The sequence below is a fragment of the Microcebus murinus genome, chromosome 6 (assembly GCF_040939455.1).
Source record: "Microcebus murinus isolate Inina chromosome 6, M.murinus_Inina_mat1.0, whole genome shotgun sequence".
NCBI classification, from domain to species: Eukaryota; Metazoa; Chordata; class Mammalia; order Primates; family Cheirogaleidae; genus Microcebus; species Microcebus murinus.
The window spans coordinates 40,969,850-41,041,938 of NC_134109.1; the positions used below are offsets into that span (position 1 = coordinate 40,969,850).

The window sequence follows — 72,089 nt, forward strand, 5'->3', positions numbered from 1 at the left end:
TGGTATGTTCTTTTAATACAGAACCCAGGAAAATATGTTTAAATTTTAGATGAGTGATGAAATAGGGCTTTGAATTCATCTATTCCAAACCTTAATTTTATAGTATTTTAATAAAGGAACTTTTAAGTAGGCATAAATCTGTATTTTAATAGTAAGTAAATGTCTTCAATTACCCCCACTAATTTTGTCAGGCAGATATTAACCAAGCTTCAATAGTTACAAGACAAAAATTTAATGAAAATTGGTCAGTTAACTATGTTTAATCCACAGGGCTAAATAGTTACATGGGACTGTAGTAGAAATTTAAAATAGAACAGATACTGGAAGAAAGGTCACATATTATCATCATCTGATTCATCTTCTTCCTTCAAAGATTCCTGTTAAGAGAAAATTAGTGGGCAAGTTAAGATACAATAGCCTCAATTAAGCACCTGTCATTAAAACTTCCTTTACTTATAACCTGAAGTGAACACTGTTTTAGAAGGTACCCTAGTAATCTTGCTGTAACAATCAACAACTATATCCTTGATAGAATATGTACATATGAAAGCATTAAATGTCCTGAAAATCCCTTGCACTTTTCACAAAAAAATTTTCCTTTTGGAACCAGGACTGCAACTTTGTCCTCACTGGAGAGAACCTAAAAAATTTCTATCCTTAGTTCACTTGAACTCTGGTGTTATTTAATAAAACTCAACCAAGTTTGTTTATTATTTAACACATGATTTTAGAGAATTTTTTATGCTGTGGCTTACCTTAGCGTACTTCTCTGCTTCTTCCCTTACATCTTTTGGAACAATTTCATGTCTTCCTTTAGTTACTGTAAATTAAGCCATATATTTAAATGAATTAAAAATGAGAAGTATGTTGTGATTTGCAATACCATACAATCTACCCAATCCACAGGTATAACTCAATTAATGATGCAAAATTGTACTATGAGTAATACTAGATGCTTTGAACTCATTTTTGTGTTCCTTCCACAATGAGATTATAATGTGCCCAAATCAAAGCAAGCTCTTGCGGAAATGAGTAAATTATGTACCATGATTTATAAATCCTGAGCATTAATCTATAACATGGTTAGATTTTTAAAATATCCTGCCTTGAAACCCTGTGGTTACTATGCTAGAGAGAAAAAAGTTGGTGATTTCTCAGTAATATCTTTTAAAATCATGAAATGGATGTTTCAAAAAGTAAATTGTTCACAACTTAAGTCAATTATTTATTTATTTTTGAGACAGTCTCACTCTGATGCCTGGGCTAGAGTGCCGTGGCGTCAACCCAGTTCACAGCAACCTCAAACTCCTGGGCTCAAGTGATCCTTCTGCCTCAGACTCCTGAGTAGCTGGGACTACAGGCATGTGCCACCATGCCTGGCTAATTTTTTTCTATATATATTAGTTGGCCAATTAATTTCTTTCTATTTATAGTGGAGATGGGGGTCTCACTCTTGCTCAGGCTGGCTTCGAACTCCTGACCTTGAGCAATCCTCCCGCCTTGGCTTCCCAGAGAGTTAGGATTACAGGCGTGAGCCACCTCGCCTGGCCTTAAGTCAATTATTAAAAAGAACTTTCTCCTCATTAGACTACCTGGTAAAATTGTTTTGGCTTTCTTTATATTAGAAAGGACACCCAGTGGTAATTAGGTGCAGTAAGATGATGCATTATCAAGTAAATGTATAGAAATGACTTACATTCACCAACCCAGCTGAGTTCTAGTTCAAAAGCTTTATCCTTAACTTCATCATGTACTATGTAAATTCTAGAACAGAAAAGGAAAAATTAACATTTTTGGCAACCTCCAAACATTGTAGTTCACCCACCCACAGTCAGTACAAATTAGAATGCACATCCCTAATAAAAATATTTATTTATAAAATTACACACACATTCTACAGTCTATATTATTATGAACACTAGAAAAGATAACAAATCACACAGGGATAGAGATAAAATTAAACACTTTTGCTCTCCCTACAAATACTGAATATACCTATACAACCCAAGTTCAGTTTATTTTGATAAATTGTTTTAAAGATATGGATTCAATGGGAAAAGGCCATCACTAACTGTGCCTTTTCAGGGTATTTATTTTTTTCTGTTAATTAATCATTTTAAGAGATGGGGTCTCACTATGTCGCCCAGGCTGGAGTTCAGTAAGGATCATAGCACACTCTACAGCTTTCAACTCCTGGGCTCCAGTGCTCCCCCTGCCTTAGCCTCTCCAGTAGTAGGGACTACAGGCAACCAAATATTTTTAAAACCATGTAACTTATGTCTTGCAACTATTACCGGTCTCTTCGATGTACAGCTTCTGGGCAGTAATCTTTTAAAAACCTCTGACCATTTTATAATGGTTTATATGCCACTTAACCTGGCCTTCACACTGCAGTATATTACAAACTGCAGCAACAAGGAAGCATTTTCATGCAACATAATGAAGTAACAGAAAGAAAGTATCAAAAACTTAAGTATAGGCAAGGGGCATAGTGGCTCATGCCTATATTCCCAGCACTTTGGGAGGCTGCTTGAGCCAAAAAATTCAAGACAAGCCTGGGCAGCATAACAAGACCCCAACTCTTATTAAAAAAAAAAAAAAAAAAAAAAAAAAGCCAGGCATGTTGGCATGTGCCTATAGTCCCTGCTGCTTGGGAGGCTAAATCAGGAAGATTGCTCCATCCCAGGAATTTGATGTTATAGTAAGCTATGACTGTGCCCCAGCATTCCAGCCTGGATGGTGGGGGGCTGTCTCAAAAAAAAAAAAAAAAAGAAAAGAAAAAAGAAACCAGGAAGAAAAAAATGAAGTACAGTATCCGGGTGTAGCTTTATGTTATACTTTCTACTGCCTTACATCCATACTTTGGAGGGTCTTTTAAAGCCTTGCTATAATATAAGAGCATCTTAATTTTTTAGAACTAAATAAAAGATCCATGGTGTTCCATTTTATTAAATGAAGAGATGGCTTTCCTACATGAAAGGAAGAGATGACTACTATTACTGAAACATAAAAGGTGATAAGGGTGGATTTCCAGAAGCACTTCAAAGGATTTATTCAGTGAAAGAAACAATATTATCATGTTAAAACTGTTGTACAATTCAGTAAGGTTATTTACTTTCTTTTTTAGCAGTTCTAATGTATGCTAGTTCCCAGTGTTCCTGTTATTAACTGACTATCATAGAATGCCTTCTGCTTGCTTCACAACTGAAGACAAAAGGTGAGGTGGGATAGAAAGGAAGGGGTAATGGCAGTAGCAGGAATGATGAACCACTAGGGCAAAACTATCAGTTTAGAAGAGATTATGGGTGTTACTTAAATAGTATATTTATTATTATACCATAGAGCCTGCTAGGATTTTTTTCCCTTGCATATCAAATGCCCACACTCTGATCTGAAAGAATCATGAATTTCTGAAGCGTCATCACCCAGGTTTATTAACTTTGTTGTTGCTTACTATTCTAAATACCTGTTACATAGTATTTTACTTTATATACCTGTAATATATAAATCACTCAGGTTTTCTTAAGCTGTAAATGTTTTGAAATACTGCTTTTCTCATCTTGTTACATGAATTTTCATGATAAACCTGAAAAAGTAAAATGTATCTTTCCCAAAGAATATAAATAAGTCAGTTTCATGGATCATGCATAAATAATTACCTGTAAAGCAATAAGCTCTCTTGGAGGCAAGCTAAGATTATTGTTGGGACTTATGAGATTTGAGAACTTGGGAGCTAACAAATGAAGCCTCTAAAGGTCCACTTTATGTCCTCCTACCTTTAACCTGTCACTTACTAGCAGTTTATTTGGGCAAAGGCTATTTTTTCCCATTCTATTCATTATTACTTGAAAATGTAACTTAGTTATTAACAGTATATTCTCCTCAAAGAGGTTTCTTAGAATGTTAAATTCAGCTTCTAAAATTTATACACTTAAGTTATTACCAAACAAAACAGCATCTTACAATTAGTGTGACATATAGGGAAAGGTCAAGTTAAATATTTTTGTAGATGGTAAGGAAAATTCTAATTCTAACTTACATTTTTGCAACTTCTTTAACAATATCGCGGCAGGTCATTTCTTTCATCTACAGAAAATAAAATGTAAATTATGAGTCAAAAGAACACCATTTTCCATTTTAACTATTTTCACAACTTTTATCAATAACCCCCATATTCTTGAGATAGATATAAAACCAAGGAAAATAACTGAAAGTCAAAAAAACTCAGAACTGGGTTTTCTGATTTACAACTAATGTTTTTAAATTAATATACCAAAACAGATATTCTGTATAATCCATAGGTACCACTAACTTTGTGATAAAATTTATAAAAACTCAGAGCCCTCTTTGAAATCTATTCCTAGGCAGACTTAGAAGTTTGAAAGATTAGAAATCTGATTTTCTCTATAGCCAATTTAGGGTAACAAGATACTGAAAAATGAAAGAGTAGGGTAAATTATCCCTCACAGAACTATTCAAGACAAAAATGCAAAATATCTGGGATATGCAAAATACCAAGCTCTGAAGAACCAAGATGTGAGTGGGTTCTTAGAACACAGAATGGACTTGGTTTGATTTCTAGGAAGTTTAAATGAACTGTGCAAAGCAAAAGCGGGAAGCCAAAAGCTTGTTCACATTAGAAGTAATTCAGCATTCCTTTAGTAAACACTTGGAAATCAGAGTAGAAATATAGCCATTAAGTGCCCAGCTGAAGAGTTTTATACTGAGGTTTTATAAGTAACCAGTACCAAGATTTTATTATTAGACATATGGGTTTCTGAACAAACATGACAGGATCACAATAATGTTTGAGTAAACTGGCATTCATATTTTCTGGATACGTTGCAGGTATGGAAAATGGTGAATAATAAATGGTTATCATATAGCAGTCCAGACTTGAGGTGATTCAACTACTATATCTTTAAACTACGTTTGTCAATATATATTTTCTTTCTTTCTTTTTTTTTTGAGACAGAGTCTTACTCTTGTCCAGGAAAGTGCCGTGGCATCAGCCTAGATCACAGCAACCTTTAACTCCTGGGCTTAAGTGATCCTCCTGCCTCAGCCTCCTGGGTAGCTGAGACTACAGGCACACGCCACTGTGCCCAACTAATTTTTTCTATTTTTAGTTGTTTGGCTAATTTCTTTTCTATTTATAGTAGAGCTGGGGTCTTGCTCTTGCTCAGGCTAGTCTTGAACTCCTGAACTCAAGCAATCCTACTGCCTCAGCCTCCCAGAATGCTAGCATTATAGGCGTGAGCCATCGTGCCCGGCCTGTATTTTCTTAATTTAGAAATCCTGATGCTAAAGCTATGCTTGCACAACTACATGAGGAAGAAGGAACAACAAAAATCATAACACTAAATTTAAATTTAAGAATATTCATTGGTCTTAGGAAATTGATAAATCCATTCGGTGGATACAACAACAAAAGCAACTAGCATAGACTCTTAAAAAATATTGTTGGGGGGAAGACTAAATTAAAAGAGATCTAAGGAACAAATTCAATATGAACATCAACAGTTTGAAACAGTTATAAAAGACACTGTTTAGATTATTGAGGCAATTTGATTTTATGGACTATTAGTATCTTAGCTATGGTAATGGTATATAAGTTGATGAATGCTGAAGCATTTAGGAATTTAACAACATGCCTGCAACTTTGTTTCAAATGGTTCACAGGTAAAATATACAAACAGATAAAATATGGGAAAGCAATAACTTAAGTCTAAATAAAGAGGTTTGTTGTAATCCTATGAGATTTATATTTTTTCATGTTAAATGGGGGGTGAGAGGCCTGTAATCCTAGCACTCTGGGAGGCTGAGGCGGGCGGAGTGCTCCAGGTCAGGAGTTTGAAAGCAGCCTGAGCAAGAGCAAGACCCCGTATCTCTACTATAAATAGAGATAAATTCATTGGCCAACTAATATATATAGAAAAAATTAGCCAGGCATGGTGGCGCATGCCTGTAATCCCAGCTACTCGGGAGGCTGAGGCAGCAGGATTGCTTGAGCCCAGGAGTTTGAGGTTGCTGTGAGCTAGGCTGATGCCACAGCACTCACTCTAGCCTGGGCAACAAAGCAACACTCTGTCTCAAAAAAAAAAAAAAAAAAAAAAATTGGGGGTGGGTGAAAGGAAGGGGAAGAATACTGATCTTCATATTTTTGCCCTTATTGGTTAAGTTCTGTATTTGGTGAATTAATTACATACTAGAAAGGCAAACTTAAGCTAGCCTGAGAAAGTACATTTTAACTGGCAATATTTTTATAATGTTTGCCAAAGTTTTTATTATTTAGTAAACAAACCATCAGAAGAAACACATGAGAACAGTGATATAGAGCAGGAGTCAGCAAATTCTTTCTGTAAAGAACCAACTAGAAATAAATATCTTAGATTTTATTAGTCATATGGCCTCTTTGTTCCAAATATTAAACTCTATTATAGTATGAAAGCAGCCATAGACTCAATGTAGCTGTGTTCCAATAAAACTTACATAAAAGCATTAGTGGCCATAGTCTGCAACACCTTATTTAGAGCATGTTTTTGTCATAAAGCATAAGTATTCCAAAATCAAAGTAATTTGTCTTGATTTTTAGCTAGGATTTGTTTTTCCCATTCCTTACTAGGATTTAACCACAGAAAGACAAAAAGATAGTTGAGTGCTCTAAATATTCTTATTTTCAAATTTCCACACAATACCATGGAAAGATAAAAAACAAAAAGGAAGAGTAGAAGACAGGAACCTAGCACCACACCAGTTAAGTGTGTGATGGAAAAAAAATACCAGTCTAAGAGTCATAAGGCTTGGATACTGTTGAGATAGGTTTTTTTTTTTTTTTTTTTTGAGACAGAGTATCACTTTGTTGTCCAGGCTAGAGTGAGTGCCGTGGCGTCAGCCTAGCTCACAGCAACCTCAAACTCCTGGGCACGAGTGATCCTTCTGCCTCAGCCTCCCGAGTAGCTGGGACTACAGGCATGTGCCACTATGCCCGGCTTATTTTTTATATATATATATCAGTTGGCCAATTAATTTCTTTCTGTTTATAGTAGAGACGGGGTCTCGCTCTTTGCTCAGGCTGGTTTTGAACTCCTGACCTTGAGCAATCCGCCCGCCTCGGCCTCCCAAGAGCTAGGATTACAGGCGTGAGCCACAGCGCCCGGCCTGAGATAGGTTTTTAATCCAGGGTTAGGCTTACACTAACTGATCTCTAAGGTCCTTTTATAAACTTTACTAAATACCAAATAATGAATTAGGCTTTATAGGAGGTTCTAGAACTTGGCATTAAATAAATGACATGTACAAATACTTTCTAGAACCTGGCCTTAAATAAGTTGAATGAGTAACTAGTTGAACAAGGTTCTATTTCAACATTAATATTAAATGTACATGAAATTTTATCTTACTGTAATTTACCAAAACTCTAACAAATCATATGCATACATACATACCTCTTAGGAAAGTTTCTGACAGGTAAGCAATAAGGACTTTGGGAATATTGTTCCACTATTAAGTTGACCAATTTATGGTTAAAAGGAAAACCAGATTAAAGAAAACTTTTTCACACTAATAGCTTAATTTCTTAGGGAAGAAAAAGTGGGTATTCATAGCAGGACAGGCTCCATGCCTTATCTAGCTAGGAGCAAAGTACAAAGTAAAGAAACATAGGAGAGTAAAGCCAGCACTTAAATATAAGACTACTAAGACATAAAAACTGTTCCAAAGAAAGAAATGATATAGGAAAAAAGTACTATGTATAACTTTTTATTATAGCTGTTTCTGTGACATTAACTCAAAATTTAAACACCAAAATTCTCAAGCTAAGGCTCGCAGGGATTCATGAGTGGGCTTCAAGGATTTTGTGAAATTATATAAAAAGTTGTGTTTTTCTAGATTGAAGCTTTATAACAGCCATCAAAATCATAAAGGGATCCATAATACAACTTTACAGATAAAACCAGCTTTTCTATTCAGCCAGTCAGCACCTCTGCTCTAGACATCAAACCACACTATATTCTTGAACTAAACCATTTAGTTTGTGATGGTAAAACTTCGCTGCATGAGATATGACATAGCAAAAATTCAAGCATTAAATATTACCTGAAGCTTTTCTATTTCTGTCTTTGCAGCTTGCCTGGCTTTGCCAATAGCACAGCCCCAATAACCCTATTTTTGAAAAAGACAAAATACATAATCATGTATTAGTATACTATCATATAAATAACTACTACAGTTTCTGTTTATATAAGTTAATGAAAGGATGTTAAATGATTATTAAAAGTATGGAAAAACATACCTAAACACATTCTGATGAATGCGAAGGGACTCAAAAAAATCAAAATACCAGACTTAATTCTACAAGAAACTGGGTTCTTTTCAATGGAAGTATATCAAAAGAAAAATAAACTATGTCATCACATATGCTTTGAATTAGAGACATTTTGGGGAATAGGAATGAAAAAAAACTTTAGCATTGTAACAAGTAAAAAATGAAATGATAAATTCTGAGACAGAAATAATTACTATGAGTTCAATACTCTAAACCTTCATTTATCACTTATGCTTTTTTTTAAAGGATGCATATAAATACCTGTGTTATAACAAAATATATTTAACAAGCTTCATATTCTTCAATTAGTAAAGCCCACAAAAACCTTAGAAGGAGGAAATAGTTAAGGGTATAATTATTTAGAAAAAGCTCCAAGAAATCCTATTTAAACCCCACCTTAAAGGGAAGACATGATATTCACTTTTTTAAGATACTGTTAAAATTTATAATACATGAATGAAGGAAAATCACATATTCAAAATATCATATTCACTATGTAGTTTCTATAAATATATTGAAATCTACATATCTTTCCTCTACCTCATATCCATAGGTTATTAATGATAAACAAGCAAACACTACTTTCCTTGAATGAGTTTTAAAGAAATTTCATATAATCTAAATGAAACTTAAATACTAATGAAATACCATTAAACTACGATAGAAAGTCAAATGATTCAAAATTACTCACATATGAAACACCCGATGGGTCAATCATGTAGAGCTGTGCACCGTCATTCATACTGTAAGACCCTAACATGAAACTGCATAAAAGTGAACAAATAGTTTGAACCATGGTTCTTAATACCATAAGTATTTAGAAAAATTATAATTCAATTGAAAACACTGAATTATAGTTTCTAAGATAAATTACTAATACACATACAAGTCATAGTAAGCACTTTTATAAAGTAGTTTAGTGTGCATTAATTAAAACTAGTACATGTTCAAAATTCATGTGGCTTTTTTTGTTTGTTTGGTATTAAATTTTCTGATGAAACTCTTTTCCTGGGAAGATAGCAGGAGAGAAAGGAGTAACAATAGACAGGTGGAAAATAACTAATCCAAAGGGCCCAAAAGGTAAAAGTATAAACACAAAAAAGCTGACAGCAAAATTCCTGAGTGAGAGTACACTGAATCCATGTCAAACTCTTTCCACCCTTCATTCTTTTCCCTAGTTTCTTCTAATCATTGTTCTGCAATAATCAGAATTGGTTCAAAGATTTTTATATGCTCAACAAATTAAAATCATGCTATTAAATTATATGAATTTGAGTTTCTGAAATTATGATATACACTCAGCCCTCTTTATCTTTTGAGTTCTGCATCCGTGGATTCACCAACCACAGACAGAAGAGATTAGGGGGAAAAAGTAGCATCTGTACTGAAAATGTACAGACTTTTTTCCTTATCATTATTCCCTAATTAGTAAAAAGTAACAATTATTTACAAAGCATTTACCTTGTATTAGGTATTATAGGCAATCCAGAGATAATTTTTAAAGTATACAGGAGGATGTACATAGGTCATATGCAAATACTATAACATTTTATATCCAGGACTTGAGCAACCTTGGAATTTGGTAGCTGTAGGAGGTCCTAGAACCAATACTTCACAGATACCAAGGGACTATATATTCTTTGCTTTAGAGTAGAAAAGAAACCAGCACTGGCTGAGTGCAGTGAGTCATGCCTGTCACCCCAGCACTTTGGGAAGCCAAGGTGGGAGGATAGCTTGAGGCCAGGAGTTCAAGACCAGCCTGGGCAACACAGTGAGACCCACATGTCTACAAAAAATTTAAAAATATTAGCCTGCATAGTGGCATGCACCTGTGGTTCTATCTGTTTGGGAGGCTGAGGCATGAAGATTGCTTGAGCCCAAAAGTTTAAGGTTGTAGTGAACTGTGACCATGCCACTGCACTCCAGCCTGTCTCAAAAAAACAAGTAATGGGCCGGGCGCGGTGGCTCACTCCTGTAATCCTAGCTCTTGGGAGGCCGAGGCGGGTGGATTGCTCAAGGTCAGGAGTTCAAAACCAGCCTGAGCAAGAGCGAGACCCCGTCTCTACTATAAATAGAAAGAAATTAATTGGCCAACTGATATATATATAAAAAAAATTAGCCGGGCATGGTGGCTCATGCCTGTAGTCCCAGCTACTCGGGAGGCTGAGGCAGAAGGATCGCTCGAGCCCAGGAGTTTGAGGTTGCTGTGAGCTAGGCTGACGCCACGACACTCACTCTAGCCTGGACAACAAAGCAAGACTCTGTCTCAAAAAAAAAAACAAGTAATGTAACAAATGTCCACAGATCTAACCGATTGCCATTAGAATAAAGCTTAGGGTTTGTTTTTTTTTTGAGACAGAGTCTCACTTTGTTGCCCAGGCTAGAGTGAGTGCCATGGCGGCAGCCTAGCTCACAGCAACCTCAGACTCCTGGGCTCAAGCGATCCTACTGCCTCAGCCTCCCGAGTAGCTGGGACTACAGGCATGCGCCACCATGCCCGGCTAATTTTTTCTGTATGTATTAGTTGGCCAATTAATTTTCTTTCTATTTATAGTAGAGACGGGGTCTCGCTCTTGTTCAGGCTGGTTTTGAACTCCTGACCTTGAGCAATCCACCCGCCTCGGCCTCCCAGAGTGCTAGGATTACAGGCGTGAGCCACCGCCCCCGGCCTAAAGCTTAGGTTTTAACATCTGTCTTCCTTAATAATTAAATATGGCTGATTACAAACAATGCAAAGGGAGGATTACAGCTAAGCACTCAGATGTTAGCAAATGTACTATTTTGATCAAAGATGACTTTTTTAAAGTTATAAACCAGGTATGTCTTTTTATTTTAGGAAAATCTAGTCATGACAAGTCTCTGTGAAGCCGTATTTGAATATTTACACCTATTTCAGGTCTTTATGCAGCTGAATCCCCACTTTCCATGAAAATAAAAATATCCACATGTCACCTACACAACAGAAAATGTGACTAATGGGAATTGTGAAATGTAATTTTGTATGGATTAAGTATTGTTATAAAAAATAACTCTAAATTTAAAAAGCACTTTACCCAAGTGCTTAAAGTATATCACATGGAAATTAATGAGAAAACTGAAGTATAGTTGGCCACTTAATGTCAACGTGGTATATGTTTCAGAGCTCACGGTTTCCTAAGAATATCAGGAACCAATAACAGAGAATTTATTATAATCAGATTATTGTCATTACTATGAGTTTTATAATCACTTCAGTTCTGTACAGTCCCTTTCACTATTCAAATAGTTTTTATGTATGCCATTTTATTTAATCATTGCTGTAATACTTTGTGATAAGAGTTCATATTTTCAAGTGTATAAAAGGCTAAGATGCTGGGGAAAATAAATATCTATAGTACAGATCTGAAATTTCATACCTGCAGCCAAAAGGTCTCACAGCACTGTAGAGTGTATATGCATGTACATACATGGCCACTCTGTCTGCAAGATGCTACGGGGTGAAAACAGAAGAGCTTATTAATAAACTGCTATTACTGTTCAAAAGGTTCTCAACATGTTAATAACTTACTTTTAGTGGAATGTTATAGCCAAAGTTAGATCTAAAGTTGGAAGCTTCTTCTCTTGCTATGTCTGCTAAAGAACGAGCATCTGCCAGCAAACCTGCTACTGCCTAGGGGGGAAAAACACCAATTTAAGTGATAAACACATTTCTATCAGAAATCAAAGAAAGTCTACAATTATGATAGACTTATGTAATATTTTTTTAAGAGCATCACAATTCAAAATAAATTTTGGGGGGCTTAAAGGTCTTTACAGGACATTTTGGTGCTTGAGTATGAAATTACAATTTGGAAATTTACGAAGTATGACTTGTTTTGTCTAATGGTCACATTCACAGAAAATATTTCTATGATAAATCCTCTTCTCCCCATTTACCCACCTCATTATAAAGAATAAAAACCAATGGTCTTGGTCAGAATTGATCTTTTCTTTAAAGTTATTACAGGTTGAAGACCTCTAATCCAAAAATCTGAAATCCAAAATGCTCCAAATCTGAAACTTTTGAATGTCAGTGTGTATTAGAGCTTTTCCAATTTCAGATTTTTTAGATTAGGGATGCTCCACTGGTGAGTTATGATGCAAAAATATTCTAAACAAACAAACAAACAAAAAATCCAGCTGGCCACACCTGTAATCCTAGCAGCTCAGAAAGGTGGGGCAGGAGAAGCACTTGAGCCCAGGAGTTCATGATCAGCCTGGGCAACACAGTGAGACCCCATCTCTTAAAAAAAAAAAAAAATAGCCAGGCATGGTGGGGCAAGTCTATAGTCCCAGCTAGTAAGGAGGCTGAAGTAGGAGGATCCCTTGAGTCCAGGAATTCAAGGGTGCAGTGAGCTATGATTGTGCCACTGCATTCCAGCCAGGGTGAGAGCTAGGTCCTATCTCTTAACAAAAGAGAGAGAAAGGAAAAAAACGATATCTTGTCCCAAGCATTTTGGATAAAGGATATTCAACCTGTAAAAGTTTTGGTATAAAAGGCACAATCATCACTTCTCAGCCTTTTGGCCGAGATCAAGTGTAAAGGTACAATCACAAATGTTCTTTTTCAACCTATTGGCTAATAAGCTGCAATTTAAAAACACTGATCTTTGAAGATTTGTGGTCTGGTTCAAGTTGGTGTTTGGAAAAGCAAAAGGAAAGAGACAGAAAAAAAATGAAAAGACATGTGTGGCTTACAACTGCAGTTCCTACATAGTGTGCTGAGATGCCCTGGGGCACTGTTGTGAAATCATAGGTTAGTATGGGACATTTTAAGTTTGGAGCAAACAACTGTAAAAGAAATTCAGTTTCAACATTAGAGCATTTTACTTATTCCTTTCAATGACGTACCTTTGAGAAGCTCGGTTGTTAGTGGTTGGTATGATAAAAAGTACTGTACAATTGTCAATGTGAAAATGAGGGTAGCAACATCTAATCTGACTCCATAGTTTAGGAAGTTGTGCACTGTACACATATCAGTAATTGTGGTTGCTTAAAAATGAAATAAAATATTTTAATTTTTAAATAAAACTATTTTCCTTTGTATTTTTTTTCAAACAGCTAAGTTTTCAGGACATAAATCCTAAGTTGTTTGGACCTGAATATTTAACAAAACCATTAGGTATTATTGGCCTAGAGAAACTATGAAAAAACTATTGAGACACTTAAGGTACCAAGAAAATTTGGAAATCACTAGGTTTGCAGTATTTAAAAGTGGTATCAGAATCTTGAATAGTCTTTTGTTCTATTGTTCCCTAATAATAGGAATGATAATTCCTAATACATACTGAGCACTCATTACTTGTTAATCATTTTACATAATTTTGAACCTTGTAACAACTGTATTCAATAAGTATAATACTATGACCCTTGTTCTGCAGATAAGGAAATAGGTATTTAGAATAACTTCTCCAAGGTTATCCATGCCAGTAAGTTACACCATTTAAGGAATCTTCTGTTGCTTTGGAGAAAGTTTACTATAAAGTCTAGTAATTCTCAAATCATTTGAAAATGACAACTGTGGAGGGAGGACATTAAACCTTATTTTCTCCAGCCCCCACCAATGTCAAATGTTTTGCCAATTTCCAGACATAAGAAATGTCATCAGTTCCCTAGCTTTAAATAACAAATGGGGCAAATTTGAAAATTCTAGGACAATAAATTTTTCCATTGTGCGTATGGCGTTAGCATATATGATTTTTTTACAAAATATAACTAAACTTTTTTTTTTTACCAAGTAAAAGAATACATGATTCACCTCCTACCAGCTAAGTTACGATCTGGCAAATGTTATCAAAACATAATTTCACTGGCAATAATAAATCTGTTCAGGAGAGAAATGTTTAGAAAAAAATAATCTTTGAAGAAGCAAAACAAAAAATTATCTTTAGCTTTATGGTTATACTTTATGAGTCTTGTTTGTGTGTATCACATCTGCTTTATAAATACCAAAGCTATCAGCTGAATCAACTGGGTCCTATAGACTATCACCCTGCAGAATAGGCTCTGGAGTAACACGTAGACCCAAGTTTGAATCCCAGTTTTTTCTCTATTACCTATGCATCTGTTTTCTCATCTGTTAAAATGGCATTAATCTTACTTTCACTGGGCTGTCCAGATTAAACAAGATAGTATGTAAAGAGCTCTCAGCATAGTCCCTAACACACGTTTCACTTTTCTTCTTTGCCTTTTCAGATAGCAGGGTTAGAATATTTCATTCCCTTTTTCAGTGGTAGTTCTTATTGAGCAAGGTCTGACATCTATATACAGGGTGTCCCAAAAGTCACCATATATATGGAAAATGGGAAATTGTAGCTATAAATATACCTTTATTTACAAAATAGTCATAAAATTTTTCCTTTGTATGGAGATTTTATAATATACTGTAATATAACTTCAGTATATACCAGTATTTATGGTTTGGGTGGGAGTTGTACAAAGCAGTCACTCAGCTTAGATACCAGCTGCGTGAAATTATTTAAATACAGTGATGTCTATGAAGCTATTAAGGATATGTGCACTTTTCCTTTCATCAAACATCCTGGTGTTCCACCTTACTATAAATGTGTTCTTCATCTGATAGCATCTTCAGTTATCTCCAAAAGGCTGCAGTCCCCACTGAGGTCTGTTAGGAAATGGGCCATGCATCACCGCTTGAGCTCTACCCACCTCCCACCATCAATGAAAAAATTGTCTTCCAGGAAACTTAGGAAGGAGCTGCACAGCAAGAGGTGAGCAGTGGGCCAGCGAAACAAGCTTCATCTGTATTTACAGCTGCTCCCCATCGCTCGCATCACCACCTGACTGCTGCCACAGCACACCCCCACGGGGAAAATAGTCTTTTGAGAAACAGGTCCCCCATGCCAAAAAGGATACAAAAAGCTAAAGATTCTTCCCCTCTCAAGCAGAAACCTTCACTGGAGATCTGTGCTGCCAAGATCTCATTTCTACACATAGTCCCCTCTCCTCATTTTCTTAAGACAACTTGATTTTTCGCATCTATCACAAATAGGATTATAATGCTACCTTTCTTTTGGACAGTGAACTGGTTAAACCCAATAACTCACTCTGATTACTATTGTGGCTGCTCACTGATCTATTCCAGACAGTCACTTCAAAAGAAATTGGATAAGACGAAAAGGAATATTTTTAAATATGACCTTACCATTCCAACATGCCGATCAACATTAAAAAGACGTTTGTTGGAACCTTCTTCATAAAGCTTAGAAAGGACTAATTTTTCTACCCCAAAGACAACACCATCTTTACATCTGATTCCAATAGCTGTACTGAAACAAGGAGAAAAAAATTAATTTTTAACTGAAAATAAAAGGAACTTCATAAACCTCAGTTTTTTAAAAAACACAAAAATGGGTAACATTTAAAGCACATCAAATTCTTTAAAATATTTGGAAACTAGAAGAACCAGAAGTGTGATAAATTACATCCATATAAATGAATATCTGACCCCTCCCAAAATCTAGCACACCATTTGACAAAAAAAGATACTAATATATAAGTACAAAAATTTGCCAACGAAATATGTACAATATGGCATACTGCCTGGCATATCACAGTGATGTTATAAATATTGACTAAATTCATGTCCATTAAAAATGGTACATAATATACATACAAAAGACAGGCTAAAAAATTAAGTGACTAGTCTGTGTGGAAAGATTATGATTTATTCTTTTTCCTCCTTTTGCTCATCTGTTTCTTCCAATTTTTCTGAAATAAAAGTGTATTGCTCCTACAAATATATAAAAGAATAAAATACATGTTCTACCACAAATGTTTTATTTTTCTATTTTATTTTTAGATACAGGGTCTCACTCTGTGGCCCAGGATAGAGTGCAACAGCCAGATCACAGCTCACTGTAACCTTGACTTCCTGGGCTCAAGTGATCCTCCTGCATCAGCCTCCGAGTAGCTGGGACTAGAGGCCTGTGTTACCATGCAATGCTAATTTTTTTTGTTGTCTTTTGTTTGTTTGTTTTACTTTTTGTAGAGAATAGAGTCTTGCTATGATGCCCAGGCTGGTCTTGAAGAACTCCTGGCCCGAAGCAATACGCCTGCCTCAGCCTTCCAAACTGCTGGGATTATAGGCATGAACCTCATAATCGCCCTGCTGCAACTATTAAAAAAAATATCTTAACCACTTTAGTAAAATATGGAAACATTATATGCTGCCATTTCAAGATGAAAATATGTTAATTATTTCATTCTTCTAATCCTTTTTAAAGGTAATTCTGATCAGAAACAACCAGTCAGACAAAATAAGCAATGCCTTAATCCTAGCACTCTGGGAGGCCGAGGCAGGAGGATCGTTTGAGCTCAGGAGTTCAAGACCAGCCTGAGCAAGAGCAAGATCTCGTCTCTACTAAAAATGGAAAGAAATTAATTGGCCAACTAAAAATATATAGGAAAAAAAAAAGCCAGGCATGGTAGCACATGCCTATAGTCCTAGTTACTAGGGAGACTGAGGCAGAGGATTGCTTGAGCCCAGGAGTTTGAGGTTGCTGTGAGCTAGGCTGATGCCATGGCACTCTAGCTCGGGCAACAGAGTGAGACTCTTTCTCAAAAAAAAAAAAAAAAAAAAAAGCAATGCTTGATTACACAGTTTTTTGGTAAATTTAATTTTTTTTTTTTTTAGAGAAGGAATCTCAGTATGTTACCCAGATTGGAATATAGTGGCTTTTTTCATAGGCATGATCACAGCTCGCTGTACCCTCCAACTGCTGAGCTCAACCAATCCTCAGCCTTCAGCCTCCTAAATAGCTAGTACCATGAATGCCACTTCTCTATTTTTTTTTTGAGACAGAGTCTCACTTTGTTGCCCAGGCTAGAGTACGTGCCGTGGCGTAAGCCTAGCTCACAGCAACCTCAAACTCCTGGGCTCAAGCAATCCTTCTGCCTCAGCCTCCCAAGTAGCTGGGATAACATGCATGCGCCACCATGCCCAGTTAATTTCTTTTTTTGTATAATATATTTTTGGTTGTTCAATTAATTTCTTTCTATTTTTGGTAGAGACGGGGTCTCACTCTTGCTCAGGCTGGTCTCAACTCCTGAGCTCAAATGATCTACCCGTCTCGGCCTTCCTGAGTGCTAGGATTACAGGCGTGAGCCACCACATCCAGCCAGTAAGCATCTTTTCTACTTCTCCAATCCATCTTACCTAACATGACCAGCCTAATTCCTAGCTCTGTTTCATTTTGTCATTACCATAATCTAAAAAGTAGTCCACAACCTAAAAAGTGGGGGAATTGTGTCAGCCACAGGCCTTTCAAAATCTGATGAAACTGTGGCCATTTCTTCTGAGAAAAATGAACAGATAAACACATATAAATTTTGTAAGAATTTCAGGCAATACTTCCCCCACACTTTAAGTATCTTCAATGGCTCTTCTTTCGATTTAAATTCCTCTGCCCAGCTTTCTAGGCAAAAATCTTAACAATTTGATCAAGTCCATTGAGCATATTCAATTTCCTGTTATAAATCCTGTATTCTACTGAATTTAACTTCACTATCACCCCTCAAACACCTCATGTTCATGTTTTGCCTCCATGTCTTTGATGTTATCCGATACTAGAATTTCCTCACCACCGCATATTTATGTAAATTTCCACAAACATTTGCAAATTTACTTGAACTTAACCACTGCAATACCAGTAAGCCTTTATTAATTATTTCAACTCACCATCTTCCTCACTATTTAGAATCTAAAACATTCTTTATTCTAAACTAGAAGTTCTCTAATTGTAGTTTGTAAACCTTCAGAAATCCCTGGGATTCTTTCAGGATGTCCCATGAGATCACAATTATATTCATAAAAGTACAAAGACTTCATTTGTGTCTTTTCTGCTGTGTGGACATTTGTACTGATGGTACAGAAGCAGTGGTAGGTAAGACTGCTGACACTTTAACATGAATCAAGGCAGTGGCAACAAACAGTACTAGTAAGCCACTAATAGCTGTATTCTTCACTGCTATGCTCAGTTGGAAAAAAAAAGCCACTTTTAGTTAAGAATGTCCTTGATGAAGCAATAATTTTACTAAGTCTCAACCTTTGAGTACCTGTCTTTTTAATAGTCTAATAATGAAATGGTAGGTGCTCAAAGTACTTCTGCTGAACATGAAAATATGATGGCTGTCTCAAGAAAAAAGCAGTTATATAACTTTTTTTTGTTTTTTTCATGAATACTGTTTTTACCTTCAAATGTTAGACAAACTGTGGTTATTTATACTTAGGTATATGGCAGACATTTTTTTCTAAAATGAAAAAAGTAAACAGGTCACCTCAAGGAAAACTAACAGTGTTTGTTGCCAATGATAAAATTCAAGTTTTCCAATGGACATGATAGCTCACACCCGTAATCCCAGCAATTTGGGAGACTGAGGCCAGAGGATCGCTTAAGGCCAGGAGTCCAAGACCACCCTGAGCAACACAGCAAAACCCCTCCTGTACAAAATATCGAAAACTTAGCCCCACATGGTGGTATACACCTGTACTCTCAGTTACTTGGGAAGCTGAGGCAGGAAGATTGCTTGAGCCCAGGAGTTTGAGATTGCAATGAAGTATGATGACACCACCATACTCTAGCCAGGGAAACAGAACAAAACCCTGTCTCCAAAAAAAAAAAAAAAAAATTCAAGTTTTTAAGAAAAAAATAGTAATTTTAGAAAACATATTCACCACTATATTCATTCACTATAAGCGTGTCTGCTTCCTAATATTTACAAACTTTTATGTTGAGATTGATGGTGATATTAACAAATGTTACATTTTCGATAATTTATTTAAAAATATGTCAAGTTTGGAAGATCTGTTATAACTCAGTGAACCAATGTTTTCCAAATCAATTTATGATGTTACAAAATCATGCACAGTCATGCCTGTAATCCTAGCACTCTGGGAGGCCAAGGCAGGCGGATTGTTCAAGGTCAGGAGTTTGAAACCAGCCTGAGCAAGAGCAAGACCCTGTCTCTACTATAAATAAAAAAAGAAATTAATTGGCCAACTAATATATATAGAAAAAAATTAGCCAGGCATGGTGGCGCATACGTGTAGTCCCAGCTACTCAGGAGGCTGAGGCAGAAGGATTGCTTGAGCCCAGGAGTTCGAGGTTGCTGTGAGCTAGGCTGACGCCACAGCACTCACTCAAGCCTAGGCAACAAAGCAAGACTCTGTCCCTCAAAAAAAAATAAATAAAACAAAATCATGCATAGGTAAAAGATCCATTCAAAGTAGAAGATAGTCCAACGGAGTTTAATGTAACAAAATGCAAAAGAGTTCACCCATATGTTTTCAGACTACAACTTTAACAAACTACCATTTATTCAGTTTTGCTACAGTGCCAAAGGACAATATCCATAATTATCTGAAAAGGCTATTAAAATATTCATCACTTTTCCAACTATGAATCTGTGTGGAAGCTGATGTACTCCATATCCTTCAATAAAATATAACGGATTGAATGAAGAAGATAGAATTCTGTCTTTTTAAACTAGGACTAAGATTTACAAAAATATAAAACAATGCCATTCTTCTATGTTTTATATTTTGGAAAAGTTATTTTTTTATTAAATATGTTCTGGCGCATGCCTATAATCACAGGGACTCAGGAATCTGAGGCGGGAAAATCTCTGGAAGCCAGGAATTTGAGACCAGCATGGGCAATGTAGCAAGACCCCCCCCCCCATCTCTAAAAAAAATTTAAAAAATTATCCTGGGCATGGTGGCATGCACCTGTAGTCCCAGGTACTCGGAAGGCTAAAACAAGAGGACTTTTTTTCTTTTTTTGAGACAGAGTCTCACTGTATTGCCAAGACTAAAGTGCCGTGGCGTCAGCCTAGCTCACAGCAACCTCAAATTCCTGGGCTCCAGCGATCCTTCTGCCTCAGCCTCCCAGGTAGCTAAGACTACAAGCATGCGCCACCATGCCCTGCTAATTTTTTCTGTATCTTTTTAGTTGGCCAATTAATTTCTTTCTATTTTAGTAGAGACGGGGTCTCGCTCTTGCTCAAAACTGGTCTTGAACTCCTGAGCTCAAATAATCTGCCCGCCTCGGCCTCCCAGAGTGCTAGGATTACAGGAGTGAGCCATGGCACCCGGCCCCAGGAGGATCTTTTGAAGCCAGGAGTTCAAGATTGCAATAACTATGATCATGCCACTGCATTTCAACCTGGGTTATAGAACGAGACACCATCTCCTTTAAAAAAACAACAAAAGTTATTACTATTAATTAATTAAAAGTTTTAAAAATCAATGTTATGTGTAATTGCATTTGTTATTATGTTAAAAGAATACATTTAAAATTTTTTCTCACTTTTTATGTCTAATATGGTAAATTATTAATAGAACAAATAAACTGCATTAATCAAAGGTTTTTGGGATCATAGTAAATACTGATAGAACATATATATAGCCAACATAAACAAATGCTTTCTGAGGTCCTCAATAATTTCTGAAAGCATAAAGGGCTCCAGAAACCAAAATTCTGTGTATATTTTTTTTCTAAACAATCCAGTCCTTATATTATACAACCTTCTTTTTATATCTTGGCTCCTCAATGAGACTAAAAGGGAAAATTAAAATTTAATCTTTCCCCCTTTTCTTCTTTTTCATATTACTTTTTAGGGTCATACTTTTATAAAACAGTTATGATCATGGTACATATATTTTTAATAATGTGCTTTTAAGTATTCACTTAGATTCCATTAATTATTTGTTTTGGTAGTTCCTATGTTTAACACAACAAGTACTATAAAATATTTGACTTTTTAATTATCAAGATTAAATTTCTTTAGGGCTGGCACGTGGCTCACACCTGTAATCGTAGCACTCTGGGAGGCTGAGGAGGAAGGATCAATTGAGCTCAGGAGTTCAAGACCAGCTTGAGCAAGAGTGAGATCATGTCTCTACTAAAAATAGAAATTAGCTGGACAACTAAAAATATGGTGCATGCCTGTAGTCCCATCTACTCGGGAGGCTGAAGCAAAAGGACTGCTTGAACCCAGGAGTTAGAGGTTGCTGTGAGCTAGGCTGACGCCACAACACTCTAGCTGAGGCAACAGAGCAAGACTCTGTCTCAAAAAAAAAAACAAAAAAGACAAGCCTGGACAAGGGCAAGCAAGACCCAAAAAATAGAAAAAATCAGCCAGGTGTGTTGGTGCACGCCTATAATCCCAACTACTCAGAAGACTGAAGCAAGAGGATCACTTGAGCCCAGGAATTTGAGGTTGCAGTGAGCTATGATGATACCACTGCACTCTATCCAAGGGAACAAAGTGAGAGTCTGCTTCAGTAAAAAAAAAAAAATTAAATTTCTTTAAAAGAATTTATCTCCTTTGATGCAGGAATTTCATCTTATATTACAAGGTTAAATGTTTTCAATTTGTTTATATACCAGACTCTTAAGAAAATTAATATACAATTTAATTTTTCTACTTTCTGTGCCCATAGCATTTAAGCATTTTCCAAATGTTTTTAGATATATTTCATCCTTATGACTATGTAAAGTAGTTGGGGTAGATGTATACCAATTTACAGACAAAATAGTGACACTCAGCTCTTACTCAAGGGGAGAGGGGGGCATGGGCAATATATGTAACCTTAACACTTGTACCCCATAATACGCTAAAATAAAAAAATAAAAAAAATAAAAAAAAGTGACACTCAAATGACTAAAGAGAGGAATCCTACACATCACACTACCAGGAAGTACCAGTTCAGAAGAAAATTTATTTTCTGAACCGCATCTAGTATTCTACCATGCCAGGTTACATGAATCCCTTTAAAAGAGGAACTTTCCTAGTATTTTTTCTTTATTAAGGAAAAAAAATTCCTTTTTTTTGGAGACAGAGTCTTGCTCTGTCACCTGGGCTAGAGTGCCATGGCATCAGCCTAGCTCACAGCAACCTCAAACTCCTGGGCTCAAGCGATTCTCCTGACTCTGCCTCCTCAGCAGCTGGGATTGCAAGTGTGTACCAGCAGGCCTGGCTAATTTTTCTATTTTTAGTAGAGACAGCATCTCACTCTTGCTCCCTGTTTGAAGTTTCAATTTTTAGAAATATTTACTCATGTTTGTCTAAATATGACTATTTTAAGTCACATTAGAGATACTTTATAGAAAACAAATCCCTAAGATGACACAGTTACTCACAGCTTACCTTCAATTTTCTGGTTACACAGAGTTTCAAAATCTCTCTCTCCAGTTTTTCTTAGTCAAGACTTACCAGTTTTTTATGACAAAGAAAAAGCAGGAGCAAAGGAGAGAAAAAAAGCAAAGGAGAGAAAACAGTAACTTTCCTAAGTCTCTCCTGCTCTTTGCTCTAAGACCCCATCTTCTCTTTTTTTATTTTTTATTTTTATTTTATCTGAGACAGGGTCTCACTCTGTTACCTAGGCTGGAGTGAATGGTGAAACCCTGTCTCTGAAAGAAAAAAAAAACACCCACAAGATGTATGAGAAATAAAAGACAATAAGGTCATAAATATAATAGCCAAGGAAAACAATGATATAAATCAAGAATTTGAAAATGGAGAATGGCTAGTAAAGATGATAACGAATGTGATTTTATATGCTATATTTGCAACATAGGTATTTTAGTGGATAATCTTGGAATTGACTGGAATTATCGGGCTGGGGCTCATGGAAAAACATTTGGCCTAGAACGAGATCTGGAAATGAATAAATAGAGATTGTTTTGAGGTATATACTAATTTGTGCCAAAGCAACATAACAAAGCCTAATTACCAGAAATATAAAAAATAAAAGGAGACATATAATAACTGATTAAAACAATCATTTTAAGTAAAACAATATTTCTTACCTACTATTTTCCACAGCTTTCATAGCATATTCAACTTGAAAAACTCTTCCATCAGGAGAGAATGTAGAGGCTGACAAGTCATACTAGAGGGAAAAGGGCAACAATAAGCTTATAATAACATCTCTCTAGCAGTAATAAGCATATCCTCTAAATGGCTTAGAAATCAGGAATGTGTGATATCCCAACAATAACTCTGCTTTTAAGAGAGGAAGGGGAAGCATGTCAAAGCACCAACAGTGACTAAGGGAAGTCACACACCTTAGATTTCTACAATTGAAGAGCAATGGATACAAGTCCTAAGTAAAATCAGAACACAAAACTCACTTTTGAAAAAAATTAACACTGTATGGTAGAAACAGCACTGAAGTCAGAACATTTAAGTTTGTAGCAATAGCTGTGCCACTAACAAACTGAAGAACTTAACAAATCATTCAGCATTCGTCGAACACTTAATGAATATCCATTATATGTTAGTCATTATATGGGAATACAAAAACGACCAATTATTCATGAAGTCCTTCATTTCAAATCAGACCAGACACGAATCTAAGTGCTGAAGATACAGCAATAAACCAGAAAGGGCATATGAAAATAAAATAGTAAAGTGATAGAAGGAACTACTACAGACTGCATCACAGGAGAGGCCTAGCTGGAGCAGTGGTATTTAGGGTGAATAAAACTTAAATGACAAGGAGCTAGCCATTTAAGATATGGAAGAAGAAACTTTCTGGCATTTGGCACAAAGACATTAGGGTAGAAATAAGCCTAGCACAGTCAGGAACAGAAATAAGATCACTGTCTTGAGCACTGTTAAATGGTGGAGAAAAAAGTAGGCAATCTTAGCACAGTAGCTAAGGGCCAAACTACATTGGGTCTTCCAGGATGGAATAGGGAGTTAGTTTATGTATGTATGCATGTATGTATGTATTTGGGATACAGGGTCTCTCTCTGTTGCCCAGGTTAGAGAGCAGTGTCATCATCATAGTTCACTGCAACCTCAAACTCCAGGGCTCAAGCAATCTTCTCCCTCCTCAGTCTTTGAAGTAGAGTAGCTAGGACCTACAGGAACACACCACTGTGCATGGCTAAGTTTTAATTTTTGTAAGGACAGGTCTTGCTATGTTGTTCAGGCTGGTCTTCAACTCCTGGCCTCAATCAATCCTCCCACCTTGGCCTCCCAAAACACTGGGATCACAGGTGTTAGCCACCATGCCTGGCCAAAACCTTCTTTAGAGAAGAATTTAGTAGCACTGAAATATAAGGCACTGCTCAAGATTCACTGAGGGTTGGGTACAGGTGGTAAAGTCAGCTGTACCAGTCAGTTCTTGGGGTTCTTGAAACTGGAGACTGACTGCAAGAAGGGTTGGCCTCTCAGGGTTAAAAAGGTAAGAAGGAAAAACTCCACCACTGTAATACCAAAACATCCCACATAGTTATACTGTCAAGTATTTTTTAAAGGCTTGTAGACAGAAACATTATTGATTGAAGTCAATATTAATGTAGTCAATTCTTTATTGAGCATTTACTTACGCAAAAGAAATATGACATAACTTTAGCATCTCATAAACGAAACGAATGGATTAAACTATCCCAAACATAAATTGGCCTATTATCAAATTCGGATCACCAGTATTTGGGTTTAATGCTAAATATCAAAATCTTGGGAACAAGTAGGATTAAATAAACTGAGAAACCCATTATTCGATAACTATTGTGCAAATAACCAACAGATGTTTAAAAACCCTGTATTTCCTATATGGAGAAGTACATAAAAGGAGTAAGCAGAAGACTGCACATATGCAATACGTTTAACAAAGGAAAGAAGGAAGCCAAACAAGTCCAACTCCAAAATTCTCAACAGTATATTGAAAGTTTGAAGTAGTTAAGTTCCTACATAAAGTCTCAATGCCTAAAAGTGTTGAGAAGCTGTAACAAAGGAAGACTGAAAGGCGTCATCAGATTTAGCTTTCAAACCACTTTTCTTATTAGTTCTGTCGCAACTGGGTTTCCAGTGACTCTACAATGAGCTGTCGATCAGTACACTCGACAGTGAACTGATCGACAGAGAAGAAAGAGAAGGCCCGTGAATCAGCGGCACCCTAGGAACTGGTAGTCTAAAGAAAGCACGAGCCTCAGACCATGAATCCCAAGCTGAGCTGCCTGAGTGGTTCTCAAGAGGACTGTTACCCAAACCCTTCCACACATTTTTTTCAGGCCCCACAAGTTTCCACTTTCGGTTTCCCTAAATGGCTAAAGAAAGTGACTCAGCAACTCAGAGCAGCTCCACACCTCACTGCTGCGCCGCCAAGCCAGCTACACCTGCGCTGAAAATCTTCAGCAGTCACCTTCCTTGGAGACGCGGGCCTAGTATACTAGCGGGTAAGAGACGACAGATCTCCAGACAGCTGGAAGCGGCCCACCTGACCTGAAGGCAGTCCCAGAGAATCCCGGGTCGGCGCACCCCATTCAGTCTGCCCAACTTCCCTTCAAAGCCAATCCTTACGTTAGACTATCACACCAAAGGATCACAAACTCACCCCGGTGCCGATTGAGCTCATCGTGCTAAAACCAACGGAACGCGCAAGGCTTCCAGGCCTAAGACACTTCCCCTACCCTACAGCAAAGCACGGCGCAGAGTAGTAACAGGCCCTCTCATTGGCTGCACTTCAACCAATTGTCTTTGTCCCTGAAGCTGGTTCCTTGGGCTCTAGCACTTGGAACGAAAAGTATTGTGGGAAAGGGTGGGGTACGAGTGGCGGGTAGTGCGCCTGTGCAGAAGCAATGGAAGCGGGGTTAGAAGAAGGTTAGTGTTCCGCCTTCAGTTCCAGTCCTTTGAGCCACTCTAAGTCATCGAGTTTGAGAAGCTGTTCCATTTCTTTATCTAGGAATTATTATTTATCTTTTATATTATTCCTCTCGTCTCCTTACTTTATTCTTTAGTGAAACAAAAAAGAGAGATGTTTGTATAGTCTTATAAAGAAAGCAGTAGAGGAGAAGTATCCTGTCGTCCTTGACGTCCTCGTTTCCACCAGTATCTTGATGGCATCCGCTTCACCCTCCTTTCCTCAGGCTCTCGGGAAGCACTTTGCACTTTAAGGATATCATGTTTGAGCTCAGCCAGGAATTTTACAAAAAGTTTGAGTGCTCTTTGTATGAGTTTAAAGCTTTTTAGTAGAGTTGAAGATAATCCTGGTTACAGAGAGATATTGAGCACTAACATTCCACGTTCTCCATTTAACACTGCGAATAAAACGAATAAAACGGTGAGCTAGGCATACTCCCGTCCCCTGTGGAATTAGCATTAAACTGTGGCCCCAAGTTCTTAATTATTTGCGTGATTCATTACAATACTTAAATGGCGTGGGCGTGAATTTGTTTGCTTGTTTTAACCAACTTACTTCTGATTACTTTGGGAAGTAGTACATGTGAAAGCGGTATGTAATTTACACATCTTTCTTACAGGGTGATAAGCTTTTTGAGGCTGAGTCTGGTTTTATCATTCTATTAGAATACCCAACACGGTGCTTTGCACGTGGTAGGTACTTAATAAATGTGCTTAATATGAAAAAAAAATCCTCAAATTCACTTACCGGTTACATTCTACCAAGTTATAAAACAATCACAAAAAAACAGTTGGTAATTGCAGACAAATTTGTTAATAATGTAATAATATTTTAAGCTTTAAAATTTTAAGTACTTTTACGTGTACTTTGAGGCATCTAAAATATTTTATGACATATCTTATTATTTTTTAATTGAATAACTCAGAAAATGTGACACTCAATGTATTTAGCTTCTAAATACTGTGTTTTAGGGATAGTATCCTAAGAATTCTTTGTTATTTTCAAGTTTACAATTAGACTTTAAGTTGCAATTCTCAACAGTAGGATAAACATTATCCTCTATCTACTCCACTATTACAGAAATGTGCAGAATTCTTTATCTTGAAAGGTTCACTGGTGTCTCAGAATACATATATTTCCATAGGAGTCTATTCCATTATCTCCTATCATAATTTGATCAAAATCAGGTTGTTCTCTTTTCCTGTTAGAATTAAAATTTTTTACCATTAGTTTCATAGACAATATTTCTTTCTTCACAGCTTCTGTCATTTGAGCAGAGTAATAACCACCTCTGAGCATCCTATCTCATCGTCAGTTACTCGAAAGAGACCTTATTTTAACTGAATCGAAATCCCTTTTCCTCAATTTAACTTTCTTTAATCAACCATACTTCAAAAGGAAATAGATAAGCCCCGCTGTTCTTTAGTGAAACTAACCTCTTAGAGGTTGGACTTTGTTTTTTAACGCAGAGCCCAAACATGTAGGAATTCAGTATGCCATTTGATAGAAGTTGGGTAGCCTTGATACACGTTTATGTAAAGAAGATAAGATATTGGGCGGCAAATACTTTAAATCACTTCATTAAAAAGATTAAATGACTGTAAGGAGAAAGACTTGCATAAGCTTTCAGTGATCTTCGGACACATACATAATAACAGTTCTTAAATATAAGCACAATTATGTTTTAAAACGTTTTTAAAATAATTCTGAAGCACCAACTTAGAAGTGTGTTACGAATTATTTTTTAGAAATAAAAAATAATATAGAATTGCAACCAAATGTATTTAAACGATCATCAAGAGAAGAAAAAATAGAGGGTGTTCTCGGGCGCCCGGCTAGCTCAGTCGGTAGAGCATGGGACTCTTAATCCCAGGGTCGTGGGTTCGAGCCCCACGTTGGGCGTTGCTGCTTTTTGTTAGGAAATTCCATTTTGCTCCAAAATTTCCACGGTTTCTTCAAAGCATTTACACTAAGAAGGGTTTTTACACAAAATTAATTTAAGCGCTTTCAATATTAACCAGATCTCTGGAAAAAAGTCTTCAGTTTGAAAACGAAACAGATCGCAAACTGTACTTGCGCACTTGAGAGCACACGTCCCCTCCCTAGTGTCCTCCTTAAAACACGGGGAAACTAAATGCCACTGTTTAAGCCTGGTTTTGTGTTACTATGCGTTCTTGCACAGTTGCTGGTAGAGGGCAGTTTTTGCTTTTATCTTAACAAAATTATGCCCCAATTTTGCCTGCTTTTCTAAAATTTAAGAGATCCGATGTGAAAGTAGTTGGAGACGCCAGAGGACTCGGAGGAAAAACAACCAATTCATCCTTCTCTCGCGCGCGCGCGCGCGCGCGTGTGTGTGTGTGTGTGTGTGTGTGTGTGTGTGTTTTCTCCTTTTTCTTGCTCCCAATATAGGGCCTATCTTAGGGGAGGGAGGGAGGAGAAATTATCCCGAAGAAATACACAGTGAGAAATATTTCTTTCGATAGATTTATACAACCAGTGCATACATCAAGTTTTCTTCCATTGTTCTTGGGATCTATGTACAGGATGGATATTAGGAAGTTAATATTCTAGTGAAGGCTCTTTGACAGATGCAGAAAAGAACTGAGTTGTGAAAACTTGGATGGACAATTAAGATATTTGAGGCAGGTTTTCCACCTTCTTCCCTCTTCACTGATATATCTATGAAGTAATCAGAAAGAGAACGCTCACTCTCACTGGGACCACCTCAGTTAGGCACGTTCCAGGATCTCACCCCCCAGACCACGTAAGTGAACAATCCATGCTCCTTCCAACCCTACTACCTAAACCACTGGATCCTATACCCTCCCCCTGTTATCTGCCAACTTGCTCTCTACTAAACGATCAATTTTTCTCTCTTCTTGATTGTTCCCTTCAACCTACAAACGTGCTGTTATTTCTCTATCTTAAAACAAGACAAAAACTTTGACTCAGTTTTCCTGAGGGCTACCATTCTATTTCTGTTTCCCGTTGGAACAAGTCACCCCGTTTACGCTCTCCTTCCTCTCTTCCCATCTCTTAATCTGGACAATGCCTTTCAGCCAAAGACCAAAAACCAAACCAAACCAAGCCAAAATGACACTTGTAGTTGAACAAGTTTGGTTTATTACATGTTATACCAAGGGAGAACTGTGGGAGCAATTCAGTAAAACAGTGTTAAAAAGAACCTATTTGGGCCGGGCGCTGTGGCTCACGCCTGTAATCCTAGCTCTTGGGAGGCCGAGGCGGGCGGATTGCTCAAGGTCAGGAGTTCAAAAAACCAGCCTGAGCAAGAGCGAGACCCCGTCTCTACTATAAATAGAAAGAAATTAATTGGCCAACTGATATATATATAAAAAATTAGCCGGGCATGGTGGCGCATGCCTGTAGTCCCAGCTACTCGGGAGGCTGAGGCAGAAGGATCGCTGGAGCCCAGGAGTTTGAGGTTGCTGTGAGCTAGGCTGACGCCACGGCACTCACTCTAGCCTGGACAACAAAGTGAGACTCTGTCGCAAAAAAAAAAAAAAAAAAAAAAAAAAAAAAAAAAAAAAGAACCTATTTGTAGAATTTGGGCTTTTACTGGGTAATTTGGGGAAGGGCCTAAGGAAGTAGGGGCTTGTTCTGGATTGGGTGGTCTCAGAAAGCCAGGGAAATTCTATGATCTTAATATATCTTACCTATAGAGAGGGAAAAGGAGGAATAAATCTGAAAGTGGTAAAGTGGCAATCACTCATTTGGCAAGAAAGAGGAATGTTTTGTGTTTTGAGTTGGACAGTAACCATCTTGTCTGAAGTGGATGTTCTGTGAAAAAAAAGGAGAAAAGTATAATTTGCTCAGTGTCCTATCAGTCTATAATCTCATTGAGGCTTAGCTGTGTCAGTTTAGTTCACCATGTCAGGGCTACTTCCTGCTTTTCTCAACCCACTCCAATCAGGATTTCCTGCTCTGCCTCCCCACCTGCCACTAGTCTGCCAAACTGTTCATGAAAAGATCACCAATCACCTCCACATTACTAAATCTAATTGTTAATTGCTAGGCCAAATCTACTTGCCCTATCAGAAACTTACTACAAATTTGATCACGCCACACTTCTTGCCTTGGTTTCCAGGTCACTAATGCTCTCGTTTTCTCCTTTATCTTACTAGTTCCCCTTTTACTATCCTACCTCTTCACTTTTAAGTACTCTAGGGATGAGACCTTGGCCCTTTTTTGCCATCTGTACTCCCCCACTTGGTGATCTCATGGCTTTAAATACCAGGTATTTGCTGGCGATTCTCAACTTCATATTAAGAGAGAGCCCACGTCTCTTTCTTAAATGTCAAACTTGAATATCCATTTGGATGTGTAGTAAGTATCTCAAACTTAACATACACAAAACTTAACTCAGTCTTTGCTCCAAAACTTTCTTCTCCTGCAGTTTTCCTTCCTCCCCACACCCCATTAATGGTAACGCCATCTTTATAGTTATGAAGGCCAAAAATCTTGGAAAAATCATTGACTTCTTTCTCTAGAACCCCATTGTGAAAGTGTCTTTCACTGTTTCCTCTCCCACACTGACTTTGGGCTAGGACATGTGACTAGTTTTATCTAAGGGGACATTAGAAAGCATGATACAGTGTCTTGATGAGTACTTTCACAATGGGCTTGGATGCAAGCTGCCAAGTAAGAAGTCTGAGTACCCTGAGACCACCATGCTCTGAGGAAGCCTAAGCTAGCCACATGGAGACAGGCCATGTGGGAGAAAGGAGCCGTGTGAAGAGCACCGAGACCTGACTTGAGAGCAAAGTTATCTTAGACCTTCCATCCCTGCAAACCAATTAAATACAGCCAAGTGAATATCTAGCTGATGCCATATGGAACAAAACTGCACAACTGGGCTTTGCCTGAATTCTTGACCTACAGAATAATAAGCAAATAAAGTACTCGCTGTTTTAAGCCACCAAATTTTGGGAGATTGTTACATTGCAACAGGTAACTGAAACATCCATATCAAATCAGGAAATCCTGTTGGTCTACCTTCAAGATAGATCCAAAATCAGACTTCTCACCTTTACTGCTTGCACCCTGGTTTAAACCATTACCTCATCTGGATTACTGTAATCATTTCATAACTGATCTTTCTGCTTTCAGTCTTCTATTCTTTACACAACATCCAGAATAATCCAGTTAAAACAAGCGAGGCCCAGGCAGCGTGGCCCATGCTTGTAATCCTAGTATTTGGGAAGGCCAAGGTGGGAGAGTCACTTGAGGCCAGGAGTTACAGAAGAGCCTGGGCAACATAGCCAGACCCCATCTCTTAAAAAAAAAAAAAAAAAAACTAGCCAGACGTGGTCTTTAAAAAAAAAATTAGCCAGACATGGTGGCACACACCTGTAGTCCTAGCTACTTAGGAGGCTGTGGTAGGAAAGAGGACTTGAGCTCAGGAGTTTGAGGTTGCAGTGAGCTATGATCACACCACTGTACTCCAGCCTGGGTGACACAGCAAGACCTTGTCTCTAAAAACCAAATAAAAAACACCAAGTCAAGCCAGACGCGGTGGCTCACGCCTGTAATCCCAGCACTTTGGGAGGCTGAGGTGGGCGGATCGCTCGAGGTCAGGAGTTCAAAACCACCCTGAGCAAGAGTGAGACCCCGTCTCTACTATAAAAATAGAAAGAAATTAATTGGCCATCTGATATATATAGAAAAAATTAGCCGGGCATGGTGGCACATGCCTGTAGTCCCAGCTACTGGGGAGGCTGAGGCAGGAGGATTGCTTGAGCCCAGAGTTTGAGGTTGCTGTGAGCTAGGCTGACGCCAGGGCACTCACTCTAGCCTGGGCAATTAAGCGAGACTCTGTCTCAAAAAACAAACAAACAAAAAAAAACACCAAGTCAGATCTTGTCATTATTCTAAGGGTATCCTGTTTCACTGTATGAGATATGTCCTTACAAGATTGTTCCCTTTCTCCCATCTCCTATTACTTTTCTTCTCCTTACTTACTATACACCAAATTGGCCTCCTTGCAGATCCTGGAACATGTTAAGCATGCCTGTCCTTAGGGTTCTTGCCCTGGCTGTTTCTTCTTCCTGTATCACTTTTCCTCCCAAATACCCACATAGTTAATTCACTTGCCTAATTTCTTTGTTCAAAAGTCACTAAAAAAAGAGGCCAACCCCGATAACACTAAACCCTATTCTAATTGGCAACTACCCCACCATCCACTTTACCCTACTTAATTTTTCTACGGAAGCTATCATCCTCTAACTTAATATGTTAGATCTATCTCCCAACCTTCTCTCACCCCTTGGAATGTAGGTTCCAGAAAGGCAGGATTTTTGTCTATTTTGTTCACTAATGTATCTCAAAAACCTAAATTAGTATCTGACAGATGTTCAATAAGTATGTGTTGAGCTAGTGAATTAAGAAGCATATATTAGTTTATTAGGGCTGTCATAACAAGATCCCACAAACTGGGTGGCATGAAACAACAGAAATTTATTGTTTCAGACTTCTTGAAATCAAGGTGTCAGCAGGTCCATGCTCTCAAAAGCTCTGTTGAAGAATTTGTTCTGTGCCTTTCTTTTAGTTTCTGGTGTCATCAGCAATTCTTGGCATTCCTTGGCTTGACTTGTTCCATCACACGGTGTTTTCCTTGTGTGTCTCACATGGCATTTTCCTTTTCTTCTAAGGATATCAGTCATGTTGGTTAGGGCCTACTCTAATGACCTCACCTTAATTTGAGTACATCTGCTCTATTTCCAAGTAAGGTCACATTCACAGGTATTGGGGTTAGGACTTCAACATATGTTTTTGTGGAACACAATTCAATACCTAACAGCCACTTAACCTCAGCCACTAGGTGTCTGCCATTTGATACCTAGCTTTAAATCTCTTTTTTCAGTCAGAGATATTGTTTTTCATATTAATCAATGAAAATAGAAAACTTCTTATAAGTAATCTAAATTCAACAAAAGGCAGGACCAATATGAATGCAAAGCAGAAAATTTTGAAATTATGTTTACTGCAAAAAGAGATACTGTTAACAAAATAGTAAATCCATACAATTGACAATTAATGGTACACCTATTCCTGATAATCTTACTGCAAAGATTTCAAAGTTAAAAAATAAGGAAGCTTGTTGCAATGGAGTATATATTCCAGAAAGGAAGCTAAAACTTGTGTAGAAACGATTACAAAGTAACAGTTGTAAGTGCTTCAGTTATAAATAAAGCACTTAGGGAAAGATCACTACTTTGGGGAAAGGATGTTACAGAAGTAGCAGGCCTACAGGGCACAGGTACCTTGAAAGAATGAAACCAGCAAAATTTCAACAAGAGGTAGTTCATTAAAAACAAAGGAAGAAAAACAAAAATAAAAGTTAAACAATGACTGAGTATATATTTCAAAGAACCCCTGCCCTGAGAAGATACAAAGCACAAAAGCAAAGATTGATGATATTATGAGGACATGTTTATAAAACAGTTGTAACTTTACACAGAAATGAAATATCTTTTTCCTTATAAATGTAGAATTATTCATAAAAGAAACTGTAAAGTTAAAAGGTAAACATTTCCACACTTTGCCTAATAAATGCCTGTGTTACCAAACATTCTCAGTCCAAAGGATCAAATATATTTTTGGAAAAGCAACATTTTAATGACATGGACATATAAGTACCAAAAAGCAAAGAATCTAAAAAATAGACACATGCTAATATTTGAAATAACTGGTACTGATTAACACTATTCATGCTTTAAATGAAATAACTGCTGAAAATAATAAAATTAATGGAGTCTCCCATGCCCAGGACAGATTATGTGAACTATGCAGGGATAGTGTTGTTATTCTTTTTGAAAAATTGACTATGTAACAAACTTCCAAAATTAAACTGTTCTACTATATTTTATTGATACAAATACAATAAGTCTCATAAGCATCAGCTACCATTTTACCACTATACAAGGGAAACAAAGTCAAAAGAATTACATATTAATGCAAAGAGTAAACAAGAAGTGGTTTCACTTTCACTATAGTCACCTATAACAAAGCATCTTACATATTTTGTACAATTCTCTTGTAATCAACTAAATATTAGAAATAAAGGAAAGCTGAATTTTAATCAAACTTTTATTTCTCAGTGGAAAATGCTCTCTTCATCAGAGGTGGCTGAGCCTTCCCGACATCAAACATCATTTCCAAAGGTGGATTATTGAGAGAACACCAATCAGGTATACGACCTGTCTGATTATAATATTCCTTTGAAACTGAACGGCTCCCAAGTATATCTTGCAATGCTCCAAAAATAGCTCCTGTGTGATAAAAATGTTTTTATAGCTGAGATGAAAACTTTTACCAGAAATCTTTATGTACAGAGAAATCCACTTCACTATATGACAAGAGAGGACTAGTAAAATCAGCAATGCATAGTCACACTATTCAATTAATTCCAGTTAAGCTGTTCTGTATCTTATATTTTGAACAACAGAGTAAGCCATGATTCCTATGTTGAAAGTAACTTAAATGCCTTTTAGCAGCATGTAGTGAATATGATAACAAGTATCACTGTGTCTAAAAGCAAGGTAGGTAAACTGAGATGGAAGGTATTTTCAACTTTAGGTAAATACAATCAATAAGACCCTTCAGGTATTTGGGTTTTTTGTTTGCTTGTTTGTTTTGTTTTGCCACTATTCCAAGGTTACATGTCACTAAATAAAATAAATAGCACTGCAAAACTAAATAAGAGTCATTATAAAGTTCTAAGAATTTATAGTGAAGATCTTATAAAGACCCACAAGAAGTCTTTAAAAAATAATTTAGTTACTAAATCCATTTGTCCAAGATCAAAATTACATTTTAACCAAATTCTACAAGTAAATATAATATTCATTTAAAAATCTCAATATTTGTTTCTCTCTCTGAATGTATGATCCTGATAACTACTAGCTCTACTAGCTCTAACTACATCATAAAACACAGATCAAAATGTTTACAAATGTACACATTCATGTTTTTCCCTTCAAAGTAGTTACATGACCCTTGAACAACACAGGAGTTGGGGCATGGACTGCCCCACTTCCCCACCCCAGCAGTGGAAAATCCACATGTAACTTTTGACTCCCCCCCAAATTAACTACTAATAGCCTACTGTTGACCAGAAGCCTTACCAGTAGCAGTCAATTAACACATAAAAAGAATAGTATCTGCATATATTTTATGTATTTGTGACATAACTTTTTCTTAATTTTTTGGATATTTCTAGGCTGTGCAGTTCATCTGTTTTTTTCAAACAGTTGCTGCAAATCTCCAAAAAAATTTCCAGTACATTTACTGTAAAAAAACTGTGTATAAGTGGATCCTTGCAATTCAGTGTTATTCAAAGGTCAACTGTACTTATCAGGTTATTTTCTTATTTCAGTGAAACTATCGTTACTTAAAACATTCAATAAACTCAGTCTCAAACAAAGTATAATTATGAAATAAAGAGACAAATTTTCATTGTGGCTCACTAGCTTTGGAAGGCATTAAAACAAAGTTTTCAGCAATGATAGCAACACTGGAATAAATTCATAGCTTTCACTATTCTAAGGCATGACTTAAATTGGATGAAGATGTTTACTTAAATTAATAGTGCAAATGCCAAGAGAAATAGGTATTTATTCTGAAATAAGTATAGGTATTATACTTATTTATATAATACCTATTTATTTATACTTATTTATATAATACCTATATATTTATGTAGGTGTAAATACCCTACTTATTTATATAATACCTATATATACCTATTTATTTAAATAGGTATAATTCTGAAAAGTAATATAATTTAAGGAAAAGTCAAAGTTCAATAAAAATTATTTAACAGATTTATTTATTAAATGGAATTTTGAACACTGGATAATATATATAATATATCCATTAGTAATACCATTCAGGAACCAATTATATAATCATTATATTTTAAAAACAAAATTCTTACCTCCCAACCAGGCCACGCAATTAGCCTTTGCAGGTGGAGTATGAATTCGAAATGTCTTGGTGCCAAGTGTTTTTTTATATTTTGGTTTTTCTACCAAATACCTTATTTCTGCAAGCAATCTATGGAGAAATCCTGGTAACATAGATGTGCCACCTATGACTACCAAATTCTCTGCTAGTTGCTTCCTGGTATCTATTGGGCACTGTTATTAAAGAGAAAGAAAAGAAAGGATTTATCCGTAACTGGATAAATAATGCTTAGCTGGACATAAGAAAATATGTATATGACTCAAGAGACATAAAAAATAAAAAAGAAAAAACAACATAAAGAAAATATATGGAAGTATTTAGTATAGATTAAACAGGTGATCATTTTTATTACAAAAAAGGCCACAGAAAGGTTTCTTTCATGCAGCTAATATAACCAACATGATAATACTACTAAATGTATATATAGAACTTATATAAGATTTTAAAGTATTTTAAAATCTAATATTATAGAATTTTAAATTACACAGGGCATACAGCAATAATATGAGTGTTCTCATTTTCAGGGTTGAATGACCAAGTTGGGCAAAGAGCATGAGAAGAAATAACTTTTATTTTTTAGTAAGGAAGGTATGTGGAAACTTAGTTTTTCTAAGGTGTTATCTTCATTATTATACCCAGAGCCAGTTGTAGGAAGATAACACTCTTAGAAAAATTATGTTTCCACATCAGTTTTCTCTAAGAATTAGTAATGATAAGGTCCTTCACTGAGCAGAGCCCTGGAGGTAGACAGTGTCTTCCAAGGTAATGATATTTCTGTGGAGTTCTATGATTACAAAGTCATTACACAAAAGAGACATATTACCATATGCTCTGTGGAATGTAAAATTCAATACTATACAAACCTAAATTTAAAGGAACCACAGGCCACACTAGGTACAAAATAGAAATCTGGAATACCCGCTCTGAGAAAATGCCATGTCCTTGGCACTCATTATCCCTGGGTTTGAAATGCTATAGATACCGTATCTTAGCACCCAAGTAAATCTCATTAACTATAAAATTTAACATAAAAGTTTACAAAGTATAAAAAGTTAAATAAAGGGATTGGTATTCTATAAAAGTCAGACTATTGATACAAGAGATTTAAAAACAAACTAACCACTTCCCAGTACACTTTCTTTGTTCTTACAAATAATATATGACAAGCACTGCTAGTTGCCTAAAATGGCTAAAGTAAAAATACAGAAGTTAACATTTAAAAATGTTTAAAGGCTGTTAATAAAATACCTGCATAAGGGAATCCAATATTAAAGTGGCAACTGATTTCTCTTCGTTATCTTGTTCAAAAAGAATTTCCACAACGGAATCTCTAAAAAGATTTTAAAAAGAGAGTACTTTGTTGGTGTCACAGAATATGGTACAGAATACACCATTAGTTTTGTTGACACAGTATTTTTACATACCAGCACCATGTTAATTATTAAAATACAAAGCCTTCTCATCTGTAAATGGGAAGAAGAATAGTATGTGCCTCACAAGGATTGAAGTGAAGATTCAATGAGTTAATCGGATAGGTCTGGCACATAGGAGGCATTCCCTAAATATTAGCTATTACTATTATTATGTATAGATTTACATATCTTTTATGTCCTGTTATACCTCCCCAAGCCTAATAAGAGAAAAGGAGCAGTATTCCATAAAAGTTAGTAAGATTCAACAAGCAGATTAGTTAGTAACACAACAGTTTTAAAAACAAACATACGTCCCCTACCCCCTGCATTTCTCTTTTTTTTTCTTTTCTTTTTTCTTTTTTTTTTTTTTTTGGTAGAGACACGGTTCTCACTATGTTGCCCAGGCTGGTCTCAAACTCCTGGCTCCAAGTAATCCTCCCACCTCCCAAAATGCTGGGATTATAGGTATAAGCCACTGTGCCAAGTCTGTTTTTAAAAATAATATATGACAAGGACTGCTAGCTGCCTAGTAAGATATCCATTTTCCAGTTTCTTATCGAAATAAAAGAACTCTATTTTGGGTGGCATGAGGAAGATCTTTATGGTGATAGTTATATATATATATATATTTATATATTACATATATTTAAGGCATACAACGTGATGTTTTGATATACATGTATGCGGTAAAATGATTACTACAGTCAACCAAATTAACCTACCCTTCACCTTCCATAGTTACTTTTTTTGTGTGTAAAAAGAGTGCCTAAAATCTATTCTTAGCAAATTTTCAGCATACAACACAATAGTATTAACTATACTCATCATGCTGTACATTAGATTTCTAGACTTATCTTACATGACTACAAAAATTTGTGTCCTTGATCTTCTCCCAATTTCCTTCCCCTCCTCTCCCTTGCACTTATTGTTCTATTCTGTTTCTAGATATTTAGCTTTTGAGATCAAGCAGTATTTTTATTTCTGTGTCTTGTAATAGTTCTATATCTTGATTGTTATAGTGATCACAGAAATCTATACTTGATAAAATTATCCAGAACTATATATATACTTTATAACAATGCCAATTTACTAGTTTTGATACTGTGCTATAGTTATATAAGATGTAACCATTGGTCAGTCTCTAAGATCCGTATAAAAAAAAACAAAAAAAAAAACAAAACAAAAAAAACAAACAAACAAACAAAAAAGATGTAACCATTGGGGGAAACTGGGAAGTTACACAGGACTTCTCTATTATCTTTTACAACTATTAAACACCTGTTACTCTATCATAATTTGAAAATAAAAAAGATAAAACCCTATTTTAAGCTGTATATCTTGTGCTTCCCATCCCCACCTCACCAATTACAACACTGAATTACCAGGCTCTCTTGCAGCTAGATGTAGTTAAGTATCAGACAGTGAAATGGAGGCAGGAATGAGTGGAACTTCTAGGAAGTTTCCTTAAAAAGGAGAGGAAGCATTTCTTTAGGACCAGTTGCTCACCACAGACATGATAGCTATAACTCCAGCAGCCATCTTGAACCTCAAGGACAAAGGCTACATCCCAGAGATGATAGATGGAAGGAGTTTTGGGTCTTTGATGGGAGTTGTCATACCATCCTGGACTATTTACCTCTAAGCTTCTTTTATTTTTTTTTTTTTTTTTCTTTTTTTAATGATGCAACATGCTAGGAACCTCTAAGCTTCTTTTAAATGAGAGACAAACTTCTATCTTGTTAAAGCCACTATCTTCAGGTTTATATAACTTGTAGCCAAACCAAATCCTAACCAATGAAATATAAAACTATATATATGTGTGTGTGTGTGTGTATATATATATATATACTCTATTTTTTATAAAATTAGGATATTATGTGTACTATTTTAAAGCTTTAAAAAATATTTTTCAAAACATGAAATTCTGCCATTAAAAAAAATAACAACATGAAATTCTCTTTATGACTCAACCTAGGGAATTTGCAGCCTTAAGGAAACACGTGGACTTCCAGGTCCTAAAGGTGTGGCCTTTTCACTGAATCCAAATTTTACATAACAAATCCTTTTATTAAAAGGGGTGCAGCAGAGAAAGATGAAGATATTCTTGTCTCCTTAGGTGCTAAAAAGAGAACAATCTTGAAATCAGAAGGCTGCAGGTTCCCCACCCCATTACTTAAGCAATGAAATATTAAGGTAGAAAACAAGTTGTTCTTTCTATGAAAACTATGTTGAATGCTTTGGGAAGACAAAATAGTTTTTAAAAATATTTTTAATAGAGGTGAGGCAACTGTTAAAGTCTAGAAGTCTAGAAATAATTAGAAGCATTTGTACCAAGACTGATTCACGGTAACTTTAAGTTCTCACCGAAAAGAAAAACTTTTGGAAAGTTTTTCTTTCCAAAAAAACCTGGAAATCATAAACCATTAATTACTAGTACTAGTTAGTGTAAATTTAACTCAGAACTCTATGAGCAGGCTTATTCTTAGAAAAACATTTGGTAAATAATCACACATTTATAAATTTTAAGTTAAAATAAAATGTTTAGTACACAGTTTTTTAAAATGGTTCTTTACTTTAAATAACCCTTCTTTTGATTTACCAACCAACTACTAACTGAGATTATGTCTACTTAGTAGTTTTTAGTGGACTGAGAACTTTTGGAAGGAAAACATGTTAGCAAACAACTATAAATTAATTGGGTTTGGAATGTGAGACATAGTGGCTTCCTTTATTTGTAATGTATTTTCCGATTATTTAGTAACCAAAAATTCCATATTAGTTGAAATTCCTTATTCTGGGCTCCACTAAACAATCAGGAGAAAATTTAAAATTGTAATTTAATGAATATAACTTGAATGAGATAAAAAGGATACAAAAAAAACTACCCCAAAAAGCTACATTCTCACTTTTTACCTTCCCCTATTTTACCATCTTTAACTTCACATATATTTATATATTATTTGTGAAGTTAATACATATAACTTCACATGTATTTATATTCATCATTTTACTATCTCAACCTCTGTATTATCTCAAAATCTAATAAGATTTTCAATATGTTACATGATAATTATTTTATGTGCATCTTCTGATCTTATATTTTACAAACAATATTTTTATAATACAAACTCTCTTAAGCTGGGGTATAAATAAAAATTATATTGTAGACAAAATAATTATATGTCTTTAACAACAACTTATATTGTTATCATCAGACAAAATAATCAAATGAATAATAAAAGGTAAATTACGAATGGATCCTAAGGATTGAGTATATTTGGAATACTGCATTCTTTCTAACAAAACAAAATTTTGAAGCCTGAGTTAGCAAACTAAAACCTGCAAGTTAAGTCTAGCCCACCACATATTTTTGCAAATAAATTTTTAATGGAACACAGCAGCCATGTGCATTCATTTACATATTGTCTATGGCTGATTTTATACTACAACTGTACAGCTGAGTAGCTGTAACAGAGACCATATGAACCACAAAGCCTGGGGTACTTACTCTTTGCCTAAACAGTAAAAGTTTCCTTTTTTTTGGTTTGTTTAAATGTATACATCTTAAACAAACTATGTGTTTTAAAGTATCATACTTCCTACTTCACCTCAAAGAATGGTTAGTTTCATCAATTAAACTAATTCTGAATGGCTCTGATGAACAGGAAACAATATTTTTTAAAGTTTTAAACAGCTTAAAAAGCTGAATAAAATTAATCATGAATGATGAGGCTTAATGAAAAACAACTGTTAAATGGCAATACCGAAAGAAAGGTTTACATAAATATATATATATATATATATATATATTTTTTTTTTTTTTTTTTTTTTTTTGAGACAGAGTCTCGCTTGTTGCCCATGCTAGAGTGAGTGCCATGGAGTCAGCCTAGCTCACAGCAACCTCAAACTCCTGGGCTCAAGCGATCCTTCTGCCTCAGCCTCCCGAGTAGCTGGGACTACAGGCATGTGGCCCCACGCCCGGCTAATTTTACATATATATATTAGTTGGCCAACTAATTTCTTTCTATTTATAGTAGAGACGGGTCTCGCTCTTGCTCAGGCTGGTTTCGAACTCCGCCCGCCTCGGCCTCCCGGAGTGCTAGGATTACAGGCTTGAGCCACCGCGCCCGGCCAACATAAATATTTTTAAAAGCCGAAAATTTCTTTTATATTTTAGTTTACTTTTTGCTTATAAAAATTAAGATCTAACCTGATTGATCCAAGAACATGTAAAATCTTCTCTCCATCTAACGGATAGTCAACATTTGGGGGTGGTGAGGGACGCTGAAATATAAATATCATGTAAGCATAAGTCCATACATGTTGTAACCTCTGAAAAAAGAGAATACATTTATTTTTAACTTACCTCATCATTCCCATCAATATTAAATTTTGCTGCTTGGATTTTCAGTCCACGCTTCAGATCACTAACAAAACAAGTACGCACTTCAAGAAAAGAAGACCTTGTTATGGCTAGTGATTAACTGAATGCAATACAGTGAACCCACAACCCAGTTAAAACAATTCTATCCAAATGAACATGCTAATGATCATCCAACCCTTTGGATTTTATAAACTCTATTCCTGTCTTTAGTAAGCTTATGACAATTTATTCATAAATAAAAAAATTTTCGGCTGGGTGTGGTGGCTCACGCTTGTAATCCTAGCACTCTGGGAGGCCGAGGCGGGTGGATTGCTCAAGGTCAGGAGTTCAAAACCAGCCTGAGCAAGACCCTGTCTCTACTATAAAAATAGAAAGAAATTAATTGGCCAACTTATATATATATAAAAATTAGCCGGGCATGGTGGCACGTGCCTGTAGTCCCAGCTACTCGGGAGGCTGAGGCAGTAGGATTGCTTGAGCCCAGGAGTTTGAGGTTGCTGTGAGCTAGGCTGACGCCACGGCACTCACTCTAGCCTGGGCAACAAGCGAGACTCTGTCTCAAAAAAAAAAAAAAAAAATTTTCATTGAGGAGTCAAAAGATGGGTATATTCATCTTCTATAAAATCTCATTTTAAAAAAATCACCTTTGTGGGAAACTAGCATGTTGTTTGATATCTCATGTACAAAGAGTACCCAAATGAAAATAAAATTTAGCATCATAAAATGTAGCTATTCTAATTGAAGAGGATGTTTTTTGAACTAGGTTTTTTCTCTATCTGATTACTTTTTAAAAAATCTTGGTTAGAACACAAACCTAAATTTTGCTTTGTTACAGTTTAACACTCCTCAGTTTAAGGCATTTTGGTTAAGATTATTTTCTCCAGCTTAGCACACCCCAATACAACCACTACCACTATATCATTTTGTATTTTTGCATTTTGGAATACTTAACTCTTTTAAAGTTTCTTTCCATTGCAAAGTACCTTTTATAATAAGCTACTTCATAAACTATTTCAGAAATAGTTAAGAAATCAATCAATTTTTTTGGGGGGGGGAGACAGAGTCTTACTCTCTTGCCCGGGTGAGAGTGCCCTGGCATCAGCCTAGCTCACAGCAACCTCAAACTCTTGGGCTCAAGCAATCCTCCTGCCTCAGCCTCCTGAGTAGCTGGGACTACAGGCATGTGCCACCATGCCCGGCTAATTTTTTCTCTATATATATTACTTGGCCAATTAATTTCTTTCTATTTATAGTAGAGATGGGGTCTCGCTCTTGCTCAGGCTGGTTTCAAACTCCTGACCTCCAGCTATCCTCCCGCCTCAGCCTCCCAGAGTGCTAGGATTACAGGCGTGAGCCACCACGCCCGGCCTGGCTCCTTCTTTTTAATAGCTACATGGTATCCCTTGTTGTGAAGTTACCAAACTTCATTCAACATCCCCCTTTTAAATGGGATGCACACTTTTAATAAATACACTAGATTGCTTTCCAAAAAGATTAGTTTAGGCCAGGCGCGGTGGCTCCCGCCTGTAATCCTAGCACTCTGGGAGGCCGAGGTGGGCGGATCGCTGGAGGCAGGAGTTTGAAACCAGCCTGAGCAAGAGCGAGACCCCATCTCTACTATAAATAGAAAGAAATTAATTGGCCAACTGAAATATATATAAGAAAAATTAGCCGGGCATGGTGGCGCATGCCTGTAGTCCCAGCTACTTGGGAGGCTGAGGCATGAGGATTGCTTGAGCCCAGGAGTTCGAGGTTGCTGCAAGCTAGGCTGATGCCAGGGCACTCACTCTAGCCTGGGCAACAAAGCGAGACTCTGTCTCAAAAAAAAAAAGATTAGTTTGTAATCCTTACTAAGTGCACATATGAAATCAATATAATGAAGAGCAAGATCTGTTTTACAGCACTAGCTCTAAAGCTATCTACTTATGTGACAATGAACAAATCATCTAATATTTCAGAGCCCAATAGTACTCAATTATTTCCAGGTCCCATTTAACTCTAAAATCGATTATTGTCTAATTTTTTATTAAATATTCTGAATTATTGACATTAATGACATTTTAAGTACTAAAAAACGTTAAATCATATCTTAAATGCATTTCCTACATTAGAATAAAAATGCCAGAAGACCCAATATGAACATTTATCATAAAAATTCAGTCTAGCAAAGTAGAAGCAATATGTTATTAAAATGAATTCGATATACTGTAGTACTTTGGTCACAATTTTAGAATTTTTGAACAGTGTGTAGAATAACTAAGCTAACAAAAATGTATGAAAAAAACTAGACTAAAAAACATTATACAACATCAAACAAGTGGCTTTCCTAAGCAACTGTGATTTCCTACTATACAAATTACTAGTTTCCTAATAATCCCATATACTCTATGTTATACAATTGAGAAGCTGCTTCAATAACATATCAAGAATGTCAGAACTTACATAAGTCTGAGAAAAATTAGAATTTGTATTTATATTATCTCATAGCCTATATATTATTTTTAGGATATTACAAGTTTATTTTCTGTGTAAATATTTAGAAACATATACCCTCCAAACTAACACTTAAGGATGAAAGGTACAAAAATGAGAACTTAGTTTACCTTTAATGTCCTCTAAGATACCTTCTGGTACTGAACCTGAAACGAAAATTTTATTTAGAATTATAGAACTTTAATAATAATTAAAAACAGTTTATTAACTTGCATTCACATTTCCATTTTCCATTTCAGCAAAATTTTAAAAAATATAACAATCAATTTTTTTAAAGCCTAATAGAAAAATTTACTTCATTTTTAGGGAAGAAATTTCATCATTCAAAGCCAAGACAAAGCACAGAAGCTGAAGCAAAAAAGTGAAGTTCCAAGTTTGCTTATCTTTCCTGTGATAATAAAGAGCTCTCAGTAATATGCTAACCTAATTAATACACATTTTCAAAAAGAATCACACACAGTCTTTTAATCTTGTCCTTTAAGGTAAAGATGACATTTTTAAAAATGAGAAAGTACCTATTTACAGAAAGCTATGCAATCCAGAAAGCATTTGGAAGATGGATGTTTGGATATATTACCATTGTTATGTGATTTTCTTGCCAAAAATCTCTTGTTTTCTGAGTTAGACTCAGAAACAAAATTTTCTTAACTAAATTTAAAGTCTTCTAAACTATGAATTTTTAATCCATTGTTAAATATGTAAAAATAGGCCGGGCGCAGTGGCTCACGCCTGTAATCCTAGCTCTCTGGGAGGCCGAGGCGGGCGGATTGCTCGAGGTCAGGAGTTCGAAACCAGCCTGAGCAAGAGCAAGACCCCGTCTCTACTATAAATAGAAAGAAACTAATTGGCCAACTAATATATATAGAAAAAATTAGCCGGGCATGGTGGCACATGCCTGTAGTCCCAGCTACTTGGGAGGCTGAGACAGAAGGATCGCTTTAGCCCAGGAGTTTGAGGTTGCTGTGAGCTAGGCTGACGCCACGGCACTCACTCTAGTCTGGGCAACAAAGCGAGACTCTGTCTCAAAAAAAAAAAATGTAAAAATATTTTGATTTATAAGAACAAATTATTGACATTAGGGAAGACAAATTTATAGCTGAAAAATGAACCATAATTATGCCCTTCTACCTTGATCTACATATCTTGTCAGTTATATCTTTTGGTTCTGAGCACTGAAACTATTAAAATCAGTTAAACTTAAAAAATGTACATTCAAAATGGTGAGCCACAATTTTTTTTAAAGGATATTTACACTACTTTTGAGGAGTGAAAAATGTTTTATCATTAGTAAGAATGAATTTAGAATTATTTATTATTTTAATATCTCATCCTTTCCAAGTTCTTTTATTTTTTTATTTATTTTATTTTTTTGAAACATAGTCTTACTCTGTTGTCCAGGCTAGAGTGCCATGGCGTCAGACTAGCTCACAGCAACCTTAAACTCCTGGTCTCAAACAATCCTGCTGCCTCAGCCTCCCGAGTAGCTGGGACTACAGGTATGTGCCACCATGCCCAGTTAATTTTTTCTATATATTTTTAGTTGGCCAATTAATTTATTTCTATTTTTAGTAGAGATGGGGTCTCACTCTTGCTCAGGCTGGCTTCGAACTCCTGACCTTGAGTGATCCTCCCGCCTCGGCCTCCCAGAGAGCTATCACGTTCTTATTTTTGTATATTTCATAATATGGTAGTAATAGTACGTATATAGTTTTATAAATAAACATATGGATTGAAGGTACATGTTCAAAGTTTTATTTTACCTCTGGGACCAGAATATGATCAAATAAGTTTGAAGATTCCTATCCTCAAGTATTAAAATTTATCTCACAAGAGGGTAAAGATAAACCAAAAGTACCCCTGGCCATAAATAGATGTGAGAAATGTAACTTGATTATAAGAACCTACAATTTAAGAGTAAGTGCTAAAAACCACAGCATTCCACAACTTAAATACTCTCTCTAGGAATATTCAAATAAATTCTAACATGTGTCAAAGAAACTTGGTAATATGAGAAAGAGTTTTCTTTAGGCAAATGTAAGACAGCCTTGAAAATAAAGGGTTTAATTTAGGTAGGAGTAGATTCTACTTTGGGGAAAGGGTACCTTAATCTTAGCAAACAATCACAACTATTTAAATTTTGTAAGTGAGGTACAGAAACAAGAGGCATTCGCTGGCTCTGGCTCTGAAAAATCATTTAAATTACAGTTTAAATTAGTTAATTTACGAGAATAAAAATCGCAACATTTAAAATTGTATACCTTTTAAATCAGTGTACTTACTGCAAGGCTAACGGTCACAGACTCAGACTTTGAGAAGTACAGGAAGGAAAGATTAGAATCAGTCTAAGAAATCAGACTGAAGAAAAAGTATCCAAGAAGGTATGGTTTAGAATTTTAAGGAAATGTTGTAATTAGTTTTTCTTTTTATCTCAAAATATCATAGAGGTACAAATGTTTTTAGTTACACAGATTACTTTTGTTATGCTTGAGTCAGGGTTATAAGCATGCCCATCACCCAGATAGTGTTTACTGTACCTATTAGGTAGGTTTTTGCTCATCCCCTCCTCCTCCTTCCCCTAATCAATTTTAAAGATATTTTATTTACTAAAAACATCTTGGGACACTACACTGAACTTATCATCCTTAGAGACCTTTTATAAATTAACTGTCATCATTATATAGTAAAATGGTAACAAAGTTTATCTGGAATAGGAAAATTATAATCAAATCTTTATAATTAAAATTGCTATTATTTTAACTATCAATAAGGAACAATATGAAAACATGATACACAGGACTTAGTCTCCTGAAAACCTGCCTTTCCTTTCTAACATTTATTCAGTGCCCAAGCACTACACTAGGTGCTGCAGACTGAAATATAAATAAAACAGGCATCGTCAAATTCTACTGGGAGAAACAAGTAAATTAACAGGCAAATGAGAATGTGTCATATGTGCTATAATAAATACTGTGATGGGCTTAATAGAGAGAGGAACAATTTTTCTGCTTTGGGAAGATGAGAAAGGCTTTCCATTGAAGATGACATTCCAGCTGGGTCATGTAGAGGGATCAAAAACCTAAGTAGGCAAAGAAAAACATCCCAAGTGAAAAAAGAAAATAAATGAAGGCACAGTGTCGTGCAAGGACTTACAGTGCCTAGAAAACTATAAGAAATTTACCGTAGCTGAAATAAGGAACAAAGAATAGAGTAAGGCTAAGAGGGAAGATAAAGTTAGGTTGTGAAGAAACTTGTATATCAAACAGATATTAGATTTTAACCTGTAGGAACTAACAAAAATTCTCAAGCAAAAGAGCAACATAATCAGATTTATTTTGTGGAAAGTTATTTCTGGCAACAGTGTGAAACAGACTAAATCAGTCCATAGAGGAGGCTCCTATAATAATCCAAGCAAGAAATGTGGGCCTAGATTAAAACAATGTCTTTGTTTTTAGATGTTCAGTGGTGTGGAAAATGGAAAAAAGAGGTAAAATTTCAAAGAGATTTCTGAGGGAAAGTTGAAAGAATATGATAACTCTCAGGTTGCTAAAATGGGAAATAAGGAAGATGTCATTGTCTTTATCTAATAAAGAAGGAAGAGATTGGCTGGGCACGGTGGCTCACACCTGTTAATCCTAGCACTGTGGGAGACTGGGATCAAAGGATCACTTGAGTCCAGGAATTTGAGGTTGCTGTGAGGTAGGCTGATGCCATGGCACTCTAGCCCAGGCAGCAGGCAAGACTCTGTCTCAAAAAATAAATAAATACATAAACAGGCCGGGCGCTGTGGCTCACGCCTGTAATCCTAGCTCTTGGGAGGCCGAGGCGGGCGGATTGCTCAAGGTCAGGAGTTCAAAACCAGCCTGAGCAAGACCCCGTCTCTACTATAAATAGAAAGAAATTAATTGGCCAACTGATATATATATAAAAAATTAGCCGGGCATGGTGGCGCATGCCTGTAGTCCCAGCTACTCGGGAGGCTGAGGCAGAAGGATCGCTCGAGCCCAGGAGTTTGAGGTTGCTGTGAGCTAGGCTGACGCCACGGCACTCACTCTAGCCTGGACAACAAAGCGAGACTCTGTCTCAAAAAAAAAAAAAAAAAAAAAAAAAAAAAATACATAAACAAACAAACAAACAAACAAGGAAGAGATAATGTGTTCACTTTTGGAAGTCTTAAGTTTGAGGTGCCTAGTAAGAAGCATAGTTTATATCTAATAATCAATTGGAAATATATAGATATCAAGTTTAGAAGAAGGATCTGGCTCAGTAATATATGGGAGCAGATGTGATCACCTTTAAAAAGCCTGTATGAAGAAAGAAGAAACAAAACAACCAATCCCTGAGGAAATAACAGTAGAGAAAGCAAGAGCAAAGGAAACCCAGACAGAATACTCAGAGAAATAATAGAAAACCATAAAGGAAAAGAATCCTGAAAGCTTAGGGAAGAAAGAATTTCAAGAGTACATAATAAGCCACTATGTCAAAATGATGACTAGCACAAAACTACTGGATTTGGTGATTAAGAGCTCAATGATGACCTTATAACTGAAGCAATGCTATCAAAGTAGGAGGAGGGAAAAGAGAATAACTATGCAATGGGGCAAAAACTAAAATATAAGTTAAAGAAATGAAAAGAGAATGTAAAATGCTCTTAAACAGCTTAAAATGAAGTTACCCATCACTGAAGGAAGGCTCTGTTCTTTAGCAGCACTCGTGTCAACGGTACATTGTTCCAACAGTTGAGTTTCCAACTCCCTGAATTAAAAAAAAAAAAAGTTATTGGAATTAAAATATTGCAACTGATATCCTTTTCTTATTTAATACTTTTACTACACAATAGATTATGATGCTGTAAATAAAAATGGTTTTATTCTAAAAAGATAAATACTCAAAGCAAATAGAACATAGAATAAAATTAAATGTCCACATCACAAGCCTTCTATTGATCACTGATCAATAAAATGACTAGCATCTGTTTTTGTGGCACATGTGAAAATAATATGCTAAATTCCAAGAAACTTACCTGTGAAGAGCTTTTCCTCCTAAGGGGAGTGCTCCCCAACAATTTAATACTGGAATTCCTTCATATATCTACAGAATAGTCAAGGATATTACTATATTAGGAGATAAAGTGTGATTTTCTTGATATTTTCCCCACCTTCTGCAGTGTTGTTCTAAATCAGCTTTGGTGTCAGAATTTTGTTGTTTTTTTTTTTTTTTGAAACAGTCTTGCACTGTAGCCCAGGCTAGAGTGCTGGGATGTCAGCCTACCTCACAGCAACCTCAAACTCCTGGGCTCAAGCAATCCTCCTGCCTCAGTCTCCTGAGTAGCTGGGACTATAGGTGTGCACGACCACACCCAGCTAATTTTTTCTATTTTTAGTGGAGACAGTGTCTTGCTCTTATTCAGTCTGGTCTTGAACTCCTGACCTCAAGTGATCCTTTTGCCTCGGCCTCCCAGAGTGCTAGGATTACAGGTGTGAGTCACCTGGCCCGGCCCATTAAATATTAATTTTTCTTTTTTTTCTTTGAGACAGAGTCTCACTCTGTTGCCCAGGATAGAGTGCTATAGCATCAGCCCAGCTCACAGCAACCTCAAACTCCTGGGCTCAAGCAATCCTTCTGTCTCAGCCTCCCGAGTAGCTGGGACTACAGGCCTGCACCACAACGCCCAGCTAATTTTTTCTATATATTTTTAGTTGGCCAATCTATTTTTTTAGTAGAGACGGGGTCTCATTCTTGCTCAGGCTGGTTTTGAACTCCTGACCTTGAGCAATCCTCCTGCCTCGGCCTCTCAGAGTGCTAGGATAACAGGCGTGAGCCACCACGCCCAGCCTAATTCTTCTTGATTGAACTTTCTCATTTCAGTTTCTCCAATTACTTTGCATATGATTTTTTTTCCTAGAACCTATCCTAGTCAACTTTTTTTGACACATCCTAATTAGCTGATGTTCCTTTTGAAAATTAATATTCATAAGGTCTGCTCCTTATGAATATAAGGAGTATATACTGGGACCAAATCACAACAACAACATCCTTTTTTTTTTTTTTTGACAACTTCCATAAAAAGTAAACTTAGGTCTTATAATCCTGTGAACTTTTTCCACATGGTGATTTGTATATGGCAACTCAAAATAGTTCAATACAATAAAAATCATTTGTAATAAGTCTAATTATTATATTTAAAGTGGAGTAAAAACTGCAAAATTGGCTGAATGACAAAAAAGATACAGGTAACACCAGGCTTTCCCTATATCCACAATCCAGGACCATGGCAGAGTTAATTCCAAGCGTCAGAAGAGCCATTAGATGACTTGGAGCAAGCAAGACAGATGGAACCTGGAAAACAACACAATCAAAACAACAACAACAAAACCAGGATGAGTGTCATATCTGAAGGTATCTGACTTATATTAAAATATATTTGAAAAAATTCACAGGAAAATTATATTAGATTATATCATGATACCTATTGAACCATTTTATGGCACTAAATTAAGAACTAGTTTGATTTATTTACATAAATCATATTAATATAATCATTTAGTCAATAATCAAAAATATACTATAATAAACAAAACATTTTAAACTAAGTTGTTTCATTCCAAAATGACAATTATGAAGCATTTTTACTAAATCTTGTTCTATCTCTTTTGGAAGAGAAAACTGAAAGGGATAAAAGAGGAGGTTCAAAAAATATAAATTCAGAGGAAGATGCTAAATTAAAAGAAAAGAGATGCTTTTACCAGCAAGATGAAAATACAGAAAAAGAATTTTCTTGATTATCTTTATTTGCAAAGCTTATAATGTAAACTGTATTTTTTAAACACTGTAATATAGCAGTTAAAATTAAACCAGAGAACAAAACTACAAAATAGCTGTTTAACAGTTTTTTCAGTGAGAATCTGCAGATCTGATGACATCTCAAATATCAGAAATCCAATCAAAATATGAAAGTGCACCATAATCAAGTGGCAGACAAAGTAATGGCTATATTTCCTTACCTAAATAGACACAGCATGTATTCTAGTCATATACAAGACAAGGATACTAACACAAACACAGCTAAAACTCTAAGAATCTCCTATGTTATTCATGTGAAAGGTGACGTGACTTTTTCTTGTTTTGTTTTGTGTTCTCCCTACTGCAGACAAAATTCCTGAACCTATGATATCAGCAAGTACAGGAGGCTATGCGACCTGTTTCTTTGTGCCTGCCTTACCAAAATATAACTTAGAAATATTAACTGCCCTTACCTCATAAAGACATTGTGATTGCTGGTATTAGTTATATTTTGAGTTCAGCAGTATGTAAGAAAATACATTTGTATGTGCTTAATTTCTTACATACTGTATACATTTCATACAATCTTCCATTTCCCATTGCTGAAAAAAAACTAAATTTCAAGGCAGAGATTTAAAAAAATTTAAATGATAAAGATTCTGGTCTACTTTGAAATGTATTAACCTTAAGACATATTCTTGGTCTTAAAATAATCTTGACTCCTATAAAATAAAAGCTATCAGTCATATTACTAATGTTACGAGGTAAGTCTCATTCTTGGCAATGCCCACTTACACTGAGGGGGAGACTGTTTGAATACTCTATTTAAAACAAATTTAAAGCCTAAAATGAAAAAATTAAAGAATTCCAAATAGTATAACTAAATAATAGAAGCTAGAAAGACCTGGAAGAAACGCATCACAAACTTGATGACACACAATACACCTTTTATTCTGAGAAAAAGTCCCCAAATAAAAAATCTACATTAAAATAAACAACAAACACTAATTTAAAAAAATCTCCAATTATCTAAGGGTTGTATGAAATGCTAAGTAAGCATGAAATAACCATACTAAGGAAAAAAATAAATGGTCAATTTGAAGAGGTTTCTGTTATCTGGTTCCTCAACTGTGTAGTATATACAATAAAAGAGATAAAATGAGCACCTTTTTTAGTTTAAGTTTTGAGTATCTACCAAAAAAAGAGAAGAAAGATTCCCTGACAAATAAGAATTTTATTACTTTTCTTTCAACTTCAAAAGCAATTTACGCATTTGATTTAAAAACAGGTACCTCAAAATATTTGAAAAGAACACGAGTGAGTGTCTCTCTGAAGTGGGAAGGACATAATACCGACTCGATAACCACAACTCGGCGGTCTCTGGGATTCACCAATAGATGCCTGAAAAGTGATAGTGTTTTTTAAAAGTAAATAACAGTTTGATTTATTTTGGTTAAGAAGTGCAATTTGATAAGAATAGAGAAATTATACTACCTCAAGAAGCTTTAAGATGAAAAGACATCATATCCCTGAAAGATAATGTTTCTGACCTCTTACTATGTGCCATGCACTGTGCCAGAACTTTATTAACTCATTTATTTCAGAAAACTAAAACCATAGCCTACTATGATTACTAACTAGAGCCATTAAAATTATTTTTTTTTTTTTTTTTTTTTTTGAGACAGAGTCTCACTTGTTGCCCAGGCTAGAGTGAGTGCCGTGGCGTCAGCCTAGCTCACAGCAACCTCAAACTCCTGGGCTCAAGCGATCCTCCTGCCTCAGCCTCCCGAGTAGCTGGGACTACAGGCATGCGCCACCATGCCCGGCTAATTTTTTCTATATATATTAGTTGGCCAATTAATTTCTTTCTATTTATAGTAGAGACGAGGTCTCGCTCTTGCTCAGGCTGGTTTCGAACTCCTGACCTTGAGCAATCCGCCTGTCTCGGCCTCCCAGAGAGCTAGGATTACAGGCGTGAGCCACCGCGCCCGGCCTGAAATTATTTTCTTTTATTAGGTTACAAAAGTAATATATGCTCAGAAAACTCCAAACACTATAGACATTTTCAACTTGGAAAGTGCAAGCACTTTATACTCCTACTACCTGGAAACTACCACTGAGAGCAGTCTGTGTATTTTTCATTCTTATGAATGTGTATGCATATATTTTAACAGAAATATTCATCCACAGATATTGTTCTTCAACTTGCTTTTTTTCACTTATCAATATATCTAAAACACCTTTCTGTACTAGTACATTTAGATACAGAACTCTTTTTTAATGAATCCAGTGTTTCGTTGTATGGGTTTATAGTAATTTAATTATCAATCACCTTTATTAATGGACATTTGATTTTCAATATTTCCTTATGTTTGTTAGTTTTCTAGTCTTCAAATGTATTTTTGAAAAGGTTGAAAATAAACAAGTAAAACTGTTTGTGAAAACTTTGCAGTGAAAGTCAGTTTTTTTGTTGTTTTTTTTTACATCAACCAAATGCAACTATGACTGGCATTAGGAAATTCTATCTAATCACAAAAAAACAAACCAACCTGGGGGGAAAAATCTAAAAAGCAATTGCATCTTACCTAAAATACAGGATGTGGATGAATTCCTTTAGGTAGGAATATAATTCTTCTGTATTGATATTATACTGAACAACTTTGACAGGCTGTAAAAAATTAAAATGATTAATTTATATAAATAAAATAATGTCAGATTAAAACTAAAATGTGTTTTATTTTACCAGTACATTTTCTGGTAATAAATAAATAGCAATTTGTACTAAGGATACAAAAATTAAATATAGATTAATATCTTAAATTAGAAATCCTCAAGAAATAGCATATCTAAGATTATGGAATTTTTTGGTTTGTGGTAATAGAAGCATGTGTTCATAGGTAAAAGCTGTACTCATATGCATCTTCCCTTCATCTGACTTATCATTTTAGCATGACTGATGCTAAAAATCAGCATTCACCAAAAAGCATTACAGGCTTCCTCAAATACTCTAGACTTGGTTCAATACCTGTAGTCACTCCCAAGGCACTCATACCTTCTCTTTTGCAACATCACCATGCTTAATTACTTATAAAATATTCAACTTTCTGTTAGACTGTTAAGTTCCATGGGGCAAGAACTGTTTTTGGCTTGCATCTGATATGTTGTTCTTCAAAAGATACATTGCCAGGAACTAGTAGGTTGTTCATAAACATATGTTGTAAAAATGAGAACAAATACCATTAGCACTAAAGCAGCATATGCAAACACTACCAAACCACAAGTACTAAGTCAACACTAATATATAAAAAGGGCTTCATTTATGATTCTCAGAAAGCTCTAAGCACACTGATGCATCATTGGCAAACCTCTGTTCATTTACTTTTTCAAAGGAAAGACCATCATCAGCTTGGCGAACTTCTTCATTTTATGTGGCTTAAAGAAGGTTCCAAACCATATATAGTCAAATATAAGTAATCTTTATATACGTTTGTCTTTTCAAATGAAGATAGAAGTTCAAAGCACTAAGAAAAGTGCCAATGAGAATGTAAAAGTAAAATCTATCTAGTAACACAATAATGAAAATTATTACAAAGCAAAATTACATGAAAAATTAATAAACAGAAACTTCCATCACATTTTTGAATATCATACCACAAATATATACTATATTTCTGGCTTGACCAACAATTTGCAGAAAATTTTAAAATCAATGAAATGATTCCCTAATCAAGTATAATTAAAAAGATTTCTGATGTATTCCAATGCCAAATATAAATCGATGATCTAATCTATTCTGGTACAACATGTTTCTATAAAACACATATGCAATTGCTAAATAAGGAAGTAATGTTAGTATAATGTTAAAGTTGTATTAAAGTTAAAGTTGTGTTAAAGTTGTATAAAGTTCACGTTATACAAGAGAAGCTAAAATTATAATAGCAGAATTATAACCTTCCTCAAGAAAAAGAAAGTCATCAACTCCGTGGTCACACAGGTAGATATCCTTTCAGATATTTAAGAAAATTTAAATAACTTCCTATACCAGGGGTCCCTCCTCAAAGTATATCCTTTCATGACTCTATTGGCTCTATTTCCTCCTAGTTTCTACTTAACAACAGTCCCACTGGCTCAGAACTTGTTTCCATCGGTTTTGTCTCAGCACCCACTGGCCAGTACTTTCAATCTATGATTTTATTTTAATATTCACACTCAGCAGCTAGCCAATGCTATTCAGATTTTCCCCTAAAGTATCAATCATTGTTTTTGCTAGTCCTCTAATTACAAGGTTTTGTATGGTCTACCCCAACCTCATTTTTCCCATAAGCCTGTCTTTTTTTTTTTTTTTTTTTAATATATCATATTGTAGAACAGAGGTTTTTCAGGAATAAATATAAAATGTTACTGCAGAAAGACCTGTAGCTCATTTTTTAACAGATGAATTTTATGGCATATAAAATTATTCTTTCTATTGGTTGTAATTCCTGATTTGCCAAATAAGCTTTGGCAAGAAACTTACTAAAATGTGTTTTGAGTTGTGCATGGTGGCTGTGCCTATAATCCCAGCTACTTGGCTGAGGCAGGAGGATTGCTTGAGCCCAGAAGTTTAAGACTGGCCTGGGCAACATAGCAAGAACCCCATGTCAAAAAAAAAGTTTGTTTTTCAAAATTCTTTACAACTACAGATAAGGTAATAAAGGCCTGACATATTTGAAATAAGGTAAAAAAAAGTTATTCGGGGTATTATGTTACACTAGGCTTATAAAAGTATTTTACTAAGGTTATAAATTTTCTCTTGATATTATATGATTTCATTTATATAAAATGTTCAGAAAAGGCAAATCTATAGAAACAGAAAACGTATCAGTGGTGGGCTAGGGGCAGGAATGAGGATTAACTGTAAATGGCATTAGGGATCTTATTGAGGTGATAAAAATATTCTAAAATTGGACTGTAATGGTGGCTATATATCATAATTTTATGATATACAAATTAGACCTCTATAAATAAAGCTGATTTTAAAAAGTTCTCTTGGAAATATAGCTGTAAGTTACATATTTACCACTATTTTAACTAATCTTATTTGAAATCATATTTTAAAATATTTTACAGGACAGTATTTATTTTGCTCATTTGTTTTAAAAAATACCTTAGGCAGGCCGGCTCTTTTTATCACACTAGGAATTATACATCTTGGACCAGTTTCTCCAGCAAATCCACACCTGTAAATAAACAGAAAATTGAAACACTCAACTTACAGAATTCTCAGTATTTGTCATTCTAGTGTTTAATAATTCCAAATATTACTGTATTTGTTTCAAAACAATGGTCACAGAAACATCTGGAAATACCTTTGATGCAAGGGGACTACCCTCCCCCTCAAAAAACTAAGAAGTTATTAATATAATTATTAATAAATAATTGTATATTAAAGGAAAAAATCAAATTATTTAAAATTAGTGATACTGAAATAAACCAGTGTACAGTCATCCCTCTGTATCTACAGAGGATTAGTTCTAGGCCCCACTCCCACCCCACAGATGCGAAAATCTGCACATATTCAATTCCCACAGTCAGCCCTCCATATCTGCAGGTTTCACATCCATCCTGTGAATACTGTATTCTTGATCTGTGTTTGATTATGGATGCAAACTCAAGGATACTGGGGGCCATCTGTATTTACTGAAAAAAAATCCATATAAAAGTGGATCTGTACAGTCCAAAACTGTGTTGTTCAAGAGTCAACTATATTATTTTAGGGCAATATTTCCTTTTTCTCCCCATTTTTAATTTTAGCTGAATTTTAGGCAAGACGTTTCTATGATCCTGGATCTGTACATTATGTGACTTCATTCATATAATTCAGATGAATCACTCATAATTCCTTCATTCTAATATTATTAGCTTCCATATTGATGTTTGCTTCCAGTCTATTTTTTAACTATGCATATTTGATAGTTATAATCATACTTCATACACAGTGACCTCATACAATAAGCCGTCCATATTAATAGTCTTCATTGGTATTTTAAAAACTGTATAATATTTCATTCCTTAAAAAATATTATTTTTTCTTGAATATTTAGCTACTTCCATAGTTTATATTAGTAAAACAAAACTTTCCTTAAAAACTTGCTTTTTGATCATCATGCTAGTTATAGTCTTAATATCGCCTCTTCCTGTCTTGTCTAGTTTTTGGTATTGGTCTCTTCCTATCCCCAAATATCTCTCTCCATATTCTACTATTCCCATCTCCATGCTCACTTGCACTAACTAGTGCTTCTGAAATTCCCCAGCATGCAACCCATTAAGTAGCTTCAATTCCTTTCTTTTACTTCATATATTCATCTTATCGCCTTCCTGCTTTCATTTCCAATAATCGTCTTCCTGTCTATTTCTTTTTGCTGCTTCTTCAATGTACAGCCAAAACATCTTTGAGTAGTGGCCTCAAGATATTTATCATGCTATTCAGATAAATTTTTAAATAAACAAGAAAATATAAATTAATAAGGGAAAGGCTTGCATAGAGCAGTAAGAGAATGTCACAATCAAGGACTATGTTTAATCCAATTCTGGAGCTCCTGAGCTCCAATTTTTAAACAGGTTCTTTTGGCCATTTATTCAAAAAATGGTTATTAAAATGTTTACTCTATGTTAGAAAATGCTTAGAGGTCACAAAGATTTTTCAAAGGTTTCCATTTCAGAAATGTGCGTGTGTGTGTGTGTGTGTGTGTATATACACATATGTATTTGGTGTATTGCCTGTCACTTTCTTCTCTCTGGAGCCCATTACAAGGACTCTTAATCCGGGGTGCAAAGACCCTGCCAATCCCCTGAAACTGTGTGCAAATACCTTAAGATTTGTGGTTTTCATCTGATCCTTTAAGGGATCCTGCCATCCAAAAAGGATGACTGAACCACTATTCTCGTGTTTACAAGTTGTCTTTTAAAACATGTTAAATGTAACCTAAGAGTTTGGGGGGGGGGGCACAAAAGATTTCCAGAGTCTAATCAATAGAGCTTCACCTCTTTGTTTATGTGCCCAGTCTCCCTAGTTTGATTCCCTATACTTGAGAAGCAATAGGCCTGTCTTAAACATATTTGTATTTCCAGCACCAACAGAAGCTCCGTTCAATAAATGTTTCATGATGGAACATCATCAAGCATTCTAACTCGGTTGCTGCTTTCCTAACCAGCTGAGCCCAGGGTAAGCGGGGCCTAGATCATCGCTGTCATCCCCTGCATAGATGATCCATGCCAAAAGGTCCGTTCGGTTTGGGGTGACGATCCGAGGTGGCAGCGAGGGCTATTCTCCCGAACCTTCCTGGGGCCTCTCTAGGAGTCACAGCCCGATCACCCCCACCAGTCGTCCTCAGGATTCGCATCGCCCAAGGTGGTTATAAGGGCCGTCATTTGCAAAGAGAGCTGGGACGAAGAAAGGGAGAGGCCCGGAGCTGCCCGTGAGCCTGCGATGAGGACCCGGGCCCTGCCTGGGGCTCGGCCATCCGCCCTCCCCTCGGGCCGACCGCAGCCGGCGCCACGGCCACTCACTTGGTAAAGGCCTCTCCCAGGTCGATCACGACCGCCGTTTTCTCCCCGCTACTCCCCAGGCCCTCGTAGAGCGGCATGGCGACAGGGAGCCCGAGAGGAGTGGGCGCGGACGCCGCGGCCGACAGGGCTCTGCCCGCGGGGGGGCGGGGCTGGGGCTCGGGGCGACGGCGACGGCGACGGCGACGGCGGGGTCCTCGCGCGGCCACGGCGCACCACCCCGGGCTGTCCCAGGCTGTGCCTTATTCTGCGTTGACCCAAGTCCTTGCAGATGCTCCCGTCCGGAGGACTAGGGAGGAAGAGAGTAGGACGCCGCGGGTCTGAGTGTGGGGATGCGGAGGGTCAAGGAAACCAGGCGCGTCCGGCGCCCCGAGTGGGGCGGAGCCGGCCTCCGGGTCCTTCCTCCCGGCACGCCCCCCAGCGGCGCCCCTGCGCGTCTGCCGAGGGGTCTGTGAGGGAAGCGGGAACCCGGAAGTTTTGACTCGTGCACTTTAGGGGCAAGTGATGCTGAGCCCCTACTGTGTGCTAGGAGTTTTGCCTAGCGTTTGAAATCCCGAGGATAGGTGTTTCCTTATTTGTAGGAACTGAAGCTCCCAATGCTGGGAACGCCCCTAGGGCTTTCCGATTGCAAGGCATAGTCTGCTGATGCTTTAGAGAATACTAATGTACATATAGCGCTTTATTTGGCATAGTCATTATGCTGAAAGTTTTTATTTTAATCCAAAAAAGCAGCTAAAGTAGCATTTATGAATCTTACCTATGGAGGAGCAGTCAGGTAGTTAAGTCACTGTAGTGGAAGGAACATTGAACCAAATGTCCTTGTTGACTCTGAAACCGAGGAGCTATGCAACCCAAGGAAAGTTACCAAATGTCTCTGTGCCACAATACAATAGGAATGCTGTGGTGAAAGTGGACTGTTCACGTCGTTATGGTTTCACAGCTTTCTGTGAAAATATTTTCTTTCTGCAAATGTCAGCTTTAACTGTATATATGGGAGTGGGAGATGTTGTCAAAGGAGAGGGTGTACAGTATGAGAAGAGGTTCAAGAGTAGAACCGGTGTAGAACACCAGCATTTAGCTGGTATACTAGGTTGAATGCTGTCCCCCCAAAATTCTTGCCCACCAGGAGCCTCAGAATGTGACCTTTTTAGAATTAGATTCTTTGCAAATGTAATTAAGTCGGGATGAGGTTATACTGGATTTAGATGGGCCCTACTCTGGTAACTAGAGTTAGTGAGCCTTGTCCCTATGACTATGGGAAGAGAAATCACCTGTTTTTCCCCAATGTGTTTTTCTTACCTGCTATAGATACCTGAGCCTCCTTACAAAGGGTAGTAGCTCTTTACATAAGAATTAAAGCTGTACAATTTGAAATTTGGACAGTGTGATACTAGTAAAGTTCACGTTTAAGTATAAATTAGTGATCAGTGATCCTCCTGAAAGTATATTGCTTGAGGTAGGAGGGTGAAGTTGGAGTTGTGATGGGGAAGGAAACTTCAGGAAGAATGAGAATGGATGAAACATTTTGCTTAATAGGGCCCGAGTGTTTGAGTAGGACCCCTCATTTGGGTTCAAATTATGTTTTCTGCCACTTTCTAATGCTTGTGATCATGCATTTTCTTATTTTTAAACTGGGCTGCTACTTTACAAGTTGTCTGTGAGGATCAATTGAAATTATGTTTTTGAAACTATTGAAACCATAAAGTATAGTTATTATCCATTCTGTGTTTTCCATGACTGTTCACCAACTGTATTTGTTTCCTCAGGAGTGCCATAACAAAGTACCACAAACTGAGTGGCTTAAAGCAACAGAAATTTGTTCTCATACACTTCTAGAGATGAAGTCAGAAATCAAAGTGTCAGCAAGGTCATGCTCTCTGAAGGCTCTGAAGGAGGATCCTTTCTTGTCTTTTCCTAGCTTTTGTGGCCAGCAATCTTTGGTGTTCCTTGGCTTCAATCACTCCAATCTCTGCCTCTGTCATCACCTGGCCTTCTTCCCCATATCTCTGCATTTTACATGATCTCCTTCCTTCTGTGCATGTCTCTGTGTCTAAATTTCCCTCTTTTTAAAAGAACTTAATATAGGATTAGGGACCATCTTAACCCAGTATGACCTCATCTAACTTGATTGCATCTGCACAGACCGTAGTTCCAAATATGGTCACATTCTAAGGTTCCTGGTGAACAAAAATGTTGGGGAGGACACTATTCAACTCAGTACATCAGTTGAATGTTGTTATTCTCCATGGTTCTGCTCTTCTTATTATACACTCTCCTTAAACAATCTCTTACACTCCCATACATACTGCTAGAGATAATATTTGTTGAGTTCTATTTGCTAGCTCTGTTTGCTATATGTAGTCCCACTTGCTCCTCACAACAACTTTATGAGTTAAGATTATTATCTCCATTTTAGGATGTTGAGACTAAGAGAGGTTAAATAATATGCCCAAGGCCTCTCAGCTGGTAAGTGGCAGAGAAGGAATTGGAACCCAGAGAGTCTGATAGTTTGACTCCAGAGCCCAAGCTACATTGTGTAATTATAAAGTAGTTATGCATTAATTCAGATGATTAAATTTTATCATAGAATTGCATCATCTTAGAATATGAAGTGACCTAAGAGGTTTTCAAGTTTAAACTCCCACTTATTACAAGAGTTTCCTATTCTGTTGAGAATTATCTCCCAAAATGGTTCCAATGATGAACAGAGGGCTCATGACTAGTTGGGATCTACAAGAATAAAAATGTGCTTGCTAAGACAATTAGGAGTAAAAACAAACCAAAACCCCAAAATGCTATAAGGATAAGAATCATTTGAAAGAAGCCCAACTCTTCCAGCAGCTTAGTATAATGGACCTGAATTCAAGTTTCAAGTCCTAATTAACTTACTGACCTCAGGCAAGTCTGTTAAATTCTCTGGGTCTCAGTTTCCTCAATGGTGGGGAGTTTGGACATTAGCCCACAGGTATTAGTAACCATTCAAAATATTTTATGTAAGAGAGAGACACTGTCATATTTGTGTTTAGTTTGATCAGTTTGCATTCATTTCTTTTGAAGTGGGCTAGACCAGGATGAAATGGAGGGGACTGAGATTGGTGGTATAAACCAATTTGCAAGCATTGCTAGAGTCCATGAGAGAAATGATGACCACCTGAATGAAGGCAATGGCATGGCTGGGAGAGGAAAGGATTTTAGAGAAATTTGAAAGAGGTTTGCCTAATGAAGGTAATATAAAGATTTTCTGACATACAAAAGCTGAAAATAAAAACAAAAACAAATAATCCTCCACACCAGTAGACCTGCCCTATGAGAAATATTAAAGGAGCTTCATAGAGAGAAGGGAAATGATTGAGCATCCTACCTACTATGTGCTAGGAATTGTTCTAGGTGCTTGGCATCAATCAGTCCAACAAAATATACAAAGATTCTTGTCCTTAGAGAACTTACGTTCCAGTAGAGGGAGATAGACAATAAATACATACATAATATATAAGTGATGCAGTGTTAGAAAGTGAAAAAACTTTTTTTGTTTGTTTTTGTTTTTCAAAAAGTAGAGCATGGCAAGGAAGATCCATAGGGACAGGGACACTAGGTCATAATTTCAATATTGAATAGGGTCATCCTTTGAAATACAATGTCTGTTCATTTAGGGTTTATCCCAAATTCTCAACCTGAATTGAAAAAAACACCTTCAGGATTTGTATCAAAAAATAGAAAATATTTACATTTGAAGCATTCCATGAAATCATTTATACATTCAATGTTTAAATATGTAGTCAAGGAATTTTTGTTTGAGTTTCAGTTTGAAGTGGAGATAGAGTTGCTTAGGGAATAATGTTTATGTGACAAATTACCCTTAAAATGTTATCCATATGGGAGAAGACATAATTTTTATATTTAATAACAATAACATCACAGTAAAGCAATTTAGAGATCTTTTCTAAGCACTGTGTTAGAAAAAAAAATTAACAAATATTCTGATTTAATCAACTGAAGTTACCTGGTCTTAGAGGCTTTATAGTTCCAATTGTATTAGTGATTCCTAATTAATCCTTTCTAAAGTACAGAATTTAATTAGATTTGTAGCTTTCATTCTGTAACTTTATTTTGCAACTTATATGACTAATAGACTAAAACAGATGTCAGTGTTCAGCCATAGATTTGGTCTATATATATCTCTCCAATATCAACTGAAGGAATTTATACAACTAGAAAAGGATATGACAGAAAAATGGACTGAAGGAAGAGTGGACATAGTAAATATCAGTGATCCATAAAAACTACTTATCTATATTGACTAAGCCTCATAAAAATTTACAATCATAGTCAAAATTAGACAATGCAACAAACCCCTACTGACCAGCTTCAATATCAGCATTTCTCCATAGTTTTTAAAGTCTATTTTTTTTCCTCCCTCTTTTTTTTTTTGTTGGAGTACTTTTAAGCAAACTATAGATATCATGTCATTTCATCCCTATATAATTATTAATAAATATGCACTTTTAAAAAGGGCTCTTTTTTTACATAACCATAAAAAATGCAAACATTTGCAACAACATTTGAAACTTAGCTGTGAAGGAATTTTTTTTTAAGTCAGGGGTCTCACTTTGTTGCCCAAGCTAATCTCAAACTCCTGGGCAAAAAGGATGCTCCCACCTCAGCCTCCTGAGTACCTGGGATCACAGGCATGTGCCACCGCATCCTGCTTAGGAATTCTTTCCTCTTGCAAAAATCCAATTTTTTCGAGCCTTTCTAACTTTCCAGTATTTCTTTCTCTGTCACTCTGGTTGGTGGGAACACAAACTCTTTCCGGCTATATGTGAGCTTCAGGGAATTATCCTGCCTTCTCTCTTCTGGTGGTTCTTTCCCCAGCCTGGAGTAGTTTCCTCACATCCTTGTAGCTAAAAATTCAAAGGGAACCCTGAGCAGACTGCCAAAGCCTGCTCTCTTTTTATGCACATCTCTCCTCTCCATGCAGCTTTCTCCTCTGAATTTGATCTGCCTTAACCTTCCTAAATTTGCAATTCTGCCCCCACTAGGAGTTGTTTGGATTCTCCCTCCCAGTGCAATATATATACATAATATATAAGTTGGGGCAATCATATATATACATAATATATAAGTTGGGGCAATCATAAGGCTTACCTCACCTGCTTTCCTTCTGTCAGGGATCATTGTCCTACACTGCCTATTGCCCAATGTCTGGAAAACAGACATATATATGTTATGTCCCGTTTTTCAGTCTTCAAAACTGATTTTGAAGCCAACATTTTGTATAAAAAGTTGCTTCAGTAATCTATTGCTGCCTAAGGACTCTCCCCAAAATTTAGTGGCTTAAAACAATCACCATTTATTTGCTCATGATTTTGTGTTAACAATTTGGGCTACGCTAAACTGAGCGGTTCTTATGCTCCATGGGTGTCAGCTGGGCTCACTCAGGTCCATTGACAGGTCAGCTGGGGACTGGTTGGTCCAAAAAAGTCTCAGTTACACGTCTGGCGGATGGTCGTGGTTTTCAGCAGAGTCCCTCTCTCCTTGTGACTTCCTACTCTCTGAAATTTTAAATGATCTTTACTCTGGTGTGCTCTGTCATCTTTACTTGATGACACAGCACACCAAAATCTGAAAGCTGAAGTTGCAAGATTGCCTAAGGCCTAGCCTTGGGAGTCACACATCATTTCTGTCTCGGCCTGTTAGTTAAAGCAAATTACAAGACCAGCTCAGGTTCTAAGAGCAGGGAAACAGACTACCTAATTGTTAAGAAGAGCAGCAAAATCGCATAGTGAAGAAGCATGGGCACAGGGAGCTGTAATCTTTGGGGTCTGTCACAGTAACAATCTACTATGCCAGTCCACAAAACCTGTATTTAATGACATCTTTTGTTTGGAAACTATCTTCGAGTTAGAGAACAGCCTGTTATAAGGAAGAGACTAGTTTATTTGGGCTCAAAATCCTTCTTATTGAACACTAACCCTTCAGGGCTTTCCCCTGAGCTATAAGGTATCAGGATGTGAACTAGAGAAACTCTCTGGCTGTAAGTGGCTATGAGATCAATGTTGATAGCTCCTCTGGCCCTTCCAAGAGGCTGTGTGTTTGTGTGTAGAGAGAGAAAAAGGCAAAGAAAAAAGGAAAAAAATAGTACTACAGAAAATATAGGAAAAAGAATCATCTTCTTGCCATCTGGGAGGCAAAAAGGACTCTTTCTGTTGCATGTAACAGAAGCCTAGCTCAAAACTGGCTCACTTAACTGGAAATCCAGAAATAGGATGGGGCATCAGGCATGGCTGGATCAGAATATTTCCATCTTTGCACTCTGTTTTCCTCTAGGTTGGTTTCATTCTCAGGAAGACTCTCCTTGTGAGGGCAATGTGGCTCCCAGAAATTCCAAATATATACCTACCAGTTTAGCCATACCCAAGAGAGACAGCCTCTCTTTTTTAAATGTCAGCATGTCTGGTGCTGACTGGCCCTGCTTCTGTCCATGCTCATGCCTGAACCGTGAGTGGGGAAATGAGCTACTCTTATTGGCCAAGTCTTTGTCCCGTTACTGGGTGGGCTCAGCCTCACAAGAACTAGATGGTTGAATGTGGGAGAAGTGTGGTTTTTCAACAGAAAACTAGGGTATTTTTTCCCAGAAGCAGAGGGAAGAGGTGGTGGGCAGTCTAAATCAACGGAAGCCCTAGACTGTCTCTCTCCCTTTCTCTCACACACAGCCTGTTTCACCCCTTCCTACTGTGCTGTCTCTGCTGGTTATGTAGCCAAAATGAAGATAATTAACTAGCTCTTGGAACCCATGTTGATAAACTGATCATTTTAGTCACTAAAACTCTTCTCAGAGCTGACACCGTTTCCAGGAATAACTTATCTTTAACTCAAAAACTGATGCTTGGTCCAGAGTGGCTGGGAAGGTAACCTAATCTTAGGCCTTCTGAATGCAATATAAAATCTCTCCAATTTTTGGTTGATGAAGTTTTCATCACCACCAATGACTCAAGTAGTTGCATTTATAGCCAGAGTCACCTAGGCCCCCCCTCTACCCAGTCAGTATTTTCCTGTTGTAATGAGTTGCCAAGTCCTGTAGATTCTGACTCTCTGCAATCAGAAATGTGTCACCAGCTGGTTAATTGGTCTCTCTGGCCTCTCCACAGTCCATTGTTTGTACTGTAGGCAGAGTGAGCACTCTAAAATGCAAATATGATCATGACACTCTTCACTTAAAATATTTCAATGGCATGCTGCAGTTTTCAGATAAAGCAGCAGCTATATCAGCCTGCCAGTAGTTTCCCAAATGTATCCTGCTACTTCACACCTCCCATATTGTGCCTAGAATGCCTTCCTTATCTAGCATCTTTCCTTTTGTCTTTTCAAACTCTGAAGTATCACCTCCTTTGAAAAGGCTTCCCTAACCTCTGGTCTGTTTTAATTTATTTTAGATCTTCTTTATCTGGGCTTTCATGGCATCCCGTGCATTTTACAGTGCATTAAAATACAAGGTCCACAAGGGCAGGAATTTTTGTCTGTTTTCTTTGCTGTCCTAGTCCCAGTGCCTAACAGAGCACTTGGCATGTAGCAGGTTCTGGATAAATGACTAACACCTGTTACAGTAACACGATCCCTTATTTACCGTGTCTTCACCTTAAGAGTGGAGATTTTATAGACCAGCACCTGGCAGAGGACTGAGTGTGGAGCAGGCACTTAGTAGTTTTTTTAAATAGATAACAGTGGCTGAAAAGGTGGTAAGTTGAACTGCTTCCAGCTCATCTTGAAGCCAGCTGGCAAAGGAGCGGAGGAAAGTGCTTTGGAGTCTGAGCATGTAGCTATCCATCTACCTGATTGACCACAAAAGTGCTCTTGAAACCAACCTCTTAAAGAATATTTCATGCCACATTTCATGAATGCTCATGACACATTGTAATAAAATTTCAAATAATGAACTAGAGTCCACAACCAGCAGGAATTATGGCTGTGTGTCCTCTTTTAGGAAAGAAAAATAATTCACCAGAGAAAAGAACCAGGAACTATGTTAAGGTCAGGATGCATTCCAACTGATTTATCACACTTTTCATTACTGTAGAACTAGATAATGGAAATTTATTGCTAACTATGAAGTATGGCAAGATCCTAAACCAGGGATCACAGAATCAGTGTGATCCCAGGGACCACACATATTTATACTTGTAAAGAAAGAGAAAATTGGCCAAAATATTTAATAAAGATTTGAACAAACCATTTATTGTGAAGTATTTGTTTGATGAACCAGCTTCTATTTTACTAATATTCTACTATAAATGATTTTTCATTCTGTACTTGCAAATGGATGGACAAAAATGGAAGTTTCCTTGTTTCCCCACATTCATACCTCAGGCCTGTGTCAGGTTTGGAACTAACCCTAAGGATTTGTATATATTTTTTAATTATTGTTACTAAGATGAGAGAATGAGGCTTTTTTTTGTTTTGTTTTTCACTTCATTTTCTTCTGTTAGTCTCAACCAGAAAAGTTTTATATTTTATTCTGAGAAGATAGAATAAAAAATGGTTTAGGTTGACCTGATTTTTAAATAATGATTCAAAATAGAATGATTTAAAAATGTCTATCAGTTCCAGTTCTGTTACTCTAAGCTCTATTTACATTCAAGGCGATGATGGAAGGAATATTGTTTCTTAGCTATCTGATTTATGCGTAGTAACATTATGATCTTGTTGAGGCATCAGTAGTAGGACATATTGCTCAAGCAAATCTATCATTAGGAAATTTTTGATATGTATTTATATTAATTATAGAAAATTCCTTTTTTGTTAACCATAGCAATGATTTCTTGATTGTCTAGTATATGCAGACAGAATGCTAAATTCCGTGTCTCATTTAATCCTCACAATTCCTCATTAGTCAACAGATGAAAAAAATCTCCTGCTCTAGAGGTTAACTTGTATGAGATTACATTACTAGTGTGCAACAAAATTTGGAATTGCTCTTATTATTACCCCACATTGCTTTTTGAGAAAATGGCAGCTAAATTATAAATGTGGACATCAGGCACTATGAAAGGGAAAAAAATCTAGAGCCAAACCACTTAAATAGATGTGACAAGATATATCTAAAATTAAACAGTGCATTGAAGGGTGTGATTTGTTCTGCTACAGAGAAACTATTCCCAGACAGTCTAGATTACGTCTGTAATCAATATGCTCAGCGAGGAAAAGATATTCCATTTTCTGAAAACGATCCCACACATTTCAGCTTCAAATAGTTAATTAGTCATTTCATAGCCAGAAAGAGGAGAGTAATCCTTTAGTGTCCATATGGCATACGTTTTCCAAGCTTATTTTTGCATTCCCTTCAGTCCTTTAAATCCCAGCCCCAAAAGATAGCTTGGGGATGCGAAGAAATGTTACCATGTATATTCTATCAGGATGTGTGTGGAGCCCCCTCTCCTCAAAGTCCTTATCAGACAGAGATTGTTTCACCATCAGGGTTTCTTTCTTTAAGTAACATATTGAAACAACAGAAACACCTGTAGGGTGTGGGGTTCTGCCAAAGTTGTCTGTGGTTTGGAAATATTTGAAAGGCCCTGTTCTAATGATTGGGTCTAATCAATCCAATAAAGACATTAGTCTTTATTCTCACCAGTTATTAAAAATTGTCAAAGGGAAAATGATGTGCTATTCTATCTAATGTTGTCAGCAGGCACAGTGAGAAGGAAAGAGAAAACTGTCAGTCTAAGCCTTGTAATCCAGGGACAAAGGTGGAAACAAAAGCAAAGCAATGTATGTTCATCACCTGGTGAAGAATAGATAAAGAAAAGGTGGGACAGCTATACAATGGAATTCTGTTCAACAATAAAAAGGAATGAATTGCTGATATGTGCTATGACATAGATAAACTCAAAATTATTATCCTGAGTAAAAGACTCCAGACACAAAAGATCAGATGTTGTATGATTCAATTTAGAGGAGACATCTACAAAAGGGAGATATATAGAGACAAAAAGTAGATTAGTAGTTTCTTGGGGCTGGGGTGAGAATGGAGATTAACTATAAGTGGACATTAGGGATCTTAGTGGGGCAATAGGAATGTTCTAAAACTGGATTATGGTGATGGTTGCATAACTCAGTAAATTTATTAAAAATTATTCAATAATTTACTTAAAACCAGTAAATTTTATCGTATCTAAATTATCTGTCAACAAAGTTGTTTTCTTTTTCTTTTTATCAAAGCAGCTCTAAAGACTTGCTTTTCACTTTCTTTTGATACTGTTGAGAGTGTGAGATGTGGCAGTTGTCAAAGCTAGTGGAATGGCATAGCCCAGGGAGAAGATTTGCTTGTCACATCTTACAATGTTCCATATGCCTACTCTCCATCTGCTTTGAAACTCCAGCAACAAAAAGTTTGGTATCAAAAATTGTTGATGCATGGGGATGTCTTTTAGAAATGTCTGTAGGGCTTTCTTCTTATCATAGAATTTCCCTAGGAAGGAATAAAAAAAATCTCAGACTCCTTGATGGGCAGGAAGAGATCTCCTCCAAGGAAGTAATCTCCACAGCCTTGAGCAGGCAGCTCAGCTCGTGCACAAGAACCACTCCTTGTCCTAGGCCTTGCTTCCAAGACCCTGGCCATCACTGCCAATGGCTTCTATAAACTGCCTCAGTTCCTGACTCCATAGTCCTTTCCTTCCTCCATAGTCCAGTCGGATTCCATAGTCCAGTGTCCAATCAAAGGACCAGCATCTTCATCTGCTTTTTGTTGTGTCCTCTAAAAAGCAAAAGCCCTCATCATCTCCTTCCTCTGTTACTGCAACTGCTTCCTCACTAATTTTTCTACCTCAAGTATTATCCTGCCCCTTTACATCTCTCACCTAGTTTTATTTCTTCACATTACCGCCCAAGACATCTTTCTAAAACCCAACCCTAATCATGTCATCTTCCTGCTTAAAACCCATAACCATCAGGATGAATTCCAGATGAATTCCAGATGTCTTAGCGTGGCAAAGTCCCTCATCACCTGATCCCTGCGCATCTCTCCCTGGCCTTACCTTACCTTCTCCCTGGCCTTACCTTACCTTCTCCCTGGCCTTACCGTTCCCCTCTTAGCGCTCTGCTAACACTATACTGAACTATGAGCAGTTCCCTAAAGGTACTGTGCTTTTTAGTTCACTACCATGACTTAGCACACTGCTCTGCCTCTGTATGTGGAACACCTTCATTCTTTTTTTTTTTTTTTTTTTTTTGAGACAGAGTCTCACTTTGTTGCCCAGGCTAGAGTGAGTGCCGTGGCGTCAGCCTAGCTCACAGCAACCTCAAACTCCTGGGCTCGAGCGATCCTTCTGCCTCAGCCTCCCGGGTAGCTGGGACTACAGGCATGCGCCACCATGCCCGGCTAATTTTTTATATATATATCAGTTGGCCAATTAATTTCTTTGTATTTATAGTAGAGACGGGGTCTCACTCTTGCTCAGGCTGGTTTTGAACTCCTGACCTTGAGCAATCCGCCCGCCTCGGCCTCCCAAGAGCTAGGATTACAGGCGTGAGCCACAGCGCCCGGCCAACACCTTCATTCTTTAGGACTCAGTCCAGACATTCTCTTTGGTAGGAAGTCTTCCCTGGTCCTCCAACTCATGCAAGGTGCTTCTCTTTGGATTTCCTATATCTTCTGTACAAAGCCTTTTATTACTTTGTCTTGTAATTTTCCCTTTTATTTTTGGTTTATCTCCCCTTGGACTGCAAAATCTTTGAGTCTAGGGATGGCATTTTAACTTTATATTTCCAGAGCTGAACATACAACATATTCAATAAATTTTAAAAAAAGGAATCAATGATGCATAGAGCAGTGAGTGACGGAAGGATATAATGAATGAATAAATCAGAGCCTGTAATTTCCCCACTTCCCCCTTGTTTATAATAGTTCAAGGAGACAAGCCAACTTACCTTCAAAGGAGAGGTCCAGACTTGTTGCCCTAAACTACTACTGCACAGTACAATGCCTACAAAGAAGGTCATGACATTGAAGTTTATCTTAGTAAACTCTAAGGGAGCAAGTTCCCTTGATCCTTTCTTTGGTATGACATTTAACATGACTGTTGTCAGCTGGTTTGTAAAAGAAAACAATTAACATCTAGTTTCAAACTACCCAAAGAAAAATACTTTGATTTTGGGGGGTTATTACTCCCTCTTGCCTATGAGAGAAGGCAACCAGGAAGAAAACTGACAAGAAGTGAATAATTTCAATGGGTATTGTGTTGATTAATGCTACACACTTTTTTCCATATAATCTTTATGTAGTATGTATATTTTCTTTTGTATTTAACCATCAACATATATCACTATGCAGATATATCAGGAAATATATCATCCTAGGGTAGCATTTCTTTCTATTTTTATCTCTTAATTATGATTCAGTATTTATTTCTAGTTTAGTAAACAGAACATAAAAAAAGTCAAACTAAATAAAATTGGTAGATGTTTTGCTTTTAACTAATAAAGAACCGTTTTCCTGCCAAGTGTAATTTAATTTTTCTGGAAAAGTTCAAGCATACTTTGTGGTTTTTGACAATATTCAAGCATTTTAAGTACATAGGATGAAAACACGTCTTGTTAACTTTTTTCCCTTGGGAAAACATTAATATTGTACAGAAGTGTATTAAGTAAAATGTGCCCTTTCCCCAAAATGATATTCAGCTCTTTTAATATCACCCATCATAGTTAATCACTCTAATATTTTGGATATTTTCTATGTGCACATGCATACATACATGTTATTTTACACAAATGTGACAATTGGTTCTAAAACTTATCTTTTTCACTTATATCTTAGAATTCTATTTAAGTATGTAAATACTTAATGTATTTAATGTAAATACTGCGGTGCCGAACACACCAGTTCGTTTATTTTTATACCCTAAAAAATCAAAGTTACTTCCTTGTACGTGACCACCCAGGCATTGCAGCAATGGCTGTAAATTCTGGAACATGTAGCCTAAGGGTACAGATGTCCCTGACTTAAGGTTTCCAGGCAGTTGCACAAAGCATAGGCCACAGGCTGAGATAGCAAAATTAAGCAAGACAGCCACAGGGGGCATTTTACATCCCCAGTTCCTCCTGGCTGGCCCTCCCCCCCCCCCTGCGGCTGTGTCTGTCTTAGGTTGTTCCTCCTTGAGGAATCTTACCCGTCATTGACTATCCAGCCATCTTACAGGAGCAAGCAGCAATCATAGAAACAATGTGCTTATTGTGTGGCCTCCAGGCCTCCACTTATTGTGGGGCTGGGCAGCTCTTGCCTCAATGCCGAAACTCAGGCCTATTGTTATGCTTCTAGGCAGCAACCTTGTCCGGAGCACATTACTCTTAAACTTTCTGGGCAGAGCATGTACGGTACTCACTAAATTTAATTCTTAAACCCAGAAAGTATAACGACAGTCCCCAATATTAGGATGCTTCATTAGCATCACTTCTGTTTAAGCCACATGAACCCTGGGG

At 36.6% G+C, this 72,089-nt stretch overlaps 2 protein-coding genes, 1 long non-coding RNA gene and 1 other non-coding gene across 4 annotated transcripts; 2 read left to right on the plus strand and 2 right to left on the minus strand.

Annotated features, from left to right (window-relative positions):
- Nucleotides 1-216: 216 nt before the first annotated feature.
- PSMA3 (proteasome 20S subunit alpha 3) lies at nt 217-25,872 on the minus strand. Its single transcript, XM_012785632.2, has 11 exons — nt 25,716-25,872; nt 23,179-23,261; nt 15,510-15,633; nt 11,874-11,975; nt 11,722-11,795; nt 9,018-9,090; nt 8,098-8,163; nt 4,040-4,086; nt 1,697-1,764; nt 756-820; nt 217-377 (listed from the first exon to the last, which is right to left on the minus strand). Exons 1-11 carry the CDS (start codon nt 25,734-25,736, stop codon nt 333-335), a joined length of 768 nt encoding a protein of 255 aa, XP_012641086.1. The 5' UTR covers nt 25,737-25,872; the 3' UTR covers nt 217-332.
- A 1,978-nt stretch (nt 25,873-27,850) lies between these two features.
- TRNAK-CUU (transfer RNA lysine (anticodon CUU)) lies at nt 27,851-27,923 on the plus strand. Its single transcript has one exon. It is a non-coding gene; the product is annotated as a tRNA-Lys (tRNA).
- A 4,496-nt stretch (nt 27,924-32,419) lies between these two features.
- On the minus strand, nt 32,420-58,785 carry ACTR10 (actin related protein 10). Its single transcript, XM_076004008.1, has 13 exons — nt 58,623-58,785; nt 56,221-56,293; nt 53,660-53,742; nt 52,367-52,475; nt 50,523-50,630; nt 49,315-49,382; nt 48,967-49,046; nt 44,405-44,440; nt 41,784-41,863; nt 41,628-41,701; nt 37,254-37,335; nt 35,977-36,178; nt 32,420-34,309 (listed from the first exon to the last, which is right to left on the minus strand). Exons 1-13 carry the CDS (start codon nt 58,697-58,699, stop codon nt 34,128-34,130), a joined length of 1,254 nt encoding a protein of 417 aa, XP_075860123.1. The 5' UTR covers nt 58,700-58,785; the 3' UTR covers nt 32,420-34,127.
- Nucleotides 50,603-52,367, plus strand: LOC142871463 (uncharacterized). The gene is made up of 3 exons (XR_012919717.1): nt 50,603-50,690; nt 51,181-51,274; nt 51,442-52,367. It is a non-coding gene; the product is annotated as an uncharacterized LOC142871463 (long non-coding RNA).
- Nucleotides 58,786-72,089: the final 13,304 nt, after the last annotated feature.

Excerpts from the sequence above, each read along its gene's own strand:
- PSMA3 (XM_012785632.2), bottom strand. The coding sequence starts at position 25,736 with ATGAGCTCAATCGGCACCGGG. Across the intron at positions 11,796-11,873 it reads GCTATAACATTCCACTAAAA|CATCTTGCAGACAGAGTGGC; the intron begins GTAAGTTATTAA and ends TTCACCCCGTAG. Across the intron at positions 821-1,696 it reads ACTCAGCTGGGTTGGTGAAT|TAACTAAAGGAAGACATGAA; the intron begins GTAAGTCATTTC and ends CTTAATTTACAG.
- ACTR10 (XM_076004008.1), bottom strand. The coding sequence starts at position 58,699 with ATGCCGCTCTACGAGGGCCTGGGGAGTAGCGGGGAGAAAACGGCGGTC. Across the intron at positions 44,441-48,966 it reads GAGCCTTCCTTCAGTGATGG|GTTCAGTACCAGAAGGTATC; the intron begins GTAACTTCATTT and ends TTTTCGTTTCAG. Across the intron at positions 34,310-35,976 it reads TTGCGTGGCCTGGTTGGGAG|GAGCTATTTTTGGAGCATTG; the intron begins GTAAGAATTTTG and ends TTTATCACACAG.